Below are 71,549 nucleotides of genomic sequence, written 5' to 3' on the forward strand. Positions count from 1 at the left end.
AGTAATTTAGTAAATTCACTGGAAGTGTTTGGTGGGAATGCTAGTTCTGAACGTCACATGCTAATGTAAAAAGCTGGTTTTTGATATAAATATGTACTTGATTGAACAAAACATGCATGTATTGTATAACATAGTGTCCTAGGAGTGTCATCTGATGAAGATCATCAAAGGTTAGTGTTGCATTTAGCTGTGGTTTTGGTTTTTGTGACATTATATGCTAGCTTGAAAAATGGGTGTCTGATTATTTCTGGCTGGGTACTCTCCTGACATAATCTAATGTTTTGCTTTCATTGTAAAGCCTTTTTGAAATCGGACAGTGTGGTTAGATAAAGGAGAGTCTTGTCGTAAAAATTGTGTAAAATAGTAATATGTTTGAAAAATTGAAGTTTTTGCATTTTTGAGGTGTTTGTAATTCGCGCCACGCTCTATCATTGGATATTGGTGAGGCGTTCCGCTAGCGGAACATCTAGATGTAAGAGGTGATCTCCAAAGTCCACGTCTATAGTCTCAAACAAAAACACACAACGCAGAGTGCTTCTAAACCTGCATTCCTTGCTGTTTGGGGTTTTAGGCTGGGTTTCTGTACAGCACTTTGATATATCAACTGATGTAAGAAGGGCTATATAAATCAATTTGATTTGATTTGATTTGAGTTACAGCGGTGCAGTACAGCACATGATGATGTATACAAACTGGAAGAAATCAGGTCTCTGTTCTCCTGCTAATCTCACTGTAACCCCCTCCAAGTCTCTGTTCTCCTACTAATCTCACTGTAACCCTCCTCCAGGTCTCTGATCTCTACTTTGTTTCTTTTTCTGTCCCCTTTCCTCCCGTCTCGACCCTCCCTTCCTGCTCTGTGGCTGAGTGACTCATTGTGAGTTTAAAGAACAGGACTGGCGGAAACTGAGTGAAAGTTTCCGGAGGACCTATCATCCTTTCATTCCCTTCTTTACCTTCTCTTCCTCTGTATCCACTGCTAAAGCCTCTTTCTATTACTCTAATTTTCAAGCTTCTTTCTCTAACACTAGGAAACTATTTTCCAACTCCTCTCTCCTTAATCCTCCACCCCCTCGCTCTCTGCGGACAAGAACTATCCTACGCCTTGACCTCTTTCTCCCCTCCCTCTCCAAATGAAATCCTGAGATGAGTGTGGTCTGACCGCCCGACAAAAAACCAAGCCATGAGGTTGAAGGAAGTGTCCGTAGAACTCCGAGACAGGATTGTGTTGAGGCCCAGATCTGGGGAAGGCTAACAAAACATTTCTGCAGCATTGAAGGTCCCCAAGAACACTGTTGTCTCCATCATTATTAAATGCAAGAAGTTCTGATCCACCAAGACTCTTCCTAGAGCTGGCTGCCCGGCCAAACTGCGCAATCGGGGGAGAAGGGCCTTGGTCAGGGAGGTGACCAAGAACCCGATGGTCACTCTGACAGAGTTCCAGAGATCCTCTGTGGAGATGGGAGAACCTTCCAGAAGATCAACCATCTCTGCAGCACTCCACCCATCAGGCATTTTGGTGGAGTGGCAAGACGGAAGCCACTCCTCAATAAAAGGCGCAAGACATCCCAATTGGAGTTTGCCAAAAGGCACCTAAAGGACTCAGACCATGAGAAACATGATTCTCTGTTCTGATGAAACCAAGATTGAACTCTTTGACATGAATGCCAAGTGTCAAACCTGTAGGAAACCTGGCACCATCCCTACGGGGAAGCATGGTGGTGGCAGCATCATGCTGTGGGGATGTTTGTCAGCAGCAGGGACTAGGAGACTATTCAGGATCGAGGGAAAGATGAACGAAGCAAAGTACAGCGAGATCCTTGATGAATACCTGCTCTAGAGCACTCAGAACCTCAGACTGGGGCGAAGGTTCACCTTCCAACAGGACAACAACCCTAAGCACACAGCCAAGACAATGCAGCAGGGGTTTTGGGACAAGTCTCTGAATGTCCTTGAGTGGCCCAGCCAGAGCCCGGACTTGAACGCTATCGAACATCTCTGGAGAGACCTGAAAATTGCTGTGCAGCGATGCTCCCCATCCAACCTGACAGAGCTTGAGAGGATCTGCAGAAAATAATTGGAGAAACTCCCCAAATACAGGTCTGCCAAGCTTGTAGCGTCATACCCAAGAAGATTCGAGTCTGTAATCACTGCCAAAGGTGCTTCAACAAAGTACTAAGTATACGGGTCTGAATAAGTATGTAAATTTGATATCTCAGTTTGCAAAAAAATCTAAAAAGTAGCTTTTGCTTTGTCATTATGGGATATTGTGTGTAGATTGATGATGGGGAAAAAAAACGATTTAATCCATTTTAGAATGAGGCTGTAACTTAACAAATTGTGGAAAACATCAAGGAGTCTGAAGAGAAGAGTGCACTGTAATGTAAATATTTTACTTATTTTGTTCATACCACTTCACTTCATTGAGTGAAGAAGGGAAAAAAATCATTCACTATGCCAGATACACGTAGCTTTCTTCCAATCAAAAAACAAAACATATAGAGGTAGCAACCGAGATAGCGAAAGAGAGATATAAATAAACAAGACACTTCAAGTACTTCTAAATATAAGTATATCTAAATATACATTAAATACATTAAATCATGATATCACGCTGATATTTGTTATTTTTTGAATGTCTATAAAGGCTCGTAGACATAATATACAGTGCCTTCAGATAGTAGTCACACCTCTTGAATTAGTCCAAATTTTGTTGTGTTAAAGCCTGAATTTAAAATGGATTAAATTCAGATTTTTTTTGTCACTGTCCTACACACACAATACCCCATAATGTCAAAGTGGAATTATGTTTTTAGAAATGTTTACAAATGAATTCAAAATTAAAAGCTGACATTTCTTCAGTCATGAACCACTTTGTTATGGCAAGTCCAAATAAGTTCAGGAGTAAAAATGTGTTTAACCTGTTTGGGCTAGGGGGCAGTATTGAGAATTTTGGAAAAAATATGTGCCCATTTTTAACTGCCTCCTACACCAACTCAGAAGCTAGAATATGCATATTATTGTTCAGGTTTGGATAGAAAACACCCTAAAGTTTCTAAAACTGTTTGAATGGTGTCTGTGAGTATAACAGAACTCCTATGGCAGGCAAAAACCTGACAAGGTTTCATGCAGGAAGTGGCCTGTTTGACAAGGAGTCGTGCGTCTTGCATCTGTTTATTGAAGAGTAAGGATCTTAGCTGTAACGTGACAATTCCCAGGGCTCCAATAGGCTCTCAGAAGCCGGGAAAATCATGAAGGTTGACGAGGCAGCCTCAGGCTGAAACAGATTATCGCCTTATTCAAGTGTCCCATTAGGTGACAATGGAATGAGGCGCGTGCGCGATTAGCCCCCCGTGGAGTATTTTCATTAGGCTGTTTAGTTTATTGCAGATTCCCGGTCGGAATATTATCGCTTTTCTACGAGATAAATGGCATAAAAATTGGTTTTAAACAGCGCTTGACATGCTTCGAAGTACGGTAATGGAATATTTAGACATTTTTTGTCACGCCATGCGCCATGCGTGCGACCGTGGATTACCATTCTGATAGTGTCTAGAACGCACGAACAAAACGCCGCTATTCGGATATAACGATGGATTATTTTGGACCAAACCTACATTTGTTATTGAAGTAGAAGTCCTGGGAGTGCATTCTGACGAAGAACAGGAAAGGTAAGAACATTTTTCTTATAGGAAATGTGATTATGGTGAAGGCTAAACTTGCTGGGTGTCTAAATAGCTAGCCGTGATGGCTGGGCTATGTACTTAGAATATTGCAAAATGTGCTTCATCCGAAAAGCTATTTTAAAATCGGACATATCGAGTGCATAGAGGAGTAATGTATCTATAATTCTTAAAGTAATTGTTATGCTTTTTGTGAACGTTTATCGTGAGTAATTTAGCAAACTGTTAGTAAATTCCCCGGAAGTTTGCGGGGGGTATGCTAGTTCTGAACGTCACATGCTAATGTAAAAAGCTGTTTTTTGATATAAATATGAACTTGATTGAACAGACATGCATGTATTGTATAACATAATGTCCTAGGTGTGTCATCTGATGAAGATCATAAAAGGTTAGTGCTGCATTTAGCTGTGGTTTGGGTTTTTGGTGACATTATATGCTAGCTTGAAAAATGGGTGTCTGATTATTTCTGGCTGGGCACTCTCCTGACATAATCTAATGTTTTGCTTTCGTTGTAAAGCCTTTTTGAAATCGGACAGTGTGGTTAGATAAACGAGAGTCTTGTCTTTAAATAGCTGTAAAATAGTCATATGTTTGAGAAATTGAAGTAATAGTATTTCAAACGATTCAAAAATCGCGCCACTGGATACAGGTGGCTGTTACGTAGGTGGGACGAATTCGTCCCGCCTAGCCCATAGAGGTTAACAACTCACATAATAAGTTGCATGGACTCCCTCTGTGTGCAATAATAATGTTTAACATGATTTGTGAATGCCTACCTAACCTTTGTACCCCACACATACAATTATCTGAAAGGTCACTTTGTCGAGCAGTGAATTTCAAGCACAGATTCAATCACGAAGACCATGGAGGTTTTCCAATGCAAAGAAGGGCACCTATTGGCTGATGGGTAAAAATCAACAACAACAAAAAGGCAGACATTGAGTATCCCTTCGAGCATGGTGAAGTTATTCATTATGGACGGTGTATCAATAAACCCAGTCATTACAAAGATAGAGACGTCCTTCCTAACTCAGTTGCCGTAGAGGAAGGAAACCGCTCAGGGATTTCACCATGAGACCAATGGTGACTTTAAAACAGTTACAGAGTTTAATGGCAGTGATAGAAGAAAACGGAGGATGGATCAACACCTTTGTAGTTACTCCACAATACTAACTAACCTAAATGACAGCGTGAAAAGAAGGAAACCTGTGCAGACTAAAGATATTCCAAGACAGCATCCTGTTTGCAATAAGGCACTAAAGTAAAACTGAAAAAATAAAAACTTGTCATCGGCAAGGACTAGAGAATTTTTTTTGGATAAAAAGAAAGTAAAGCACAAGCTAAATCCTAAAGGAAATCCTGATTCAGTCTGATTTCCAAAAGACACTGGGAGACAAATTCACCTTTCAATAGGACAAAACCCTAAAGCATAAGATCAAATATACACTGGCGTTGCTTACCAAGATGACATTGAATGTTCCTGAATGGCTTAGTTACAGTTTTGACTTAAATCGGCTTGAAAATCTATGGCAAGACTTGAAAATGGCTGTTTAGGTATGAATATTTTCTGAAGGCACTGTAAATATATTAATTTTAAGAGAAATAATCCAGGTACTTCATGTTGGTTTGACCTGCGTCACAGCACTTTGGGCCCCTCTTCTGAGCAGCTTCTTAACCGATACCTTAAACTCCTCCGTCTTCAGAACGTATATGATGGGGTTGAGCATTGGTGGCAGTACCGAGGTCAGGGAGAGGTTGATGATCCGGGCGTTGGTTGGTATGATGGGGTGGAGGACGTATGTTAAAATAACAGGCAGGTAGAATATGGACACCAGTATTAGGTGTGAGGTACATGTCTTTATGGCTCTGAGTCTGAGAGACAGAGAGACAGAGAGACAGAGAGAGAGAGAGAGAGAGAGAGAGAGAGAGAGAGACAGAGAGAGAGAGAAAGAGAGAGAGAGAGAGAAGGAGGTGGTCGAAGAGAGGGAGTGAGAGAGAGAGGTAGAGGGAGAGAGAGAATGTGTGCCAATATAGTATGTGATTATCTATACAGTTTAATTGCATTCTCAATATTTCCCAGCATGTATCATTCTTGTAACAAGTCCATCACTCTAAAAACATATTTCTGAGGCCTCACACCAATCAGCATATGGGCCGTTCTGGCTTGGACAAGTCTACTTACTGACTTGACTTGACTTACTTATTCCAGTCAGTATTACTTCTCACCTGTCCTGGGGCAGTGTGATGGTAAACAGGGCGTGTGTTATACAGATGTAGGATGATATGATGAAGATCATTGGGAGATAGAGAACTATACAGGTGTTGATTTCGCTCATCACTATGTTAGGGACCACATCAGAACAGGGGGCCGCCAGACGGAACAGGGGACCGTGGTCACAGAAGTAGCTGTTGATCACCAGAGACCTACAATACAATAAATTATACAACATTTTATTACCCAGATATTAGAGCGAACAACAGAAATGTGTCTTTAGCAGGTTCACCTCCTTACCCACTGGAATTTCTCTGACATTCAAGATGAACTGAGGTAAAGACAACATTAAACAATCAACTTTTACAGACAACCTGACAGATGACAACAACCACATAATATATATATTTTTTATCTCCTTTATTTTATTAGTTTACTGTAAAGTGTTTTGAGATTTTAACTTTCAATAAAGTTTGATTTGATTTATCTCTACAAGGTGTTGATGCTGAACAAAGAAGAGCTCTCCTGTATGTGTACCAAAACAGTCACGGGCCATTTTCTCAAAAGTCAGGTTACAAGTTTATCAACTTTCAAAGCAGTATTACTTTCCCATTGTTCCACAACTGTATGATATACCATTTTCTAGTTCTTAGCCATTTCTAATTGTTGCTCCATAAGACAGAATCGAGGTGCTGGGTCACATTTAATGAGCTAAATGTTAAAAAAAAACTGTTGATTTCACAGGTTAAAAAAGGAATGGAAAGGAACAATACCAGAACTTTTGGGGGGTTCGAACAGGTTTAGAAATGTATTTTGCTGGTTGGAACAAAAATAGTTGTTCTGTTCAGAATGAAACGATTGGAAAATAATTTCGATTTTAATCCCTGATTGTATAGATGGGTGAGAAATTAAATGAATCAATTTTGAATTCAGGCAGTAACACATCAATATGTGGAATAAGTTAACCTGTTGGGGCTAGGGGGCAGTATTTGCACGGCCGGATAAAAAACGTACCCGATTTAATCTGGTTACTACTCCTGCCCAGTAACTAGAATATGCATATAATTATTGGCTTTGGATAGAAAACACCCTAAAGTTTCTAAAACTGTTTGACTGGTGTCTGTGAGTATAACAGAACTCATTTGGCAGGCCAAAACCTGAGAAGATTCCTTACAGGAAGTGTCCTGTCTGACCATTTCTTGCCCTCCTTGATCATCTCTAACAAATGCATGGGATCTCTGGCATGACGTGACACTTCCTACGGCTCCCATGGGCTCTCAGAAGGCGGGAAAAAGCTGAACGATGTAATTCCATCCCCAGGCTGAAACACATTAGCGTGTTTGGCAAGTGCTCTATCAGAGGGCCATTAGACTGAGGCTCGTGCATGAGGGGATAGCATGCTTTTACTTTCACTCTCTTGTAAAAAAAAACGATATCCCGGTCGGAATATTATCGCTTTTTTACGAGAAAAATGGCATAAAAATTGATTTTAAACAGCGGTTGACATGCTTCGAAGTACGGTAATGGAATATTTCGAATTTTTTTGTCACGAAATGCGCCATGCTCGTCACCCTTATTTACCCTTTCGGATAGTGTCTTGAACGCACGAACAAAACGCCGCTATTTGGATATAACAATGGATTATTTGGGACCAAACCAACATTTGTTATTGAAGTAGAAGTCCTGGGAGTGCATTCTGACGAAGACAGCAAAGGTAATAACATTTTTGTTATAGTAAATCTGACTTTGGTGAATGCTAAACTTGCTGGGTGTCTAAATAGCTAGCCCTGTGATGCCGGGCTATCTACTGAGAATATTGCAAAATGTGCTTTCACCGAAAAGCTATTTTAAAATCGGACATAGCGAGTGCATAGAGGAGTTCTGTATCTATAATTCTTAAAATAATTGTTATGTTTTTTGTGAACGTTTATCGTGAGTAATTTAGTAAATTCACCGGCAGTGTTCGGTGGGAATGCTAGTCACATGCTAGTCACATGCTAATGTAAAAAGCTGGTTTTTGATATAAATATGAACTTGATTGAACAAAACATGCATGTATTGTATAACATAATGTCCTAGGGTTGTCATCTGATGAAGATCATCAAAGGTTAGTGCTGCATTTAGCTGTGGTTTGGGTTTATGTGACATTATATGCTAACCTCTTAACGATACCCTAGGATAGGGGGCGCCACAGCGCATTTTGAAAAAAATTCGTTCCCATTTTCAACGGCCTACTAATCAAACTCAGAAGCTAGGACATGCATATACTTATTATATATGGATAGAAAACACCCTAAAGTTTCTAAAACTGTTTGAATGGTGTCTGTGAGTATAACAGAATTCATATGGCAGTCAAAACCCCGAGACCGATTGAAACAGGAAGTGGAGTTCTGAATTGTGGACTCGACTTCATCACTTTGCCTATTAATCACACCGTGAGCAATGGTTCACTGAGCACTTCCTATTGCTTCCACTAGATGTCCCCAGTCTTTTCACAGTGGTTTGAGCCTTATACAGTCGAAACTCAGTGAATGAGACGCATTGGAAATTGGTCACAGGGGATGGGCCATCACCATTATGACGTCGGCGGCCCAGTCTACCCCCACCTTTGGAAATGTTTCAAAACACTCTGCAATCGTCCCCGTCGAATCTTATTGGCTCTCTTGGTGTTACAGGCCCTGAAGATTAATGTTTTACAACGTTTGACATGTTTGAACGAACCTAGAGGAAGTAAAAAGTACATTTTCTGAAACTACTGTCCCGCGCACGTCGGATGATTTGGAGATAGCCCTAGGACACGCTACCAACAGCAGGCTAATGGAACATGAATTATGGACTTTTTCGACCGAAAATACATCTGTTGTGGACCTGGGATTCCTGGAAGTGCTTTCTGATGAAGACAACTAAAGGTAGGCGATTATTGACAATATTATACAAGATCAGATGTGACTTGCGATTGTTCCAAGATGGCGCGGCGCTAGTTTTCCAGGCTCATTTTCTGAGTATCGCATCTCCTTTTATCGCAAAGTGTGATTACCCAGTAAAGTTAATTTAAAATCTGGTATGACAGGTGTTCTCAAGAGATATTCATCTATAAATGTTAGATTGACAATATAAATTAAAAAAATTGGTTTCGAATAGTAATAAAAGGATGTATGCACTGTTTCCTGGGACGCATTTGAGGGGAAAATGGTTAGTCAATGTCAAATGCTGTTTTTATATATAAATATGACCTTTATTGAACAAAAGAATGCATGCTGTGTGTAACATGATGTCCTAGGTGTGTCATCTGATGAAGTTTGTAAAAGGTTAGTGCTGCATTTAGCTGTCTTCTGGGTTTATGTGACATTATATGCTAGCTTGAAAAATGGGTGTCTGATTATTTCTGGCTTGGTACTCTGCTGACATAATCTAATGTTTTGCTTTCGTTGTAAAGCCTTTTTGAAATCGGACAGTGTGGTTAGATTAACGAGAGTCTTGTCTTTAAATAGCTGTAAAATAGTCATATGTTTGAGAAATTGAAGTAATAGGATTTTGAAGGTTTTGAAAATCGCGCCACAGGCTTAAAGTGGCTGTTACGTAGGTGGGACGAATTCGTCCCGCCTAGCCCAGAGAGGCTAGCTTGAAAAATGGGTGTCTGATTATTTCTGCCTGGGTACTCTGCTGACATAATCTAATGTTTTGCTTTCGTTGTAAAGCCTTTTTGAAATCGGACAGTGTGGTTAGATTAACGAGAGTCTTGTCTTTAAAATGGTGTAAAATAGTCATATGTTTGAAAAATTGAAGTTTTTGCATTTTTGAGGTATATGAATATCGCGCCACGGGATTACACTGGCTGTTGAGTAGGTGCGTCCCACCTAGCCCATAGAGGTTAAGTGGTATGCACTGAATGTACAAAACATTAGCGACACCTTCCTAATATTGAGTTAAACCCCCTTTTGCCTTCAGAACAGCCTCAATTTGTTGGGGGCATGGACTCTACAAGGTGTCAAAAGCGTTCCACAGGGATACTGGCCCATGTTGACTCCAATGCTATCCACAGTTGTGTCAAGTTGGCTCAATGTCCTTTGGGTGGTGGACCATTCTTGATACAAACGGGAAACTGTTGAGCGTGAAAAACACAGCAGCGTTGCAGTTCTTGACACAAACCGGTGCGCCTGGCACCTACTACCATACCCTGTTCAAAGGCACTTAAATCTTTTGTCTTGCCCATTCCCCCACTGAATGGCAGACATACACAATCCATTTCTTGCATGTCTCAAGGCTTAAAAAACATTATTTAAATTAACATGTCTCCTCCCATTCATCTACAATGATTTAAGTGGATTTAACAAGTGACTTGTCACGCCCGCTCTGCCTCCCCCTGGAGCTCGAGGGCGCCAGGATCCCCAGCATTACGCACTCAAGCCCCCATCAGTACCCACACCAGCCTTCCCCCGTCACGCGCATCAGCGATTATTGGTCTCACGTAGACTCAATTACTTGTGTCATTACCTTCCTTATATCTGTCTGTTTCCAAGCTCTGTTTCCTGCTTCGGGTGTAATTGTCTCATGTTCGTGTTACCCGTGTTCTGACGCTGTTCCTGTCTTGTTTCCTTGTCTGTTCCCAAATAAATGTCTGACGACCCGTACCTGCTTCTCCTGTCCCACGTCGGTCTTTATAGAATCCTGAAGCCATCACACGAAGCATCGGGGAGTACTGGCGTTCCGGTTGGTGGTGACGGCGGTCCTGGGTCACCGCCGATGGAACTGGGGGTGCCTAGCCAGCTCGTCTGGCTTCCACTCCCTAGCTGGCTCGAGAAGTTTCCTTGACCCGGTTGGCTCGGAAGGAGCCCATCCCACTTCGAGCCTCAGCCGGCTTGCCAGGCTCCCAAGCCCCTGCCGGTCCGTGGGGAGTTGACCCCCAGCCGGCTTGCCCAGGGCCCATATCTCGGCCGGCTCGCCCAGGTGGGACGCTGGGTGGCGCCCCAGGAGAGTGGGGTACTGTCACGCCTGCTCCCGGTCTGCCTACCCCTGGCGCTCGAAGGCGCCAGGATCCCCAGCATTACGCACTCAAGCCCCCATCAGTAACCACACCTGCCTACCCACTGTCACGCGCATCAGTGATCATTGGACTCACGTGGACACAATTACTTGTGTCATTGCCTTTCCTATACCTGTCTGTTCCCAAGCTATGTTCCCTGCTTCGGGAGTAATTGTCTCATGTCCGTGTTGTGTTACCCGTGTTCCGATGCTGTTTCCTTGTCTTGTTTCCTTGTCTGATCCCGAATAAATGTCTGACTCCTCTCCTGTCTGACGAGGGTCTTTATAGAATCCTGAAGCCATCACACGAAGCATTGGGGAGTACTGGCATTCCGGTTGGTGGTGACATCGGTCCTGGGTCACCGCCGATGGAACCGGGGTGCCTAGCCAGCTCGTCTGCTCGGGTTTCCTGCCCCGGTTGGCACGGAAGGAGCCCATCCCACGTCGGGCCTCAGCTGGATCACCAGGTCTTGTTCGCCCAGCCGGCTCGTCAGACTGTTACGTGTCCGCCGGATCATCGGGCTTCCATGCTGCAGCAGGATTAACAGGCGTTCATGCCTCAGCTGGATAGTCAGGCTCCTACGCCCCTGCAGTTTGATGGGAAGTTGACTCCCAGCCGGCTTGCCCAGGTGGGACGCTGGGTGGTGTCCCACCTGGGCGACTTTCCTTGTCTGTTCCCAAATAAATGTCCGACGACCCGTAGCTGCTTCTCCTGTCCGGCGTCTGCCCTTACATGACTTCAATAAGGGATCATAGGTTTAACCTGGATTCACCTGGTCAGTCTACGTCATGAAAAGAACAGATGTTGACCAGAACGTCTTTATCAAGTCCGACAATAAAACAGCGGGAGCATTCATCAACGTAAGGAGAATTATATTTTATCATGAATAGATTTTTTTGGGGACCAGCAAGTCATTGGACACTACGTCTGCAACCAATAGTTTTATGTGATTTAACAGATAAAGCTATAATTCACAGAAGCTATGCTTTTGTAGTGGAGTCGTTGCACTACAACACAATACATACTAACCTACAGAAAGAGAGCCGGGTGATGAGACACACAGAGATCAACAGCATCAACACAGCAAACGTCCAGGCGGCGCCCGTCAGCTGGAGCATGGACCTGTGAGTGACCATCATGTGGTACCTGGAAAGAACATTACAATGGAACTGTGTGAGTTGATGACACAAGCCCCTCTGGTCATTTAATAGGATCTCTGTGGGGAAAAATATGTTCAACTTTATCTTGTTATTATCGTCAATGGTTGATTATTATTATTTTATAATTATTCAGTCGGGATTCCCACATTTTGGGGAACTTGCAGGGGTCAGCACGACCAGAGTGCATTTGCCGAGCCTCACCCTGGGTAAACCTCCTTTGTGATCAAGGTGTCTCCCCTGCCAGGTAACTATATCCTTATATATGATTTTAGCTGCAGTGTAACCATGTTAAATCGTAATTTTTTATATAATACATTTAATAAATACATTTGAATAAATTGTCAAATAAATCAAATTATTCAATTAAAAAAAAAAAATCATCCCAGAAGGGTCAAATAACATAATCTTTCTGAATGTTATTTTAATTTAGTTAATCATTTGATGTATTATCTGAGACCTGAGCGGGCAGCAGATGGCCACCAGTCTGTCATAGGAGAGGATGGTGAGGTTGAAGGACTGCATGGTGATGAAGAGGAAGACGAAGAAGAGGCTAGTGAGACACTGGTCGTAGGAGATGAGCTGTCTGCTGAACAGGAACATGTCCAGCAGCTTGGGAACCAGGGCCGTGCTTTCACACACGTCTGTGAAGGCCAGGTTGAACACAGCAATGTACTTGGGGCTGTAAGGTTAGAACATAAATATATTTTAAGTCATGTAACGGAGATCGGGGAGCAGGGCAGGCTCCCACACGTGTCTGTGAAGTCCAGGGGAACTGGGACTTCAAAACGATAGAATGTCCAACAAAGGAAGTTTTACACTGTATTGTGTTAATGAGATTAAAGAGGGCAGATTACCTGTGGAGACTGCGGTCCACGTAGATACCAGTCATGACGAAGGTGTTGGCCACCTAGACCCAACGCACATACACACACACACACACACACACACATACACACACACACACACACACACACACACACAGAGAGAGAGAGAGAGAGCAGAAATGACCCAACATGGATATACAGGTACATTCATCAGGCCATTGACTATGGGTGGTGCTCTATGTCACCACATAGTTCAGTATTAGGTTTTGTGTTCTATAGGAAAGTGAACAACTTTATAGTTTATCACCTGGACCAACTGGCTGACGCTAACCGCATGTAACACCCTGGACCAGAGCTAGTTTGCAACACCCCGGACCAGAGCTAGGTAGTAAGCCCCATGGACCAGAGCTAGTTAGTAACACCCTGGACCAGAGCTAGTTAGTAACTCCTCGGACCAGAGCTAGATAGTAACACCCGGGACCAGAGCTAGTTAGTAACACACTGGACCAGAGCTAGTTGTAACACCTCGGACCATAACTCGTTAGTAACACCCTGGACCAGAGCTAGTTAGTAACACCCTGGACCAGAGCTAGTTAGTAACTCCTCGGACCAGAGCTAGATAGTAACACCCGGGACCAGAGCTAGTTAGTAACACACTGGACCAGAGCTAGTTGTAACACCTCGGACCATAACTCGTTAGTAACACCCTGGACCAGAGCTAGTTAGTAACACCCTGGACCAGAGCTAGTTAGTAACACCCTGGACCAGAGCTAGTTAGTAACACCTCGGACCAGAGCTAGATAGTAACACCCGGGACCAGAGCTAGTTAGTAACACACTGGACCAGAGCTAGTTGTAACACCTCGGACCATAACTCGTTAGTAACACCCTGGACCTGAGCTAGTTAGTAACACCCTGGACCAGAGCTAGTTAGTAACACCTTGGACCAGAGCTACGGCCTTACCAGAGAGATGATGTAAACAAAGCAGAGGAAGAAGTAGTAGTACTTCATGTAGGGGATGTCTATGAAACCACTGATGAAGAAGTAAGGGGGTCGGATGATGGTGTTGATGTCTGTCTGGTTAGGGTCAGAGGTCAGGAAACTCATCCTGACTGGAGGTGTTAAAGTCTCCCTCTGGCTGGTGATAATCTGTGGGAATACATAACCATGAATACATTATTACAAATAAAGATATATTCAAAACTGTACATTAATTCACCTGTTGACAAAAATACAATTGAAGCATCGTTAGTGCAAAAAGGAATGGTCAAGCTCATCAAAAAGGTTCATTACAAATAATTTACAAAAATGTATAAATTAATATTATATTTCAATTGTTTTTATGTATTCAATGTTACCGCATTCGATACCAGTTGCTAAAAAAAGAGTTAAACCACTCACTTCAGACGTCAAACTAAATACCAGAATGTCAACATCTCCATCAACTACTAAAGCTACTGTTTATCATGTAAATGTAAAGTTGAACCCACCTCCTCAGGTGATATGCTGAACCTGACAGCCCAGGTCTAGTGTGAGTACCTGGGCAGAGACAACAGGCTTATATACTGTATCATCTTTACCTGCTGGTCATTAGTAGAACACATAGAGTTACATCACTGGTTCCCAATCCTGGTCCTGGGGACCCAAAGGGATGCACATTTTAGTTACTGCACTAACACACCTGATTCAGCTAATCAACTCATCATCAAGCCTTTTGATTAGATGAATCAGGACAAAAACCTAAATGTTGTTGACCCTTTGGGAAGCACTGAAACAGCTAACGACACGTATAATAATGTATAATGTTCGGTCTACAATAGGCTACATTATGTTAGTTTTACAATAGCCTACATTATATTAGTTAACGACACGAATAATAACGTATAACTATAGAATCGAATAATAGGATCTCTATGGTGAAGTCATTATGGAGGGGTGGGTTAACATACAGCTGTCCATGTCCAGATTTAGGATCTTCATTTGATCAAATCATCCGTCTAATAATTCACATTTCCTTCTGCTGGAGGATTATTTCCCTGTTGTAGGAGACTGGATTAAATTAATATCCTACATCTGTAGTAGCATTTCACCCCCCACAGGGATGGACACACCTGGGACAAACACCCACCTGAGACAAAGACCCACCTGGGTCAAACACTCACCTGGGTCAAACACTCACCTGGGTCAAACACTCACCTGGGTCAAACACTCACCTGGGTCAAACACTCACCTGGGTCAAACACTCACCTGGGACAAAGAGTCACCTGAGTCAAACACTCACCTGGGTCAAACACTCACCTGGGACAAAGAGTCACCTGGGTCAAACACTCACCTGGGTCAAACACTCACCTGGGTCAAACACTCACCTGGGACAAAGACTCAGCTGAGTCAAACACTCACCTAGAAGTGACAAAAGCATGGCAAAAAAAATTTGCAGCATTTTTGGAAAGAAAGTTTCAGATTTTTGCAATGTTACATTGAGGGAAAAAAGCTGTCCTTGAAACAGTCTTGATATGTTCGTCTAAAGAGAGATCAGGGTCCAGAGTAACGCAGAGTGTCACGTCCTGACCATAGTAAGCTGTTATTTTCTATGGTAGAATAGGTCATGTTGTTATGTTCTAGTTTTGTATTTCTATGTTGGGTTGTTCTAGTATTGTATTTCTATGTTGGGCTGTGTTTGGGATAATCTCCAATTAGAGGCAGCTGGTCATCGTTGTCTCTAATTGAAGGTCATATTTAAGTTGGTGTTTGTCCCACCTGGGTTTGTGGGAGATTAATTTTGAGTTGTGTATGTTTCACCTCTGCGTCACGGTTTGTTGTTTTTTGTCATTCAGTTTATTTATGTATTGCATAGTTTCCCAATATAAATAAAATGTGGAACAACACACACGCTGCACTTTGGTCCGCTCATTCCTACGACAACCGTGACAGAATCTCCCACCACCAAAGGACCAAGCAGCGTGGTCAGGAGGACTGGATTAAGCAGCGTGCCCGGGAGGAGATGGCATCCTGGCCGCTGGAGGAGTTGGAGGAAAGGATAGACTGGACTTGGGAGCAGGTGTTGGAGAGATACAACAGCCTGCCCGGGAAGCAGGTGGAGGCAGCGAGGGAGTCACGGCAACGACAGAAGCCCGAGAGGCAGCCCCCCCCAAAAAAATTGCGGGGGGCACACGGGGAGATTGGCAGAGTCAGGGTGGAGACCTGAGCAAACTCCCCGTGTTTACAGTGGGGAGCGAGTGACGAAGCAAGCACCGTGTTATGCGCTGCGCAATGTGACGCCACTGCGTGTTCACAGCCCAATTTGTCCTGTGCCAGCTCCGCGCATTTGCCGGGCGAAAGTAAGCATCCAGCCAGGACGGGTTGTGCCAGCTATATGCTCGAGACCTCCGGTGATCCTCCACGGCCCAGTATATCCTGTACCTGTCCCACGTACCCGGCCTCCAGTGAGTCTATCCAGCCTGGTACGCCCTCGCACTTGCCCTGAGGTGTGTGTTACCAGTCTGGCGCCACCTGTGCCAGCCCCACGCATCAGGCCTCCAGTGGTCATTACCAGTCCGGAGCTTCCGGCGACAGTTCCCAGTGCGGAGCTTCCGGCGACAGTTCCCAGTCTGGAACCTCCTGAGACGGCCTGCAGCCTGGAACCTCCTGAGATGGCCTGCAGCCCGGAACCTCTTGAGACGGCCTGCAGCCCGGAACCTCTTGAGACGGCCTGCAGCCCGGAACCTCCTGAGACGGCCTGCAGCCCCGAGTCTTCAGCGGCGGCCTGCAGCCCAGAACCTCCAGCGGCGGCCTGCAGCACAGAGCCGCCAGCGATGATCTACAGTCCGGTTCCTCCTCCGATGATCCACGGTCCGGTGGCACAGAAGCGGAGGGATCAGCGGGCGGAGCGGGGGTTACATCCCGAACCAGAGCTGCCTCCTCTGTTGGAGGATCCGCTGGATGATAAGGTTCTGTGTACTGCACCAGAGCCGCCATAGACACTTGTCACCCTCCCTTTTTGTTGTTTTTTGTTTGTTGTTGTTTAGTTGCATTCGGAGTCTGCACCTTTGGGGGGGGGGGGGGGGGATACTGTCACGTCCTGACCATAGTAAGCTGTTATTTTCTATGGTAGAGTAGGTCAGGGCATGACAGGGGGTTTTCTAGTTTAGTTTTTCTATGTTCTTATGTTCTAGTTTTGTATTTCTATGTTGGTTGTTCTAGTATTGTATTTCTATGTTGGGCTGTGTTTGGGATGATCTCCAATTAGAGGCAGCTGGTCATCGTTGTCTCTTAATTGGAGGTCATATTTAAGTTGGTGTTTGTCCCACCTGGGTTTGTGGGAGATTAATTTTGAGTTGGGTATGTTTCACCTCTGCGTCACGGTTTGTTGTTTTTTGTCATTCAGTTTATTTATGTATTGCATAGTTTCCCAGTATAAATAAAATCTGGAACGACACACATGCTGCACTTTGGTCCGCTCCTCCTTTTGACAACCGTGACACAGAGGTCCTTCAGTTTTATTTGAGACGACTGTACAACCATCAAGATTAATTGTCAGATTCAACAGAAGATCTCTTTGTTTCTTGGGACCTAGAACTAGCATCTCTGTTTTGTCCGAGTTTAAAGGTAGAACATTTGCAGCCATCCACTTCCTTATGTCTGAAACACAGGCTTCCGGGTAGGGCAATTTTGGGGCTTCACTGTGTTTCATTGAAATGTACAGCTGTGTGTCATCTGCATAGCAGTGAAAGTTAACATTATGTTTCCGAATGACATCACCAAGAGGTAAAATATATAGTGAAAACAATAGTGGTCCTAAAACGGAAACTTGAGGAACACCGAAATTTACAGTTGATTTGTCAGAGGACAAACCATCCACAGAGACAAAATGATATCTCTCTGACAGATAACCTGTTATGGCTAGGGGGCAGTATTTTCACGGCTGGATAAAAAACGTACCCGATTAAATCTGGTTACTACTCCTGCCCACTAACGAGAATATGCATATAATTATTGGCTTTGGATAGAAAACACCCTAAAGTTTCTAAAACTGTTTGAATGGTGTCTGTGAGTATAACAGAACTCATATGGCAGGCAAAAACCTGAGAAGATTTCATGCAGGAAGTGGCCTGTCTGACAAGGTGTCGTTCTTCTTGTCTCTGTTTATTGAAGAGTGAGGATCTTAGCTGTCCCGTGACACTTCCTACGGCTGCCATAGGCTCTCAGAAGGCGACAAAACGCTGAATCGTGGCTTTGCAGGCTCTGGCTGAAACAAAGTAGCACGTTTGGGTAGTGGCTGGTTACAGTACTGTGAGACTCAGGCTCGTGCCCGCGTCGACCGAAAGCTTTGTTTTCTTTCCTCTGTTTAGCTAAATGGACATTCCCGGTCGGAATATTATCGCTTTTTTATGAGAAAAATGGCATAAAAATGGATTTTAAACAGCGGTTGACATGCTTCGAAGTACGGTAATGGAATATTTAGATTTTTTTTGTCACGAATTGCGCAATGCGCGCGACCCTGATTTACCATTTCGGGATTGTGTCTGGGACGTACGAACAAAACGCCGCTATTCGGATATAACGATGGATTATTTTGGACCAAACCAACATTTGTTATTGAAGTAGCAGTCCTGGGTGTGCATTCTGACGAAGACAACAAAAGGTAATCAAACTTTTATAATAGTAAATATGATTATGGTGAGTGCTAAACTTGCCGGGTGTCTAAATAGCGAGCCCGTGATGCCTGGGCTATGTACTTAGAATATTGCAAAAAATGTGCTTTCACCAAAAAGCTATTTTAAAATCGGACATATCGAGTGCATAGAGGAGGTCTGTATCTATAATTCTTAAAATAATTGTTATGCTTTTTGTGAACGTTTATCGTGAGTAATTTAGTAAAATGTTAGCGAATTCCCAGGAAGTTTGCGGAGGGGTATGCTAGTTCTGAACGTCACATGCTAATGTAAAAAGCTGGTTTTTGATATAAATATGAACTTGATTGAACAAAACATGCATGTATTGTATAACATAATGTCCTAGGTGTGTCATCTGATGAAGTTCATCAAAGGTGAGTGCTGCATTTAGCTGTCTTCTGGGTTTTGGTGACATTATATGCTGGCTTGAAAAATGAGTGTCTGATTATTTCTGGCTTGGTACTCTGCTGACATAATCTAATGTTTTGCTTTCGTTGTAAAGCCTTTTTGAAATCGGACAGTGTGGTTAGATTAACGAGAGTCTTGTCTTTAAATAGCTGTAAAATAGTCATATGTTTGAGAAATTGAAGTAATAGGATTTTTAAGGTTTTGAAAATCGCGCCACAGGCTGCAAGTGGCTGTTACGTAGGTGGGACACAAGCGTCCCACCTAGCCCATAGAGGTTAAATAGCTGTAAAATAGTCATATGTTTGAGAAATTGAAGTAATAGTATTTCAAACGATTCAAAAATCGCGCCACTGGATACAGGTGGCTGTTACGTAGGTGGGACGAATTCGTCCCGCCTAGCCCATAGAGGTTAACAACTCACATAATAAGTTGCATGGACTCCCTCTGTGTGCAATAATAATGTTTAACATGATTTGTGAATGCCTACCTAACCTTTGTACCAACACACATACAATTATCTGAAAGGTCACTTTGTCGAGCAGTGAATTTCAAGCACAGATTCAATCACGAAGACCATGGAGGTTTTCCAATGCAAAGAAGGGCACCTATTGGCTGATGGGTAAAAATCAACAACAACAAAAAGGCAGACATTGAGTATCCCTTCGAGCATGGTGAAGTTATTCATTATGGACGGTGTATCAATAAACCCAGTCATTACAAAGATAGAGACGTCCTTCCTAACTCAGTTGCCGTAGAGGAAGGAAACCGCTCAGGGATTTCACCATGAGACCAATGGTGACTTTAAAACAGTTACAGAGTTTAATGGCAGTGATAGAAGAAAACGGAGGATGGATCAACACCTTTGTAGTTACTCCACAATACTAACTAACCTAAATGACAGCGTGAAAAGAAGGAAACCTGTGCAGACTAAAGATATTCCAAGACAGCATCCTGTTTGCAATAAGGCACTAAAGTAAAACTGAAAAAATAAAAACTTGTCATCGGCAAGGACTAGAGAATTTTTTTAGGATAAAAAGAAAGTAAAGCACAAGCTAAATCCTAAAGGAAATCCTGATTCAGTCTGATTTCCAAAAGACACTGGGAGACAAATTCACCTTTCAATAGGACAAAACCCTAAAGCATAAGATCAAATATACACTGGCGTTGCTTACCAAGATGACATTGAATGTTCCTGAATGGCTTAGTTACAGTTTTGACTTAAATCGGCTTGAAAATCTATGGCAAGACTTGAAAATGGCTGTTTAGGTATGAATATTTTCTGAAGGCACTGTAAATATATTAATTTTAAGAGAAATAATCCAGGTACTTCATGTTGGTTTGACCTGCGTCACAGCACTTTGGGCCCCTCTTCTGAGCAGCTTCTTAACCGATACCTTAAACTCCTCCGTCTTCAGAACGTATATGATGGGGTTGAGCATTGGTGGCAGTACCGAGGTCAGGGAGAGGTTGATGATCCGGGCGTTGGTTGGTATGATGGGGTGGAGGACGTATGTTAAAATAACAGGCAGGTAGAATATGGACACCAGTATTAGGTGTGAGGTACATGTCTTTATGGCTCTGAGTCTGAGAGACAGAGAGACAGAGAGACAGAGAGACAGAGAGAGAGAGAGAGAGAGAGAGACAGAGAGAGAGAAAGAGAGAGAGAGAGAGAAGGAGGTGGTCGAAGAGAGCGAGTGAGAGAGAGAGGTAGAGGGAGAGAGAGAATGTGTGCCAATATAGTATGTGATTATCTATACAGTTTAATTGCATTCTCAATATTTCCCAGCATGTATCATTCTTGTAACAAGTCCATCACTCTAAAAACATATTTCTGAGGCCTCACACCAATCAGCATATGGGCCGTTCTGGCTTGGACAAGTCTACTTACTGACTTGACTTGACTTACTTATTCCAGTCAGTATTACTTCTCACCTGTCCTGGGGCAGTGTGATGGTAAACAGGGCGTGTGTTATACAGATGTAGGATGATATGATGAAGATCATTGGGAGATAGAGAACTATACAGGTGTTGATTTTGCTCATCACTATGTTAGGGACCACATCAGAACAGGGGGCCGCCAGACGGAACAGGGGACCGTGGTCACAGAAGTAGCTGTTGATCACCAGAGACCTACAATACAATAAATTATACAACATTTTATTACCCAGATATTAGAGCGAACAACAGAAATGTGTCTTTAGCAGGTTCACCTCCTTACCCACTGGAATTTCTCTGACATTCAAGATGAACTGAGGTAAAGACAACATTAAACAATCAACAACCTGACAGATGACAACAACCACATAATATATATATTTTTTATCTCCTTTATTTTATTAGTTTACTGTAAAGTGTTTTGAGATTTTAACTTTCAATAAAGTTTGATTTGATTTATCTCTACAAGGTGTTGATGCTGAACAAAGAAGAGCTCTCCTGTATGTGTACCAAAACATTCACGGGCCATTTTCTCAAAAGTCAGGTTACAAGTTTATCAACTTTCAAAGCAGAATTACTTTCCCATTGTTCCACAACTGTATGATATACCATTTTCTAGTTCTTAGCCATTTCTAATTGTTGCTCCATAAGACAGAATCGAGGTGCTGGGTCACATTTAATGAGCTAAATGTAAAAAAAAAACGGTTGATTTCACAGGTTAAAAAAGGAATGGAAAGGAACAATACCAGAACTTTTTGGGGGTTCGAACTGGTTAAGAAATGTCTTTTGCTGGTTGGAACAAAAATAGTTGTTCTGTTCAGAATGAAACGATTGGAAAATAATTTAGGTTTTAATCCCTGATTGTATAGATGGGTGAGAAATTAAATGAATCAATTTTGAATTCAGGCTGTAACACATCAATATGTAGAATAAGTTAACCTGTTGGGGCTAGGGGGCAGTATTTGCACGGCCGGATAAAAAAACGTACCCGATTTAATCTGGTTACTACTCCTGCCCAGTAACTAGAATATGCATATAATTATTGGCTTTGGATAGAAAACACCCTAAAGTTTCTAAAACTGTTTGAATGGTGTCTGTGAGTATAACAGAACTCATTTGGCAGGCCAAAACCTGAGAAGATTCCTTACAGGAAGTGTCCTGTCTGACCATTTCTTGCCCTCCTTGATCATCTCTAACAAATACATGGGATCTCTGGCATGACGTGACACTTCCTACGGCTCCCATGGGCTCTCAGAAGGCGGGAAAAAGCTGAACGATGTAATTCCATCCCCAGGCTGAAACACATTAGCGTGTTTGGCAAGTGCTCTATCAGAGGGCCATTAGACTGAGGCTCGTGCATGAAGGGATAGCATGCTTTTACTTTCACTCTCATTGTAATAAAAAAACGATTTCCCGGTCGGAATATTATTGCTTTTTTCCGAGAAAAATGGCATAAAAATTGATTTTAAACAGCGGTTGACATGCTTCGAAGTACGGTAATGGAATATTTAGACATTTTTTGTCACGAAATGCGCCATACTCGTCACCCTTATTTACCCTTTCGGATAGTGTCTTGAACGCACGAACAGAACGCCGCTATTTGGATATAACAATGGATTATTTGGGACCAAACCAACATTTGTTACTGAAGTAGAAGTCCTGGGAGTGCATTCTGACAAAGACAGCAAAGGTAATAACATTTTTCTTATAGTAAATCTGACTTTGGTGAATGCTAAACTTGCTGGGTGTCTAAATAGCTAGCCCTGTGATGCCGGGCTATCTACTGAGAATATTGCAAAATGTGCTTTCACCGAAAAGCTATTTTAAAATCGGACATAGCGAGTGCATAGAGGAGTTCTGTATCTATAATTCTTAAAATAATTGTTATGTTTTTTGTTAACGTTTATCGTGAGTAATTTAGTAAATTCACCGGCAGTGTTCGGTGGGAATGCTAGTCACATGCTAGTCACATGCTAATGTAAAAAGCTGGTTTTTGATATAAATATGAACTTGATTGAACAAAACATGCATGTATTGTATAACATAATGTCCTAGGGTTGTCATCTGATGAAGATCATCAAAGGTTAGTGCTGCATTTAGCTGTGGTTTGGGTTTATGTGACATTATATGCTAGCTTGAAAAATGGGTGTCTGATTATTTCTGGCTGGGTACTCTGCTGACATAATCTAATGTTTTGCTTTCGTTGTAAAGCCTTTTTGAAATCGGACAGTGTGGTTAGATTAACGAGAGTCTTGTCTTTAAAATGGTGTAAAATAGTCATATGTTTGAAAAATTGAGGTTTTTGCATTTTTGAGGTATTTGAATATCGCGCCACGGGATTACACTGGCTGTTGAGTAGGTGGGATGCAAGCATCCCACCTAGCCCATAGAGGTTAAGGGGTATGCACTGAATGTACAAAACATTAGCGACACCTTCCTAATATTGAGGTAAACCCCCTTTTGCCTTCAGAACAGCCTCAATTTGTTGGGGGCATGGACTCTACAAGGTGTCAAAAGCGTTCCACAGGGATACTGGCCCATGTTGACTCCAATGCTATACACAGTTGTGTCAAGTTGGCTCGATGTACTTTGGGTGGTGAACCATTCTTGATACAAACGGGAAACTGTTGAGCGTGAAAAACACAGCAGCGTTGCAGTTCTTGACACAAACCGGTGCGCCTGGCACCTACTACCATACCCTGTTCAAAGGCACTTAAATCTTTTGTCTTGCCCATTCCCCCACTGAATGGCAGACATACACAATCCATTTCTTGCATGTCTCAAGGCTTAAAAAACATTCTTTAAATTAACATGTCTCCTCCCATTCATCTACAATGATTTAAGTGGATTTAACAAGTGACTTGTCACGCCCGCTCTGCCTCCCCCTGGAGCTCGAGGGCGCCAGGATCCCCAGCATTACGCACTCAAGCCCCCATCAGTACCCACACCAGCCTTCCCCCGTCACGCGCATCAGCGATTATTGGTCTCACGTAGACTCAATTACTTGTGTCATTACCTTCCTTATATCTGTCTGTTTCCAAGCTCTGTTTCCTGCTTCGGGTGTAATTGTCTCATGTTCGTGTTACCCGTGTTCTGACGCTGTTCCTGTCTTGTTTCCTTGTCTGTTCCCAAATAAATGTCTGACGACCCGTACCTGCTTCTCCTGTCCCACGTCGGTCTTTATAGAATCCTGAAGCCATCACACGAAGCATCGGGGAGTACTGGCGTTCCGGTTGGTGGTGACGGCGGTCCTGGGTCACCGCCGATGGAACTGGGGGTGCCTAGCCAGCTCGTCTGGCTTCCACTCCCTAGCTGGCTCGAGAAGTTTCCTTGACCCGGTTGGCTCGGAAGGAGCCCATCCCACTTCGAGCCTCAGCCGGCTTGCCAGGCTCCCAAGCCCCTGCCGGTCCGTGGGGAGTTGACCCCCCAGCCGGCTTGCCCAGGGCCCATATCTCGGCCGGCTCGCCCAGGTGGGACGCTGGGTGGCGCCCCAGGAGAGTGGGGTACTGTCACGCCTGCTCCCGGTCTACCTACCCCTGGCGCTCGAAGGCGCCAGGATCCCCAGCATTACGCACTCAAGCCCCCATCAGTAACCACACCTGCCTACCCACTGTCACGCGCATCAGTGATCATTGGACTCACGTGGACACAATTACTTGTGTCATTGCCTTTCCTATACCTGTCTGTTCCCAAGCTATGTTCCCTGCTTCGGGAGTAATTGTCTCATGTCCGTGTTGTGTTACCCGTGTTCCGATGCTGTTTCCTTGTCTTGTTTCCTTGTCTGATCCCGAATAAATGTCTGACTCCTCTCCTGTCTGACGAGGGTCTTTATAGAATCCTGAAGCCATCACACGAAGCATCGGGGAGTACTGGCATTCCGGTTGGTGGTGACATCGGTCCTGGGTCACCGCCGATGGAACCGGGGTGCCTAGCCAGCTCGTCTGCTCGGGTTTCCTGCCCGGTTGGCACGGAAGGAGCCCATCCCACGTCGGGCCTCAGCTGGATCACCAGGTCTTGTTCGCCCAGCCGGCTCGTCAGACTGTTACGTGTCCGCCGGATCATCGGACTTCCATGCTGCAGCAGGATTAACAGGCGTTCATGCCTCAGCTGGATCGTCAGGCTCCTACGCCCCTGCAGGTTGATGGGAAGTTGACTCCCAGCCGGCTTGCCCAGGTGGGACGCTGGGTGGTGTCCCACCTGGGCGACTTTCCTTGTCTGTTCCCAAATAAATGTCCGACGACCCGTAGCTGCTTCTCCTGTCCGGCGTCTGCCCTTACATGACTTCAATAAGGGATCATAGGTTTAACCTGGATTCACCTGGTCAGTCTACGTCATGAAAAGAGCAGATGTTGACCAGAACGTCTTTATCAAGTCCGACAATAAAACAGCGGGAGCATTCATCAACGTAAGGAGAATTATATTTTATCATGAATAGATTTTTTTGGGGACCAGCAAGTCATTGGACACTACGTCTGCAACCAATAGTTTTATGTGATTTAACAGATAAAGCTATAATTCACAGAAGCTATGCTTTTGTAGTGGAGTCGTTGCACTACAACACAATACATACTAACCTACAGAAAGAGAGCCGGGTGATGAGACACACAGAGATCAACAGCATCAACACAGCAAACGTCCAGGCGGCGCCCGTCAGCTGGAGCATGGACTTGTGAGTGACCATCATGTGGTACCTGGAAAGAACATTACAATGGAACTGTGTGAGTTGATGACACAAGCCCCTCTGGTCATTTAATAGGATCTCTGTGGGGAAAAAGCTGTTCAACTTTATCTTGTTATTATCGTCAATGGTTGATTATTATTATTTTATAATTATTCAGTCGGGATTCCCACATTTTGGGGAACTTGCAGGGGTCAGCACGACCAGAGTGCATTTGCCGAGCCTCACCCTGGGTAAACCTCCTTTGTGATCAAGGTGTCTCCACTGCCAGGTAACTATATCCTTATATATGATTTTAGCTGCAGTGTAACCATGTTAAATCGTAATTTTTTATATAATACATTTAATAAATACATTTGAATAAATTGTCAAATAAATCAAATTATTCAATAAAAATAAAAAAATCATCCCAGAAGGGTCAAATAACATAATCTTTCTGAATGTTATATTAATTTAGTTAATCATTTGATGTATTATCTGAGACCTGAGCGGGCAGCAGATGGCCACCAGTCTGTCATAGGAGAGGATGGTGAGGTTGAAGGACTGCATGGTGATGAAGAGGAAGACGAAGAAGAGGCTAGTGAGACACTGGTCGTAGGAGATGAGCTGTCTGCTGAACAGGAACATGTCCAGCAGCTTGGGAACCAGGGCCGTGCTTTCACACACGTCTGTGAAGGCCAGGTTGAACACAGCAATGTACTTGGGGCTGTAAGGTTAGAACATAAATATATTTTAAGTCATGTAACGGAGATCGGGGAGCAGGGCAGGCTCCCACACGTGTCTGTGAAGTCCAGGGGAACTGGGACTTCAAAACGATAGAATGTCCAACAAAGGAAGTTTTACACTGTATTGTGTTAATGAGATTAAAGAGGGCAGATTACCTGTGGAGACTGCGGTCCACGTAGATACCAGTCATGACGAAGGTGTTGGCCACCTAGACCCAACGCACATACACACACACACACACACACACACACACACACACACACACACACACACACACACACACACACACACACACACACACACACACACACACACACACACACACAGAGAGAGAGAGAGAGAGCAGAAATGACCCAACATGGATATACAGGTACATTCATCAGGCCATTGACTATGGGTGGTGCTCTATGTCACCACATAGTTCAGTATTAGGTTTTGTGTTCTATAGGAAAGTGAACAACTTTATAGTTTATCACCTGGACCAACTGGCTGACGCTAACCGCATGTAACACCCTGGACCAGAGCTAGTTTGCAACACCCCGGACCAGAGCTAGGTAGTAAGCCCCATGGACCAGAGCTAGTTAGTAACACCCTGGACCAGAGCTAGTTAGTAACACCTCGGACCAGAGCTAGATAGTAACACCCGGGACCAGAGCTAGTTAGTAACACACTGGACCAGAGCTAGTTGTAACACCTCGGACCATAACTCGTTAGTAACACCCTGGACCTGAGCTAGTTAGTAACACCCTGGACCAGAGCTAGTTAGTAACACCTTGGACCAGAGCTACGGCCTTACCAGAGAGATGATGTAAACAAAGCAGAGGAAGAAGTAGTAGTACTTCATGTAGGGGATGTCTATGAAACCACTGATGAAGAAGTAAGGGGGTCGGATGATGGTGTTGATGTCTGTCTGGTTAGGGTCAGAGGTCAGGGAACTCATCCTGACTGGAGGTGTTAACGTCTCCCTCTGGCTGGTGATAATCTGTGGGAATACATAACCATGAATACATTATTACAAATAAAGATATATTCAAAACTGTACATTAATTCACCTGTTGACAAAAATACAATTGAAGCATCGTTAGTGCAAAAGGAATGGTCCAAGCTCATCAAAAAGGTTCATTACAAATAATTTACAAAAATGTATAAATTAATATTATATTTCAATTGTTTTTATGTATTCAATGTTACCGCATTCGATACCAGTTGCTAAAAAAAGAGTTAAACCACTCACTTCAGACGTCAAACTAAATACCAGAATGTCAACATCTCCATCAACTACTAAAGCTACTGTTTATCATGTAAATGTAAAGTTGAACCCACCTCCTCAGGTGATATGCTGAACCTGACAGCCCAGGTCTAGTGTGAGTACCTGGGCAGAGACAACAGGCTTATATACTGTATCATCTTTACCTGCTGGTCATTAGTAGAACACATAGAGTTACATCACTGGTTTCCAATCCTGGTCCTGGGGACCCAAAGGGATGCACATTTTAGTTACTGCACTAACACACCTGATTCAGCTAATCAACTCATCATCAAGCCTTTTGATTAGATGAATCAGGACAAAAACCTAAATGTTGTTGACCCTTTGGGAAGCACTGAAACAGCTAACGACACGTATAATAATGTATAATGTTCGGTCTACAAAAGGCTACATTATGTTAGTTTTACAATAGCCTACATTATATTAGTTAACGACACGAATAATAACGTATAACTATAGAATCGAATAATAGGATCTCTATGGTGAAGTCATTATGGAGGGGTGGGTTAACATACAGCTGTCCATGTCCAGATTTAGGATCTTCATTTGATCAAATCATCCGTCTAATAATTCACATTTCCTTCTGCTGGAGGATTATTTCCCTGTTGTAGGAGACTGGATTAAATTAATATCCTACATCTGTAGTAGCATTTCACCCCCCACAGGGATGGACACACCTGGGACAAACACCCACCTGAGACAAAGACCCACCTGGGTCAAACACTCACCTGGGTCAAACACTCACCTGGGTCAAACACTCACCTGGGTCAAACACTCACCTGGGTCAAACACTCACCTGGGTCAAACACTCACCTGGGACAAAGAGTCACCTGAGTCAAACACTCACCTGGGTCAAACACTCACCTGGGACAAAGAGTCACCTGGGTCAAACACTCACCTGGGTCAAACACTCACCTGGGTCAAACACTCACCTGGGACAAAGACTCAGCTGAGTCAAACACTCACCTAGAAGTGACAAAAGCATGGCAAAAAAAATTTGCAGCATTTTTGGAAAGAAAGTTTCAGATTTTTGCAATGTTACATTGAGGGAAAAAAGCTGTCCTTGAAACAGTCTTGATATGTTCGTCTAAAGAGAGATCAGGGTCCAGAGTAACGCAGAGTGTCACGTCCTGACCATAGTAAGCTGTTATTTTCTATGGTAGAATAGGTCATGTTGTTATGTTCTAGTTTTGTATTTCTATGTTGGGTTGTTCTAGTATTGTATTTCTATGTTGGGCTGTGTTTGGGATAATCTCCAATTAGAGGCAGCTGGTCATCGTTGTCTCTAATTGAAGGTCATATTTAAGTTGGTGTTTGTCCCACCTGGGTTTGTGGGAGATTAATTTTGAGTTGTGTATGTTTCACCTCTGCGTCACGGTTTGTTGTTTTTTGTCATTCAGTTTATTTATGTATTGCATAGTTTCCCAATATAAATAAAATGTGGAACAACACACACGCTGCACTTTGGTCCGCTCATTCCTACGACAACCGTGACAGAATCTCCCACCACCAAAGGACCAAGCAGCGTGGTCAGGAGGACTGGATTAAGCAGCGTGCCCGGGAGGAGATGGCATCCTGGCCGCTGGAGGAGTTGGAGGAAAGGATAGACTGGACTTGGGAGCAGGTGTTGGAGAGATACAACAGCCTGCCCGGGAAGCAGGTGGAGGCAGCGAGGGAGTCACGGCAACGACAGAAGCCCGAGAGGCAGCCCCCCCCAAAAAAATTGCGGGGGGCACACGGGGAGATTGGCAGAGTCAGGGTGGAGACCTGAGCAAACTCCCCGTGTTTACAGTGGGGAGCGAGTGACGAAGCAAGCACCGTGTTATGCGCTGCGCAATGTGACGCCACTGCGTGTTCACAGCCCAATTTGTCCTGTGCCAGCTCCGCGCATTTGCCGGGCGAAAGTAAGCATCCAGCCAGGACGGGTTGTGCCAGCTATATGCTCGAGACCTCCGGTGATCCTCCACGGCCCAGTATATCCTGTACCTGTCCCACGTACCCGGCCTCCAGTGAGTCTATCCAGCCTGATACGCCCTCGCACTTGCCCTGAGGTGTGTGTTACCAGTCTGGCGCCACCTGTGCCAGCCCCACGCATCAGGCCTCCAGTGGTCATTACCAGTCCGGAGCTTCCGGCGACAGTTCCCAGTGCGGAGCTTCCGGCGACAGTTCCCAGTCTGGAACCTCCTGAGACGGCCTGCAGCCTGGAACCTCCTGAGATGGCCTGCAGCCCGGAACCTCTTGAGACGGCCTGCAGCCCGGAACCTCTTGAGACGGCCTGCAGCCCGGAACCTCCTGAGACGGCCTGCAGCCCCGAGTCTTCAGCGGCGGCCTGCAGCCCAGAACCTCCAGCGGCGGCCTGCAGCACAGAGCCGCCAGCGATGATCTACAGTCCGGTTCCTCCTCCGATGATCCACGGTCCGGTGGCACAGAAGCGGAGGGATCAGCGGGCGGAGCGGGGGTTACATCCCGAACCAGAGCCGCCTCCTCTGTTGGAGGATCCGCTGGATGATAAGGTTCTGTGTACTGCACCAGAGCCACCATAGACACTTGTCACCCTCCCTTTTTGTTGTTTTTTGTTTGTTGTTGTTTAGTTGCATTCGGAGTCTGCACCTTTGGGGGGGGGGGGGGGGGGGGGATACTGTCACGTCCTGACCATAGTAAGCTGTTATTTTCTATGGTAGAGTAGGTCAGGGCATGACAGGGGGTTTTCTAGTTTAGTTTTTCTATGTTCTTATGTTCTAGTTTTGTATTTCTATGTTGGTTGTTCTAGTATTGTATTTCTATGTTGGGCTGTGTTTGGGATGATCTCCAATTAAAGGCAGCTGGTCATCGTTGTCTCTTAATTGGAGGTCATATTTAAGTTGGTGTTTGTCCCACCTGGGTTTGTGGGAGATTAATTTTGAGTTGGGTATGTTTCACCTCTGCGTCACGGTTTGTTGTTTTTTGTCATTCAGTTTATTTATGTATTGCATAGTTTCCCAGTATAAATAAAATCTGGAACGACACACATGCTGCACTTTGGTCCGCTCCTCCTTTTGACAACCGTGACACAGAGGTCCTTCAGTTTTATTTGAGACGACTGTACAACCATCAAGATTAATTGTCAGATTCAACAGAAGATCTCTTTGTTTCTTGGGACCTAGAACTAGCATCTCTGTTTTGTCCGAGTTTAAAGGTAGAACATTTGCAGCCATCCACTTCCTTATGTCTGAAACACAGGCTTCCGGGTAGGGCAATTTTGGGGCTTCACTGTGTTTCATTGAAATGTACAGCTGTGTGTCATCTGCATAGCAGTGAAAGTTAACATTATGTTTCCGAATGACATCACCAAGAGGTAAAATATATAGTGAAAACAATAGTGGTCCTAAAACGGAAACTTGAGGAACACCGAAATTTACAGTTGATTTGTCAGAGGACAAACCATCCACAGAGACAAAATGATATCTCTCTGACAGATAACCTGTTATGGCTAGGGGGCAGTATTTTCACGGCTGGATAAAAAACGTACCCGATTAAATCTGGTTACTACTCCTGCCCACTAACGAGAATATGCATATAATTATTGGCTTTGGATAGAAAACACCCTAAAGTTTCTAAAACTGTTTGAATGGTGTCTGTGAGTATAACAGAACTCATATGGCAGGCAAAAACCTGAGAAGATTTCATGCAGGAAGTGGCCTGTCTGACAAGGTGTCGTTCTTCTTGTCTCTGTTTATTGAAGAGTGAGGATCTTAGCTGTCCCGTGACACTTCCTACGGCTGCCATAGGCTCTCAGAAGGCGACAAAACGCTGAATCGTGGCTTTGCAGGCTCTGGCTGAAACAAAGTAGCACGTTTGGGTAGTGGCTGGTTACAGTACTGTGAGACTCAGGCTCGTGCCCGCGTCGACCGAAAGCTTTGTTTTCTTTCCTCTGTTTAGCTAAATGGACATTCCCGGTCGGAATATTATCGCTTTTTTATGAGAAAAATGGCATAAAAATGGATTTTAAACAGCGGTTGACATGCTTCGAAGTACGGTAATGGAATATTTAGATTTTTTTTGTCACGAATTGCGCAATGCGCGCGACCCTGATTTACCATTTCGGGATTGTGTCTGGGACGTACGAACAAAACGCCGCTATTCGGATATAACGATGGATTATTTTGGACCAAACCAACATTTGTTATTGAAGTAGCAGTCCTGGGTGTGCATTCTGACGAAGACAACAAAAGGTAATCAAACTTTTATAATAGTAAATATGATTATGGTGAGTGCTAAACTTGCCGGGTGTCTAAATAGCGAGCCCGTGATGCCTGGGCTATGTACAAAATAATTGTCATGCTTTTTGTAAACGTTTATCGTGAGTAATTTAGTAAAATGTTAGCGAATTCCCAGGAAGTTTGCGGAGGGGTATGCTAGTTCTGAACGTCACATGCTAATGTAAAAAGCTGGTTTTTGATATAAATATGAACTTGATTGAACAAAACATGCATGTATTGTATAACATAATGTCCTAGGTGTGTCATCTGATGAAGTTCATCAAAGGTGAGTGCTGCATTTAGCTGTCTTCTGGGTTTTGGTGACATTATATGCTGGCTTGAAAAATGAGTGTCTGATTATTTCTGGCTTGGTACTCTGCTGACATAATCTAATGTTTTGCTTTCGTTGTAAAGCCTTTTTGAAATCGGACAGTGTGGTTAGATTAACGAGAGTCTTGTCTTTAAATAGCTGTAAAATAGTCATATGTTTGAGAAATTGAAGTAATAGTATTTCAAACGATTCAAAAATCGCGCCACTGGATACAGGTGGCTGTTACGTAGGTGGGACGAATTCGTCCCGCCTAGCCCATAGAGGTTAACAACTCACATAATAAGTTGCATGGACTCCCTCTGTGTGCAATAATAATGTTTAACATGATTTGTGAATGCCTACCTAACCTTTGTACCAACACACATACAATTATCTGAAAGGTCACTTTGTCGAGCAGTGAATTTCAAGCACAGATTCAATCACGAAGACCATGGAGGTTTTCCAATGCAAAGAAGGGCACCTATTGGCTGATGGGTAAAAATCAACAACAACAAAAAGGCAGACATTGAGTATCCCTTCGAGCATGGTGAAGTTATTCATTATGGACGGTGTATCAATAAACCCAGTCATTACAAAGATAGAGACGTCCTTCCTAACTCAGTTGCCGTAGAGGAAGGAAACCGCTCAGGGATTTCACCATGAGACCAATGGTGACTTTAAAACAGTTACAGAGTTTAATGGCAGTGATAGAAGAAAACGGAGGATGGATCAACACCTTTGTAGTTACTCCACAATACTAACTAACCTAAATGACAGCGTGAAAAGAAGGAAACCTGTGCAGACTAAAGATATTCCAAGACAGCATCCTGTTTGCAATAAGGCACTAAAGTAAAACTGAAAAAATAAAAACTTGTCATCGGCAAGGACTAGAGAATTTTTTTAGGATAAAAAGAAAGTAAAGCACAAGCTAAATCCTAAAGGAAATCCTGATTCAGTCTGATTTCCAAAAGACACTGGGAGACAAATTCACCTTTCAATAGGACAAAACCCTAAAGCATAAGATCAAATATACACTGGCGTTGCTTACCAAGATGACATTGAATGTTCCTGAATGGCTTAGTTACAGTTTTGACTTAAATCGGCTTGAAAATCTATGGCAAGACTTGAAAATGGCTGTTTAGGTATGAATATTTTCTGAAGGCACTGTAAATATATTAATTTTAAGAGAAATAATCCAGGTACTTCATGTTGGTTTGACCTGCGTCACAGCACTTTGGGCCCCTCTTCTGAGCAGCTTCTTAACCGATACCTTAAACTCCTCCGTCTTCAGAACGTATATGATGGGGTTGAGCATTGGTGGCAGTACCGAGGTCAGGGAGAGGTTGATGATCCGGGCGTTGGTTGGTATGATGGGGTGGAGGACGTATGTTAAAATAACAGGCAGGTAGAATATGGACACCAGTATTAGGTGTGAGGTACATGTCTTTATGGCTCTGAGTCTGAGAGACAGAGAGACAGAGAGACAGAGAGACAGAGAGAGAGAGAGAGAGAGAGACAGAGAGAGAGAAAGAGAGAGAGAGAGAGAAGGAGGTGGTCGAAGAGAGCGAGTGAGAGAGAGAGGTAGAGGGAGAGAGAGAATGTGTGCCAATATAGTATGTGATTATCTATACAGTTTAATTGCATTCTCAATATTTCCCAGCATGTATCATTCTTGTAACAAGTCCATCACTCTAAAAACATATTTCTGAGGCCTCACACCAATCAGCATATGGGCCGTTCTGGCTTGGACAAGTCTACTTACTGACTTGACTTGACTTACTTATTCCAGTCAGTATTACTTCTCACCTGTCCTGGGGCAGTGTGATGGTAAACAGGGCGTGTGTTATACAGATGTAGGATGATATGATGAAGATCATTGGGAGATAGAGAACTATACAGGTGTTGATTTTGCTCATCACTATGTTAGGGACCACATCAGAACAGGGGGCCGCCAGACGGAACAGGGGACCGTGGTCACAGAAGTAGCTGTTGATCACCAGAGACCTACAATACAATAAATTATACAACATTTTATTACCCAGATATTAGAGCGAACAACAGAAATGTGTCTTTAGCAGGTTCACCTCCTTACCCACTGGAATTTCTCTGACATTCAAGATGAACTGAGGTAAAGACAACATTAAACAATCAACAACCTGACAGATGACAACAACCACATAATATATATATTTTTTATCTCCTTTATTTTATTAGTTTACTGTAAAGTGTTTTGAGATTTTAACTTTCAATAAAGTTTGATTTGATTTATCTCTACAAGGTGTTGATGCTGAACAAAGAAGAGCTCTCCTGTATGTGTACCAAAACATTCACGGGCCATTTTCTCAAAAGTCAGGTTACAAGTTTATCAACTTTCAAAGCAGAATTACTTTCCCATTGTTCCACAACTGTATGATATACCATTTTCTAGTTCTTAGCCATTTCTAATTGTTGCTCCATAAGACAGAATCGAGGTGCTGGGTCACATTTAATGAGCTAAATGTAAAAAAAAAACGGTTGATTTCACAGGTTAAAAAAGGAATGGAAAGGAACAATACCAGAACTTTTTGGGGGTTCGAACAGGTTTAGAAATGTCTTTTGCTGGTTGGAACAAAAATAGTTGTTCTGTTCAGAATGAAACGATTGGAAAATAATTTAGGTTTTAATCCCTGATTGTATAGATGGGTGAGAAATTAAATGAATCAATTTTGAATTCAGGCTGTAACACATCAATATGTAGAATAAGTTAACCTGTTGGGGCTAGGGGGCAGTATTTGCACGGCCGGATAAAAAAACGTACCCGATTTAATCTGGTTACTACTCCTGCCCAGTAACTAGAATATGCATATAATTATTGGCTTTGGATAGAAAACACCCTAAAGTTTCTAAAACTGTTTGAATGGTGTCTGTGAGTATAACAGAACTCATTTGGCAGGCCAAAACCTGAGAAGATTCCTTACAGGAAGTGTCCTGTCTGACCATTTCTTGCCCTCCTTGATCATCTCTAACAAATACATGGGATCTCTGGCATGACGTGACACTTCCTACGGCTCCCATGGGCTCTCAGAAGGCGGGAAAAAGCTGAACGATGTAATTCCATCCCCAGGCTGAAACACATTAGCGTGTTTGGCAAGTGCTCTATCAGAGGGCCATTAGACTGAGGCTCGTGCATGAAGGGATAGCATGCTTTTACTTTCACTCTCATTGTAATAAAAAAACGATTTCCCGGTCGGAATATTATTGCTTTTTTCCGAGAAAAATGGCATAAAAATTGATTTTAAACAGCGGTTGACATGCTTCGAAGTACGGTAATGGAATATTTAGACATTTTTTGTCACGAAATGCGCCATACTCGTCACCCTTATTTACCCTTTCGGATAGTGTCTTGAACGCACGAACAGAACGCCGCTATTTGGATATAACAATGGATTATTTGGGACCAAACCAACATTTGTTACTGAAGTAGAAGTCCTGGGAGTGCATTCTGACAAAGACAGCAAAGGTAATAACATTTTTCTTATAGTAAATCTGACTTTGGTGAATGCTAAACTTGCTGGGTGTCTAAATAGCTAGCCCTGTGATGCCGGGCTATCTACTGAGAATATTGCAAAATGTGCTTTCACCGAAAAGCTATTTTAAAATCGGACATAGCGAGTGCATAGAGGAGTTCTGTATCTATAATTCTTAAAATAATTGTTATGTTTTTTGTTAACGTTTATCGTGAGTAATTTAGTAAATTCACCGGCAGTGTTCGGTGGGAATGCTAGTCACATGCTAGTCACATGCTAATGTAAAAAGCTGGTTTTTGATATAAATATGAACTTGATTGAACAAAACATGCATGTATTGTATAACATAATGTCCTAGGGTTGTCATCTGATGAAGATCATCAAAGGTTAGTGCTGCATTTAGCTGTGGTTTGGGTTTATGTGACATTATATGCTAGCTTGAAAAATGGGTGTCTGATTATTTCTGGCTGGGTACTCTGCTGACATAATCTAATGTTTTGCTTTCGTTGTAAAGCCTTTTTGAAATCGGACAGTGTGGTTAGATTAACGAGAGTCTTGTCTTTAAAATGGTGTAAAATAGTCATATGTTTGAAAAATTGAGGTTTTTGCATTTTTGAGGTATTTGAATATCGCGCCACGGGATTACACTGGCTGTTGAGTAGGTGGGATGCAAGCATCCCACCTAGCCCATAGAGGTTAAGGGGTATGCACTGAATGTACAAAACATTAGCGACACCTTCCTAATATTGAGGTAAACCCCCTTTTGCCTTCAGAACAGCCTCAATTTGTTGGGGGCATGGACTCTACAAGGTGTCAAAAGCGTTCCACAGGGATACTGGCCCATGTTGACTCCAATGCTATACACAGTTGTGTCAAGTTGGCTCGATGTACTTTGGGTGGTGAACCATTCTTGATACAAACGGGAAACTGTTGAGCGTGAAAAACACAGCAGCGTTGCAGTTCTTGACACAAACCGGTGCGCCTGGCACCTACTACCATACCCTGTTCAAAGGCACTTAAATCTTTTGTCTTGCCCATTCCCCCACTGAATGGCAGACATACACAATCCATTTCTTGCATGTCTCAAGGCTTAAAAAACATTCTTTAAATTAACATGTCTCCTCCCATTCATCTACAATGATTTAAGTGGATTTAACAAGTGACTTGTCACGCCCGCTCTGCCTCCCCCTGGAGCTCGAGGGCGCCAGGATCCCCAGCATTACGCACTCAAGCCCCCATCAGTACCCACACCAGCCTTCCCCCGTCACGCGCATCAGCGATTATTGGTCTCACGTAGACTCAATTACTTGTGTCATTACCTTCCTTATATCTGTCTGTTTCCAAGCTCTGTTTCCTGCTTCGGGTGTAATTGTCTCATGTTCGTGTTACCCGTGTTCTGACGCTGTTCCTGTCTTGTTTCCTTGTCTGTTCCCAAATAAATGTCTGACGACCCGTACCTGCTTCTCCTGTCCCACGTCGGTCTTTATAGAATCCTGAAGCCATCACACGAAGCATCGGGGAGTACTGGCGTTCCGGTTGGTGGTGACGGCGGTCCTGGGTCACCGCCGATGGAACTGGGGGTGCCTAGCCAGCTCGTCTGGCTTCCACTCCCTAGCTGGCTCGAGAAGTTTCCTTGACCCGGTTGGCTCGGAAGGAGCCCATCCCACTTCGAGCCTCAGCCGGCTTGCCAGGCTCCCAAGCCCCTGCCGGTCCGTGGGGAGTTGACCCCCCAGCCGGCTTGCCCAGGGCCCATATCTCGGCCGGCTCGCCCAGGTGGGACGCTGGGTGGCGCCCCAGGAGAGTGGGGTACTGTCACGCCTGCTCCCGGTCTGCCTACCCCTGGCGCTCGAAGGCGCCAGGATCCCCAGCATTACGCACTCAAGCCCCCATCAGTAACCACACCTGCCTACCCACTGTCACGCGCATCAGTGATCATTGGACTCACGTGGACACAATTACTTGTGTCATTGCCTTTCCTATACCTGTCTGTTCCCAAGCTATGTTCCCTGCTTCGGGAGTAATTGTCTCATGTCCGTGTTGTGTTACCCGTGTTCCGATGCTGTTTCCTTGTCTTGTTTCCTTGTCTGATCCCGAATAAATGTCTGACTCCTCTCCTGTCTGACGAGGGTCTTTATAGAATCCTGAAGCCATCACACGAAGCATCGGGGAGTACTGGCATTCCGGTTGGTGGTGACATCGGTCCTGGGTCACCGCCGATGGAACCGGGGTGCCTAGCCAGCTCGTCTGCTCGGGTTTCCTGCCCGGTTGGCACGGAAGGAGCCCATCCCACGTCGGGCCTCAGCTGGATCACCAGGTCTTGTTCGCCCAGCCGGCTCGTCAGACTGTTACGTGTCCGCCGGATCATCGGACTTCCATGCTGCAGCAGGATTAACAGGCGTTCATGCCTCAGCTGGATCGTCAGGCTCCTACGCCCCTGCAGGTTGATGGGAAGTTGACTCCCAGCCGGCTTGCCCAGGTGGGACGCTGGGTGGTGTCCCACCTGGGCGACTTTCCTTGTCTGTTCCCAAATAAATGTCCGACGACCCGTAGCTGCTTCTCCTGTCCGGCGTCTGCCCTTACATGACTTCAATAAGGGATCATAGGTTTAACCTGGATTCACCTGGTCAGTCTACGTCATGAAAAGAGCAGATGTTGACCAGAACGTCTTTATCAAGTCCGACAATAAAACAGCGGGAGCATTCATCAACGTAAGGAGAATTATATTTTATCATGAATAGATTTTTTTGGGGACCAGCAAGTCATTGGACACTACGTCTGCAACCAATAGTTTTATGTGATTTAACAGATAAAGCTATAATTCACAGAAGCTATGCTTTTGTAGTGGAGTCGTTGCACTACAACACAATACATACTAACCTACAGAAAGAGAGCCGGGTGATGAGACACACAGAGATCAACAGCATCAACACAGCAAACGTCCAGGCGGCGCCCGTCAGCTGGAGCATGGACTTGTGAGTGACCATCATGTGGTACCTGGAAAGAACATTACAATGGAACTGTGTGAGTTGATGACACAAGCCCCTCTGGTCATTTAATAGGATCTCTGTGGGGAAAAAGCTGTTCAACTTTATCTTGTTATTATCGTCAATGGTTGATTATTATTATTTTATAATTATTCAGTCGGGATTCCCACATTTTGGGGAACTTGCAGGGGTCAGCACGACCAGAGTGCATTTGCCGAGCCTCACCCTGGGTAAACCTCCTTTGTGATCAAGGTGTCTCCCCTGCCAGGTAACTATATCCTTATATATGATTTTAGCTGCAGTGTAACCATGTTAAATCGTAATTTTTTATATAATACATTTAATAAATACATTTGAATAAATTGTCAAATAAATCAAATTATTCAATAAAAAAAAAAAAATCATCCCAGAAGGGTCAAATAACATAATCTTTCTGAATGTTATATTAATTTAGTTAATCATTTGATGTATTATCTGAGACCTGAGCGGGCAGCAGATGGCCACCAGTCTGTCATAGGAGAGGATGGTGAGGTTGAAGGACTGCATGGTGATGAAGAGGAAGACGAAGAAGAGGCTAGTGAGACACTGGTCGTAGGAGATGAGCTGTCTGCTGAACAGGAACATGTCCAGCAGCTTGGGAACCAGGGCCGTGCTTTCACACACGTCTGTGAAGGCCAGGTTGAACACAGCAATGTACTTGGGGCTGTAAGGTTAGAACATAAATATATTTTAAGTCATGTAACGGAGATCGGGGAGCAGGGCAGGCTCCCACACGTGTCTGTGAAGTCCAGGGGAACTGGGACTTCAAAACGATAGAATGTCCAACAAAGGAAGTTTTACACTGTATTGTGTTAATGAGATTAAAGAGGGCAGATTACCTGTGGAGACTGCGGTCCACGTAGATACCAGTCATGACGAAGGTGTTGGCCACCTAGACCCAACGCACATACACACACACACACACACACACACACACACACACACACACACACACACACACACACACACACACACACACACACACACACACACAGAGAGAGAGAGAGAGCAGAAATGACCCAACATGGATATACAGGTACATTCATCAGGCCATTGACTATGGGTGGTGCTCTATGTCACCACATAGTTCAGTATTAGGTTTTGTGTTCTATAGGAAAGTGAACAACTTTATAGTTTATCACCTGGACCAACTGGCTGACGCTAACCGCATGTAACACCCTGGACCAGAGCTAGTTTGCAACACCCCGGACCAGAGCTAGGTAGTAAGCCCCATGGACCAGAGCTAGTTAGTAACACCCTGGACCAGAGCTAGTTAGTAACACCTCGGACCAGAGCTAGATAGTAACACCCGGGACCAGAGCTAGTTAGTAACACACTGGACCAGAGCTAGTTGTAACACCTCGGACCATAACTCGTTAGTAACACCCTGGACCTGAGCTAGTTAGTAACACCCTGGACCAGAGCTAGTTAGTAACACCTTGGACCAGAGCTACGGCCTTACCAGAGAGATGATGTAAACAAAGCAGAGGAAGAAGTAGTAGTACTTCATGTAGGGGATGTCTATGAAACCACTGATGAAGAAGTAAGGGGGTCGGATGATGGTGTTGATGTCTGTCTGGTTAGGGTCAGAGGTCAGGGAACTCATCCTGACTGGAGGTGTTAAAGTCTCCCTCTGGCTGGTGATAATCTGTGGGAATACATAACCATGAATACATTATTACAAATAAAGATATATTCAAAACTGTACATTAATTCACCTGTTGACAAAAATACAATTGAAGCATCGTTAGTGCAAAAGGAATGGTCAAGCTCATCAAAAAGGTTCATTACAAATAATTTACAAAAATGTATAAATTAATATTATATTTCAATTGTTTTTATGTATTCAATGTTACCGCATTCGATACCAGTTGCTAAAAAAAGAGTTAAACCACTCACTTCAGACGTCAAACTAAATACCAGAATGTCAACATCTCCATCAACTACTAAAGCTACTGTTTATCATGTAAATGTAAAGTTGAACCCACCTCCTCAGGTGATATGCTGAACCTGACAGCCCAGGTCTAGTGTGAGTACCTGGGCAGAGACAACAGGCTTATATACTGTCTCATCTTTACCTGCTGGTCATTAGTAGAACACATAGAGTTACATCACTGGTTCCCAATCCTGGTCCTGGGGACCCAAAGGGATGCACATTTTAGTTACTGCACTAACACACCTGATTCAGCTAATCAACTCATCATCAAGCCTTTTGATTAGATGAATCAGGACAAAAACCTAAATGTTGTTGACCCTTTGGGAAGCACTGAAACAGCTAACGACACGTATAATAATGTATAATGTTCGGTCTACAATAGGCTACATTATGTTAGTTTTACAATATCCTACATTATATTAGTTAACGACACGAATAATAACGTATAACTATAGAATCGAATAATAGGATCTCTATGGTGAAGTCATTATGGAGGGGTGGGTTATTAACATACAGCTGTCCATGTCCAGATTTAGGATCTTCATTTGATCAAATCATCCGTCTAATAATTCACATTTCCTTCTGCTGGAGGATTATTTCCCTGTTGTAGGAGACTGGATTAAATTAATATCCTACATCTGTAGTAGCATTTCACCCCCCACAGGGATGGACACACCTGGGACAAACACCCACCTGAGACAAAGACCCACCTGGGTCAAACACTCACCTGGGTCAAACACTCACCTGGGTCAAACACTCACCTGGGTCAAACACTCACCTGGGACAAAGAGTCACCTGAGTCAAACACTCACCTGGGTCAAACACTCACCTGGGACAAAGAGTCACCTGGGTCAAACACTCACCTGGGTCAAACACTCACCTGGGTCAAACACTCACCTGGGACAAAGACTCAGCTGAGTCAAACACTCACCTAGAAGTGACAAAAGCATGGCAAAAAATGTTTGCAGCATTTTTGGAAAGAAAGTTTCAGATTTTTGCAATGTTACATAGAGGGAAAAAAGCTGTCCTTGAAACAGTCTTGATATGTTCGTCTAAAGAGAGATCAGGGTCCAGAGTAACGCAGAGTGTCACGTCCTGACCATAGTAAGCTGTTATTTTCTATGGTAGAATAGGTCATGTTGTTATGTTCTAGTTTTGTATTTCTATGTTGGGTTGTTCTAGTACTGTATTTCTATGTTGGGCTGTGTTTGGGATAATCTCCAATTAGAGGCAGCTGGTCATCGTTGTCTCTAATTGAAGGTCATATTTAAGTTGGTGTTTGTCCCACCTGGGTTTGTGGGAGATTAATTTTGAGTTGTGTATGTTTCACCTCTGCGTCACGGTTTGTTGTTTTTTGTCATTCAGTTTATTTATGTATTGCATAGTTTCCCAATATAAATAAAATGTGGAACAACACACACGCTGCACTTTGGTCCGCTCATTCCTACGACAACCGTGACACAGAGGTCCTTCAGTTTTATTTGAGACGACTGTACAACCATCAAGATTAATTGTCAGATTCAACAGAAGATCTCTTTGTTTCTTGGGACCTAGAACTAGCATCTCTGTTTTGTCCGAGTTTAAAGGTAGAACATTTGCAACCATCCACTTCCTTATGTCTGAAACACAGGCTTCCGGTTAGGGCAATTTTGGGGCTTCACTGTGTTTCATTGAAATGTACAGCTGTGTGTCATCTGCATAGCAGTGAAAGTTAACATTATGTTTCCGAATGACATCACCAAGAGGTAAAATATATAGTGAAAACAATAGTGGTCCTAAAACGGAAACTTGAGGAACACCGAAATTTACAGTTGATTTGTCAGAGGACAAACCATCCACAGAGACAAAATGATATCTCTCTGACAGATAACCTGTTATGGCTAGGGGGCAGTATTTTCACGGCTGGATAAAAAACGTACCCGATTTAATCTGGTTACTACTCCTGCCCAGTAACGAGAATATGCATATAATTATTGGCTTTGGATAGAAAACACCCTAAAGTTTCTAAAACTGTTTGAATGGTGTCTGTGAGTATAACAGAACTCATATGGCAGGCAAAAACCTGAGAAGATTTCATGCAGGAAGTGGCCTGTCTGACAAGGTGTCGTTCTTCTTGTCTCTGTTTATTGAAGAGTGAGGATCTTAGCTGTCCCGTGACACTTCCTACGGCTGCCATAGGCTCTCAGAAGGCGACAAAACGCTGAATCGTGGCTTTGCAGGCTCTGGCTGAAACAAAGTAGCACGTTTGGGTAGTGGCTGGTTACAGTACTGTGAGACTCAGGCTCGTGCCCGCGTCGACCGAAAGCTTTGTTTTCTTTCCTCTGTTTAGCTAAATGGACATTCCCGGTCGGAATATTATCGCTTTTTTATGAGAAAAATGGCATAAAAATGGATTTTAAACAGCGGTTGACATGCTTCGAAGTACGGTAATGGAATATTTTGATTTTTTTTTGTCACGAATTGCGCCATGCGCACGACCCTGATTTACCATTTCGGGATTGTGTCTGGGACGCACGAACAAAACGCCGCTATTCGGATATAACGATGGATTATTTTGGACCAAACCAACATTTGTTATTGAAGTAGCAGTCCTGGGAGTGCATTCTGACGAAGACAACAAAAGGTAATCAAACTTTTATAATAGTAAATCTGATATTGGTGAGTGCTAAACTTGCCGGGTGTCTAAATAGCTAGCCCGTGATGGCTGGGCTATGTACTTAGAATATTGCAAAATGTGCTTTCACCAAAAAGCTATTTTAAAATCGGACATATCGAGTGCATAGAGGAGTTCTGTATCTATAAATCTTAAAATAATTGTCATGCTTTTTGTAAACGTTTATCGTGAGTAATTTAGTAAATTGTTAGCAAATTCCCCGGAAGTTTGCGGGGGGTATGCTAGTTCTGAACGTCACATGCTAATGTAAAAAGCTGTTTTTTGATATAAATATGAACTTGATTGAACAAAACATGCATGTATTGTATAACATAATGTCCTAGGTGTGTCATCTGATGAAGATCATCAAAGGTTAGTGCTGCATTTAGCTGTCTTCTGGGTTTTTGTGACATTATATGCTAGCTTGAAAAATGGGTGTCTGATTATTTCTGGCTTGGTACTCTGCTGACATAATCTAATGTTTTGCTTTCGCTGTAAAGCCTTTTTGAAATCGGACAGTGTGGTTAGATAAAGGAGAGTCTTGTCTTTAAAATGCTGTGAAATAGTCATATGTTTGAAAAATTGAAGTTTTTGTATTTTTGAGGAATTTGTCATTCACGCCACGCCTATCATTGGATATTGGAGCAGGTGTTCTGCTAGCGGAACGTCTAGATGTAAGAGGTGATCTCCAAAGTCCACGTCTATAGTCTCAAACAAAAACACACAACGCAGAGTGCTTCTAAACCTGCATTCCTTGCTGTTTGGGGTTTTAGGCTGGGTTTCTGTACAGCACTTTGATATATCAACTGATGTAAGAAGGGCTATATAAATCAATTTGATTTGATTTGATTTGAGTTACAGCGGTGCAGTACAGCACATGATGATGTATACAAACTGGAAGAAATCAGGTCTCTGTTCTCCTGCTAATCTCACTGTAACCCCCTCCAAGTCTCTGTTCTCCTACTAATCTCACTGCAACCCCCCTCCAGGTACATGTTCATCTACTAATCTCACTGTAACCCTCCTCCAGGTCTCTGATCTCTACTTTGTTTCTTTTTCTGTCCCCTTTCCTCCCGTCTCGACCCTCCCTTCCTGCTCTGTGGCTGAGTGACTCATTGTGAGTTTAAAGAACAGGACTGGCGGAAACTGAGTGAAAGTTTCCGGAGGACCTATCATCCTTTCATTCCCTTCTTTACCTTCTCTTCCTCTGTATCCACTGCTAAAGCCTCTTTCTATTACTCTAATTTTCAAGCTTCTTTCTCTAACACTAGGAAACTATTTTCCAACTCCTCTCTCCTTAATCCTCCACCCCCTCGCTCTCTGCGGACAAGAACTATCCTACGCCTTGACCTCTTTCTCCCCTCCCTCTCCAAATGAAATCCTGAGATGAGTGTGGTCTGACCGCCCGACAAAAAACCAAGCCATGAGGTTGAAGGAAGTGTCCGTAGAACTCCGAGACAGGATTGTGTTGAGGCCCAGATCTGGGGAAGGCTAACAAAACATTTCTGCAGCATTGAAGGTCCCCAAGAACACTGTTGTCTCCATCATTATTAAATGCAAGAAGTTCTGATCCACCAAGACTCTTCCTAGAGCTGGCTGCCCGGCCAAACTGCGCAATCGGGGGAGAAGGGCCTTGGTCAGGGAGGTGACCAAGAACCCGATGGTCACTCTGACAGAGTTCCAGAGATCCTCTGTGGAGATGGGAGAACCTTCCAGAAGATCAACCATCTCTGCAGCACTCCACCCATCAGGCATTTTGGTGGAGTGGCAAGACGGAAGCCACTCCTCAATAAAAGGCGCAAGACATCCCAATTGGAGTTTGCCAAAAGGCACCTAAAGGACTCAGACCATGAGAAACATGATTCTCTGTTCTGATGAAACCAAGATTGAACTCTTTGACATGAATGCCAAGTGTCAAACCTGTAGGAAACCTGGCACCATCCCTACGGGGAAGCATGGTGGTGGCAGCATCATGCTGTGGGGATGTTTGTCAGCAGCAGGGACTAGGAGACTATTCAGGATCGAGGGAAAGATGAACGAAGCAAAGTACAGCGAGATCCTTGATGAATACCTGCTCTAGAGCACTCAGAACCTCAGACTGGGGCGAAGGTTCACCTTCCAACAGGACAACAACCCTAAGCACACAGCCAAGACAATGCAGCAGGGGTTTTGGGACAAGTCTCTGAATGTCCTTGAGTGGCCCAGCCAGAGCCCGGACTTGAACGCTATCGAACATCTCTGGAGAGACCTGAAAATTGCTGTGCAGCGATGCTCCCCATCCAACCTGACAGAGCTTGAGAGGATCTGCAGAAAATAATTGGAGAAACTCCCCAAATACAGGTCTGCCAAGCTTGTAGCGTCATACCCAAGAAGATTCGAGTCTGTAATCACTGCCAAAGGTGCTTCAACAAAGTACTAAGTATACGGGTCTGAATAAGTATGTAAATTTGATATCTCAGTTTGCAAAAAAATCTAAAAAGTAGCTTTTGCTTTGTCATTATGGGATATTGTGTGTAGATTGATGATGGGGAAAAAAAACGATTTAATCCATTTTAGAATGAGGCTGTAACTTAACAAATTGTGGAAAACATCAAGGAGTCTGAAGAGAAGAGTGCACTGTAATGTAAATATTTTACTTATTTTGTTCATACCACTTCACTTCATTGAGTGAAGAAGGGAAAAAAATCATTCACTATGCCAGATACACGTAGCTTTCTTCCAATCAAAAAACAAAACATATAGAGGTAGCAACCGAGATAGCGAAAGAGAGATATAAATAAACAAGACACTTCAAGTACTTCTAAATATAAGTATATCTAAATATACATTAAATACATTAAATCATGATATCACGCTGATATTTGTTATTTTTTGAATGTCTATAAAGGCTCGTAGACATAATATACAGTGCCTTCAGATAGTAGTCACACCTCTTGAATTAGTCCAAATTTTGTTGTGTTAAAGCCTGAATTTAAAATGGATTAAATTCAGATTTTTTTTGTCACTGTCCTACACACACAATACCCCATAATGTCAAAGTGGAATTATGTTTTTAGAAATGTTTACAAATGAATTCAAAATTAAAAGCTGACATTTCTTCAGTCATGAACCACTTTGTTATGGCAAGTCCAAATAAGTTCAGGAGTAAAAATGTGTTTAACCTGTTTGGGCTAGGGGGCAGTATTGAGAATTTTGGAAAAAATATGTGCCCATTTTTAACTGCCTCCTACACCAACTCAGAAGCTAGAATATGCATATTATTGTTCAGGTTTGGATAGAAAACACCCTAAAGTTTCTAAAACTGTTTGAATGGTGTCTGTGAGTATAACAGAACTCCTATGGCAGGCAAAAACCTGACAAGGTTTCATGCAGGAAGTGGCCTGTTTGACAAGGAGTCGTGCGTCTTGCATCTGTTTATTGAAGAGTAAGGATCTTAGCTGTAACGTGACAATTCCCAGGGCTCCAATAGGCTCTCAGAAGCCGGGAAAATCATGAAGGTTGACGAGGCAGCCTCAGGCTGAAACAGATTATCGCCTTATTCAAGTGTCCCATTAGGTGACAATGGAATGAGGCGCGTGCGCGATTAGCCCCCCGTGGAGTATTTTCATTAGGCTGTTTAGTTTATTGCAGATTCCCGGTCGGAATATTATCGCTTTTCTACGAGATAAATGGCATAAAAATTGGTTTTAAACAGCGCTTGACATGCTTCGAAGTACGGTAATGGAATATTTAGACATTTTTTGTCACGCCATGCGCCATGCGTGCGACCGTGGATTACCATTCTGATAGTGTCTAGAACGCACGAACAAAACGCCGCTATTCGGATATAACGATGGATTATTTTGGACCAAACCTACATTTGTTATTGAAGTAGAAGTCCTGGGAGTGCATTCTGACGAAGAACAGGAAAGGTAAGAACATTTTTCTTATAGGAAATGTGATTATGGTGAAGGCTAAACTTGCTGGGTGTCTAAATAGCTAGCCGTGATGGCTGGGCTATGTACTTAGAATATTGCAAAATGTGCTTCATCCGAAAAGCTATTTTAAAATCGGACATATCGAGTGCATAGAGGAGTAATGTATCTATAATTCTTAAAGTAATTGTTATGCTTTTTGTGAACGTTTATCGTGAGTAATTTAGCAAACTGTTAGTAAATTCCCCGGAAGTTTGCGGGGGGTATGCTAGTTCTGAACGTCACATGCTAATGTAAAAAGCTGTTTTTTGATATAAATATGAACTTGATTGAACAGACATGCATGTATTGTATAACATAATGTCCTAGGTGTGTCATCTGATGAAGATCATAAAAGGTTAGTGCTGCATTTAGCTGTGGTTTGGGTTTTTGGTGACATTATATGCTAGCTTGAAAAATGGGTGTCTGATTATTTCTGGCTGGGCACTCTCCTGACATAATCTAATGTTTTGCTTTCGTTGTAAAGCCTTTTTGAAATCGGACAGTGTGGTTAGATAAACGAGAGTCTTGTCTTTAAATAGCTGTAAAATAGTCATATGTTTGAGAAATTGAAGTAATAGTATTTCAAACGATTCAAAAATCGCGCCACTGGATACAGGTGGCTGTTACGTAGGTGGGACGAATTCGTCCCGCCTAGCCCATAGAGGTTAACAAGTCACATAATAAGTTGCATGGACTCCCTCTGTGTGCAATAATAATGTTTAACATGATTTGTGAATGCCTACCTAACCTTTGTACCCCACACATACAATTATCTGAAAGGTCACTTTGTCGAGCAGTGAATTTCAAGCACAGATTCAATCACGAAGACCATGGAGGTTTTCCAATGCAAAGAAGGGCACCTATTGGCTGATGGGTAAAAATCAACAACAACAAAAAGGCAGACATTGAGTATCCCTTCGAGCATGGTGAAGTTATTCATTATGGACGGTGTATCAATAAACCCAGTCATTACAAAGATAGAGACGTCCTTCCTAACTCAGTTGCCGTAGAGGAAGGAAACCGCTCAGGGATTTCACCATGAGACCAATGGTGACTTTAAAACAGTTACAGAGTTTAATGGCAGTGATAGAAGAAAACGGAGGATGGATCAACACCTTTGTAGTTACTCCACAATACTAACTAACCTAAATGACAGCGTGAAAAGAAGGAAACCTGTGCAGACTAAAGATATTCCAAGACAGCATCCTGTTTGCAATAAGGCACTAAAGTAAAACTGAAAAAATAAAAACTTGTCATCGGCAAGGACTAGAGAATTTTTTTTGGATAAAAAGAAAGTAAAGCACAAGCTAAATCCTAAAGGAAATCCTGATTCAGTCTGATTTCCAAAAGACACTGGGAGACAAATTCACCTTTCAATAGGACAAAACCCTAAAGCATAAGATCAAATATACACTGGCGTTGCTTACCAAGATGACATTGAATGTTCCTGAATGGCTTAGTTACAGTTTTGACTTAAATCGGCTTGAAAATCTATGGCAAGACTTGAAAATGGCTGTTTAGGTATGAATATTTTCTGAAGGCACTGTAAATATATTAATTTTAAGAGAAATAATCCAGGTACTTCATGTTGGTTTGACCTGCGTCACAGCACTTTGGGCCCCTCTTCTGAGCAGCTTCTTAACCGATACCTTAAACTCCTCCGTCTTCAGAACGTATATGACGGGGTTGAGCATTGGTGGCAGTACCGAGGTCAGGGAGAGGTTGATGATCCGGGCGTTGGTTGGTATGATGGGGTGGAGGACGTATGTTAAAATAACAGGCAGGTAGAATATGGACACCAGTATTAGGTGTGAGGTACATGTCTTTATGGCTCTGAGTCTGAGAGACAGAGAGACAGAGAGACAGAGAGAGAGAGAGAGAGAGAGAGAGAGAGAGAGAGAGAGACAGAGAGAGAGAGAAAGAGAGAGAGAGAGAGAAGGAGGTGGTCGAAGAGAGGGAGTGAGAGAGAGAGGTAGAGGGAGAGAGAGAATGTGTGCCAATATAGTATGTGATTATCTATACAGTTTAATTGCATTCTCAATATTTCCCAGCATGTATAATTCTTGTAACAAGTCCATCACTCTAAAAACATTTTTCTGAGGCCTCACACCAATCAGCATATGGGCCGTTCTGGCTTGGACAAGTCTACTTACTGACTTGACTTGACTTACTTATTCCAGTCAGTATTACTTCTCACCTGTCCTGGGGCAGTGTGATGATAAACAGGGCGTGTGTTATACAGATGTAGGATGATATGATGAAGATCATTGGGAGATAGAGAACTATACAGGTGTTGATTTCGCTCATCACTATGTTAGGGACCACATCAGAACAGGGGGCCGCCAGACGGAACAGGGGACCGTGGTCACAGAAGTAGCTGTTGATCACCAGAGACCTACAATACAATAAATTATACAACATTTTATTACCCAGATATTAGAGCGAACAACAGAAATGTGTCTTTAGCAGGTTCACCTCCTTACCCACTGGAATTTCTCTGACATTCAAGATGAACTGAGGTAAAGACAACATTAAACAATCAACTTTTACAGACAACCTGACAGATGACAACAACCACATAATATATATATATTTTTATCTCCTTTATTTTATTAGTTTACTGTAAAGTGTTTTGAGATTTTAACTTTCAATAAAGTTTGATTTGATTTATCTCTACAAGGTGTTGATGCTGAACAAAGAAGAGCTCTCCTGTATGTGTACCAAAACATTCACAGGCCATTTTCTCAAAAGTCAGGTTACAAGTTTATCAACTTTCAAAGCAGTATTACTTTCCCATTGTTCCACAACTGTATGATATACCATTTTCTAGTTCTTAGCCATTTCTAATTGTTGCACCATAAGACAGAATCGAGGTGCTGGGTCACATTTAATGAGCTAAATGTTAAAAAAAAACTGTTGATTTCACAGGTTAAAAAAGGAATGGAAAGGAACAATACCAGAACTTTTTGGGGGTTCGAACAGGTTTAGAAATGTATTTTGCTGGTTGGAACAAAAATAGTTGTTCTGTTCAGAATGAAACGATTGGAAAATAATTTCGATTTTAATCCCTGATTGTATAGATGGGTGAGAAATTAAATGAATCAATTTTGAATTCAGGCAGTAACACATCAATATGTGGAATAAGTTAACCTGTTGGGGCTAGGGGGCAGTATTTGCACGGCCGGATAAAAAACGTACCCGATTTAATCTGGTTACTACTCCTGCCCAGTAACTAGAATATGCATATAATTATTGGCTTTGGATAGAAAACACCCTAAAGTTTCTAAAACTGTTTGACTGGTGTCTGTGAGTATAACAGAACTCGTTTGGCAGGCCAAAACCGGAGAAGATTCCTTACAGGAAGTGTCCTGTCTGACCATTTCTTGCCCTCCTTGATCATCTCTAACAAATACATGGGATCTCTGGCATGACGTGACACTTCCTACGGCTCCCATGGGCTCTCAGAAGGCGGGAAAAAGCTGAACGATGTAATTCCATCCCCAGGCTGAAACACATTAGCGTGTTTGGCAAGTGCTCTATCAGAGGGCCATTAGACTGAGGCTCGTGCATGAGGGGATAGCATGCTTTTACTTTCACTCTCTTGTAAAAAAAAACGATATCCCGGTCGGAATATTATCGCTTTTTTACGAGAAAAATGGCATAAAAATAGATTTTAAACATCGGTTGACATGCTTCGAAGTACGGTAATGGAATATTTCGAATTTTTTTGTCACGAAATGCGCCATGCGCCATATTTACCCTTTCGGATAGTGTCTTGAACGCACGAACAAAACGCCGCTATTTGGATATAACAATGGATTATTTGGGACCAAACCAACATTTGTTATTGAAGTAGAAGTCCTGGGAGTGCATTCTGACGAAGACAGCAAAGGTAATAACATTTTTCTTATAGTAAATCTGACTTTGGTGAATGCTAAACTTGCTGGGTGTCTAAATAGCTAGCCCTGTGATGCCGGGCTATCTACTGAGAATATTGCAAAATGTGCTTTCACCGAAAAGCTATTTTAAAATCGGACATAGCGAGTGCATAGAGGAGTTCTGTATCTATAATTCTTAAAATAATTGTTATGTTTTTTGTGAACGTTTATCGTGAGTAATTTAGTAAATTCACCGGCAGTGTTCGGTGGGAATGCTAGTCACATGCTAGTCACATGCTAATGTAAAAAGCTGTTTTTTGATATAAATATGAACTTGATTGAACAAAACATGCATGTATTGTATAACATAATGTCCTAGGGTTGTCATCTGATGAAGATCATCAAAGGTTAGTGCTGCATTTAGCTGTGGTTTGGGTTTATGTGACATTATATGCTAGCCTCTTAACGATACCCTAGGATAGGGGGCGCCACAGCGCATTTTGAAAAAAATTCGTTCCCATTTTCAACGGCCTACTAATCAAACTCAGAAGCTAGGACATGCATATACTTATTATATATGGATAGAAAACACCCTAAAGTTTCTAAAACTGTTTGAATGGTGTCTGTGAGTATAACAGAATTCATATGGCAGTCAAAACCCCGAGACCGATTGAAACAGGAAGTGGAGTTCCTATTGCTTCCACTAGATGTCCCCAGTCTTTTCACAGTGGTTTGAGCCTTATACAGTCGAAACTCAGTGAATGAGACGCATTGGAAATTGGTCACAGGGGATGGGCCATCACCATTATGACGTCGGCGGCCCAGTCTACCCCCACCTTTGGAAATGTTTCAAAACACTCTGCAATCGTCCCCGTCGAATCTTATTGGCTCTCTTGGTGTTACAGGCCCTGAAGATGAATGTTTTACAACGTTTGACATGTTTGAACGAACCTAGAGGAAGTAAAAAGTACATTTTCTGAAACTACTGTCCCGCGCACGTCGGATGATTTGGAGATAGCCCTAGGACACGCTACCAACAGCAGGCTAATGGAACATGAATTATGGACTTTTTCGACCGAAAATACATCTGTTGTGGACCTGGGATTCCTGGAAGTGCTTTCTGATGAAGACAACTAAAGGTAGGCGATTATTGACAATATTATACAAGATCAGATGTGACTTGCGATTGTTCCAAGATGGCGCGGCGCTAGTTTTCCAGGCTCATTTTCTGAGTATCGCATCTCCTTTTATCGCAAAGTGTGATTACCCAGTAAAGTTAATTTAAAATCTGGTATGACAGGTGTTCTCAAGAGATATTCATCTATAAATGTTAGATTGACAATATAAATTAAAAAATTTGTTTTCGAATAGTAATAAAAGGATGTATGCACTGTTTCCTGGGACGCATTTGAGGGGAAAATGGTTAGTCAACGTCAAATGCTGTTTTTATATATAAATATGACCTTTATTGAACAAAAGAATGCATGCTGTGTGTAACATGATGTCCTAGGTGTGTCATCTGATGAAGTTTGTAAAAGGTTAGTGCTGCATTTAGCTGTCTTCTGGGTTTATGTGACATTATATGCTAGCTTGAAAAATAGGTGTCTGATTATTTCTGGCTTGGTACTCTGCTGACATAATCTAATGTTTTGCTTTCGTTGTAAAGCCTTTTTGAAATCGGACAGTGTGGTTAGATTAACGAGAGTGTTGTCTTTAAATAGCTGTAAAATAGTCATATGTTTGAGAAATTGAAGTAATAGGATTTTGAAGGTTTTGAAAATCGCGCCACAGGCTTAAAGTGGCTGTTACGTAGGTGGGACGAATTCGTCCCGCCTAGCCCAGAGAGGCTAGCTTGAAAAATGGGTGTCTGATTATTTCTGGCTGGGTACTCTGCTGACATAATCTAATCTTTTGCTTTCGTTGTAAAGCCTTTTTGAAATCGGACAGTGTGGTTAGATTAACGAGAGTCTTGTCTTTAAAATGGTGTAAAATAGTCATATGTTTGAAAAATTGAAGTTTTTGCATTTTTGAGGTATATGAATATCGCGCCACGGGATTACACTGGCTGTTGAGTAGGTGGGACGCAAGCGTCCCACCTAGCCCATAGAGGTTAAGTGGTATGCACTGAATGTACAAAACATTAGCGACACCTTCCTAATATTGAGTTAAACCCCCTTTTGCCTTCAGAACAGCCTCAATTTGTTGGGGGCATGGACTCTACAAGGTGTCAAAAGCGTTCCACAGGGATACTGGCCCATGTTGACTCCAATGCTATCCACAGTTGTGTCAAGTTGGCTCAATGTACTTTGGGTGGTGGACCATTCTTGATAAAAACGGGAAACTGTTGAGCGTGAAAAACACAGCAGCGTTGCAGTTCTTGACACAAACCGGTGCGCCTGGCACCTACTACCATACCCTGTTCAAAGGCACTTAAATCTTTTGTCTTGCCCATTCCCCCACTGAATGGCAGACATACACAATCCATTTCTTGCATGTCTCAAGGCTTAAAAAACATTCTTTAAATTAACATGTCTCCTCCCATTCATCTACAATGATTTAAGTGGATTTAACAAGTGACTTGTCACGCCCGCTCTGCCTCCCCCTGGAGCTCGAGGGCGCCAGGATCCCCAGCATTACGCACTCAAGCCCCCATCAGTACCCACACCAGCCTTCCCCCGTCACGCGCATCAGCAATTATTGGTCTCACGTAGACTCAATTACTTGTGTCATTACCTTCCTTATATCTGTCTGTTTCCAAGCTCTGTTTCCTGCTTCGGGTGTAATTGTCTCATGTTCGTGTTACCCGTGTTCTGACGCTGTTCCTGTCTTGTTTCCTTGTCTGTTCCCAAATAAATGTCTGACGACCCGTACCTGCATCTCCTGTCCCACGTCGGTCTTTATAGAATCCTGAAGCCATCACACGAAGCATCGGGGAGTACTGGCGTTCCGGTTGGTGGTGACGGCGGTCCTGGGTCACCGCCGATGGAACTGGGGGTGCCTAGCCAGCTCGTCTGGCTTCCACTCCCTAGCTGGCTCGAGAAGTTTCCTTGACCCGGTTGGCTCGGAAGGAGCCCATCCCACTTCGAGCCTCAGCCGGCTTGCCAGGCTCCCAAGCCCCTGCCGGTCCGTGGGGAGTTGACCCCCAGCCGGCTTGCCCAGGGCCCATATCTCGGCCGGCTCGACCAGGTGGGACGCTGGGTGGCGCCCCAGGAGAGTGGGGTACTGTCACGCCTGCTCCCGGTCTGCCTACCCCTGGCGCTCGAAGGCGCCAGGATCCCCAGCATTACGCACTCAAGCCCCCATCAGTAACCACACCTGCCTACCCACTGTCACGCGCATCAGTGATCATTGGACTCACGTGGACACAATTACTTGTGTCATTACCTTTCCTATACCTGTCTGTTCCCAAGCTATGTTCCCTGCTTCGGGAGTAATTGTCTCATGTCCGTGTTGTGTTACCCGTGTTGCGATGCTGTTTCCTTGTCTTGTTTCCTTGTCTGATCCCGAATAAATGTCTGACTCCTCTCCTGTCTGACGAGGGTCTTTATAGAATCCTGAAGCCATCACACGAAGCATCGGGGAGTACTGGCATTCCGGTTGGTGGTGACATCGGTCCTGGGTCACCGCCGATGGAACCGGGGTGCCTAGCCAGCTCGTCTGCTCGGGTTTCCTGCCCCTGTTGGCACGGAAGGACCCCATCCCACGTCGGGCCTCAGCTGGATCGCCAGGTCTTGTTCGCCCAGCCGGCTCGTCAGACTGTTACGTGTCCGCCTGGATCATCGGGCTTCCATGCCGCAGCGGGATTAACAGGCGTTCATGCCTCAGCCGGATCGTCAGCCTCCTACGCCCCTGCAGGTTGATGGGGAGTTGACTCCCAACCGGCTTGCCCTTTCCTTGTCTGTTCCCAAATAAATGTCCGACGACCCGTAGCTGCTTCTCCTGTCCGGCGTCTGCCCTTACATAACGTCAATAAGGGATCATAGGTTTAACCTGGATTCACCTGGTCAGTCTACGTCATGGAAAGAGCAGATGTTGACCAGAACGTCTTTATCAAGTCTGACAATAAAACAGCGGGAGCATTCATCAACGTAAGGATAACTATATTTTATCATGAATTTATTTTTTTGGGGATCAGCAAGTCATTGGACTGGAGGTTCGTACACTACGTCTGAAACCAATAGTTTTATATGATTTAACAGATAAAGCTATAATTCACAGAAGCTATGCTTTTCTAGTGGAGTCGTTGCACTACAACACAATACATACTAACCTACAGAAAGAGAGCCGGGTGATGAGACACACAGAGATCAACAGCATCAACACAGCAAACGTCCAGGCGGCGCCCGTCAGCTGGAGCATGGACCTGTGAGTGACCATCATGTGGTACCTGGAAAGAACATTACAATGGAACTGTGTGAGTTGATGACACAAGCCCCTCTGGTCATTTAATAGGATCTCTGTGGGGAAAAAGCTGTTCAACTTTATCTTGTTATTATCGTCAATGGTTGATTATTATTATTTTATAATTATTCAGTCGGGATTCCCACATTTTGGGGAACTTGCAGGGGTCAGCACGACCAGAGTGCATTTGCCGAGCCTCACCCTGGGTAAACCTCCTTTGTGATCAAGGTGTCTCCCCTGCCAGGTAACTATATCCTTATATATGATTTTAGCTGCAGTGTAACCATGTTAAATCGTAATTTTTTATATAATACATTTAATAAATACATTTGAATAAATTGTCAAATAAATCAAATTATTCAATTAACCTGTTGGGTCTAGGGGGCAGCATTTGCACGTCTGGATAAAAAAAATGTACCCGATTTAATCTGGTTACTAATCCTACCCAGTAACTAGAATATGCATATACTTATTATATATGGATAGAAAACACTCTAAAGTTTCCAAAACTGTTTGAATGGTGTCTGTGAGTATAACAGAACTCATTTGGCAGGCAAAACACTGAGACATTTTCTGACAGGAAGTGGATACCTGATGTGTTGTATTGACTTTAAACCTATCCCATTGAAAAACACAGGGGTTTAGGAATATTTTGGCACTTCCTATTGCTTCCACTAGATGTCACCAGCCTTTACAACGTGTTTTGAGTCTTCTGGAGGGAGATCTGACCGAACAAGAGCCATGGAACGGTGATGTCCCATTAGACACCTGGCGCGCTACTTCATGTTGGGTACCCTCGTTCCAATACGTTATAAAAGACTATGCATTCGTCCACCTTGAATATTATTCATGTTCTGGTTAAAAAAGGCCCTAATGATTTATGCTATACAACGTTTGACATGTTTGAACGAACGGAAATATATTTTTTCCCCTCGTTCATGACGAGAAGTCCGGCTGGCTTACATCATGTGCTAACGAGACGGAGATTTTTGGACATAAATGATGAGCTTTTTTGAACAAAACTACATTCGTTATGGACCTGTGATACCTGGAAGTGACATCTGATGAAGAGAATCAAAGGTAATGGATTATTTACATAGTATTTTCGATTTTAGATCTCCCCAACATGACGTCTAGTCTGTATCGCAACGCGTATTTTTCTGGGCACAGTGCTCAGATTATTGCAAAGTGTGATTTCCCAGTAAGGTTATTTTTAAATCTGGCAAGTTGATTGCGTTCAAAAGATGTAAATCTATAATTCTTTAAATGACAATATAATATTTTACCAATGTTTTCTCATTTTAATTATTTAATTTGTGACGCTGACTTGACTGCCGGTTATTGGAGGGAAACGATTTCCTCAACATCAATGCCATAGTAAAACGCTGTTTTTGTATATAAATATCAACTTGATAGAACTAAAAATGCATGCATTGTCTAACATAATGTCCTAGGAGTGTCATCTGATGGAGATTGTAAAAGGTTAGTGCATCATTTTAGCTGGTTTTATGGTTTTGGTGACCCTGTCTTTGACTTCACAAAACATTACACACAACTCTTGTAAATGTACTGTCCTAACATACTCTAAATTTATGCTTTCGCCGTAAAACCTTTTTGAAATCGTAAAACGTGGTTAGATTAAGGAGATGTTTATCTTTCAAATGGTGTAACATAGTTGTATTTTTGAAAAATTTGAATTTTGACATTTATTTGGATTCAAATTTGCCGCTCTTGAAATGCACCTGCTGTTGATGGAGTGCACCACGGGTGGCACGCTAGCGTCCCACCTAGCCCCAAGAGGTTAAAAAAAAAATATTTATCCCAGAAGGGTCAAATAACATAATCTTTCTATGTTGGGCTGTGTTTGGGATGATCTCCAATTAGAGGCAGCTGGTCATCGTTGTCTCTTAATTGGAGGTCATATTTAAGTTGGTGTTTGTCCCACCTGGGTTTGTGGGAGATTAATTTTGAGTTGGGTATGTTTCACCTCTGCGTCACGGTTTGTTGTTTTTTGTCATTCAGTTTATTTATGTATTGCATAGTTTCCCAGTATAAATAAAATGTGGAACGACACACATGCTGCACTTTGGTCCGCTCCTCCTTTTGACAACCGTGACACAGAGGTCCTTCAGTTTTATTTTAGACGACTGTACAACCATCAAGATTAATTGTCAGATTCAACAGAAGATCTCTTTGTTTCTTGGGACCTAGAACTAGCATCTCTGTTTTGTCCGAGTTTAAAGGTAGAACATTTGCAGCCATCCACTTCCTTATGTCTGAAACACAGGCTTCCGGGTAGGGCAATTTTGGGGCTTCACTGTGTTTCATTGAAATGTACAGCTGTGTGTCATCTGCATAGCAGTGAAAGTTAACATTATGTTTCCGAATGACATCACCAAGAGGTAAAATATATAGTGAAAACAATAGTGGTCCTAAAACGGAAACTTGAGGAACACCGAAATTTACAGTTGATTTGTCAGAGGACAAACCATCCACAGAGACAAAATGATATCTCTCTGACAGATAACCTGTTATGGCTAGGGGGCAGTATTTTCACGGCTGGATAAAAAACGTACCCGATTTAATCTGGTTACTACTCCTGCCCAGTAACGAGAATATGCATATAATTATTGGCTTTGGATAGAAAACACCCTAAAGTTTCTAAAACTGTTTGAATGGTGTCTGTGAGTATAACAGAACTCATATGGCAGGCAAAAACCTGAGAAGATTTCATGCAGGAAGTGGCCTGTCTGACAAGGTGTCGTTCTTCTTGTCTCTGTTTATTGAAGAGTGAGGATCTTAGCTGTCCCGTGACACTTCCTACGGCTGCCATAGGCTCTCAGAAGGCGACAAAACGCTGAATCGTGGCTTTGCAGGCTCTGGCTGAAACAAAGTAGCACGTTTGGGTAGTGGCTGGTTACAGTACTGTGAGACTCAGGCTCGTGCCCGCGTCGACCGAAAGCTTTGTTTTCTTTCCTCTGTTTAGCTAAATGGACATTCCCGGTCGGAATATTATCGCTTTTTTATGAGAAAAATGGCATAAAAATGGATTTTAAACAGCGGTTGACATGCTTCGAAGTACGGTAATGGAATATTTAGATTTTTTTTGTCACGAATTGCGCCATGCGCGCGACTCTGATTTACCATTTCGGGATTGTGTCTGGGACGCACGAACAAAACGCCGCTATTCGGATATAACGATGGATTATTTTGGACCAAACCAACATTTGTTATTGAAGTAGCAGTCCTGGGTGTGCATTCTGACAAAGACAACAAAAGGTAATCAAACTTTTATAATAGTAAATATGATTATGGTGAGTGCTAAACTTGCCGGGTGTCTAAATAGCGAGCCCGTGATGCCTGGGCTATGTACTTAGAATATTGCAAAAAATGTGCTTTCACCAAAAAGCTATTTTAAAATCGGACATATCGAGTGCATAGAGGAGGTCTGTATCTATAATTCTTAAAATAATTGTTATGCTTTTTGTGAACGTTTATCGTGAGTAATTTAGTAAAATGTTAGCGAATTCCCCGGATGTTTGCGGGGGGTATGCTAGTTCTGAACGTCACATGCTAATGTAAAAAGCTGGTTTTTGATATAAATATGAACTTGATTGAACAAAACATGCATGTATTGTATAACATAATGTCCTAGGTGTGTCATCTGATGAAGTTCATCAAAGGTGAGTGCTGCATTTAGCTGTCTTCTGGGTTTTGGTGACATTATATGCTGGCTTGAAAAATGAGTGTCTGATTATTTCTGGCTTGGTACTCTGCTGACATAATCTAATGTTTTGCTTTCGTTGTAAAGCCTTTTTGAAATCGGACAGTGTGGTTAGATTAATGAGAGTCTTGTCTTTAAATAGCTGTAAAATAGTCATATGTTTGAGAAATTGAAGTAATAGGATTTTGAAGGTTTTGAAAATCGCGCCACAGGCTGCAAGTGGCTGTTACGTAGCCCATAGAGGTTAAATAGCTGTAAAATAGTCATATGTTTGAGAAATTGAAGTAATAGTATTTCAAACGATTCAAAAATCGCGCCACTGGATACAGGTGGCTTTTACGTAGGTGGGACGAATTCGTCCCGCATAGCCCATAGAGGTTAACAACTCACATAATAAGTTGCATGGACTCCCTCTGTGTGCAATAATAATGTTTAACCTCTTGGGGCTAGGTGGGACGCTAGCGTGCCACCCGTGGTGCACTCCATCAACAGCAGGTGCATTTCAAGAGCGGCAAATTTGAATCCAAATAAATGTCAAAATTCAAATTTTTCAAAAATACAACTATGTTACACCATTTGAAAGATAAACATCTCCTTAATCTAACCACGTTTTACGATTTCAAAAAGGTTTTACGGCGAAAGCATAAATTTAGAGTATGTTAGGACAGTACATTTACAAGAGTTGTGTGTAATGTTTTGTCAAGTCAAAGACAGGGTCACCAAAACCATAAAACCAGCTAAAATGATACACTAACCTTTTACAATCTCCATCAGATGACACTCCTAGGACATTATGTTAGACAATGCATGCATTTTTAGTTCTATCAAGTTGATATTTATATCCAAAAACAGCGTTTTACTATGGCATTGATGTTGAGGAAATCGTTTCCCTCCAATAACCGGCAGTCAAGTCAGCGTCACAAATTAAATAATTAAAATGAGAAAACATTGGTAAAATATTATATTGTCATTTAAAGAATTATAGATTTACATCTTTTGAACGCAATCAACTTGCCAGATTTAAAAATAACCTTACTGGGAAATCACACTTTGCAATAATCTGAGCACTGTGCCCAGAAAAATACGCGTTGCGATACAGACTAGACGTCATGTTGGGGAGATCTAAAATCGAAAATACTATGTAAATAATCCATTACCTTTGATTCTCTTCATCAGATGTCACTTCCAGGTATCACAGGTCCATAACGAATGTAGTTTTGTTCAAAAAAGCTCATCATTTATGTCCAAAAATCTCCGTCTCGTTAGCACATGATGTAAGCCAGCCGGACTTCTCGTCATGAACGAGGGGAAAAAATATATTTCCGTTCGTTCAAACATGTCAAACGTTGTATAGCATAAATCATTAGGGCCTTTTTTAACCAGAAAATGAATAATATTCAAGGTGGACGAATGCATACTCTTTTATAACGTATTGGAACGAGGGTACCCAACATCAACTCGCGCGCAAGGTGTCTAATGGGCCATCATCGTTCCATGGCTCTTGTTCGGTCAGATCTCCCTCCAGAAGACTCAAAACACTTTGTAAAGGCTGGTGACATCTAGTGGAAGCAATAGGAAGTGCCAAAATATTCCTAAACCCCTGTGTTTTTCAATGGGATAGGTTTAAAGTCAATACAACACATCAGGTATCCACTTCCTGTCAGAAAATGTCTCAGGGTTTTGCCTGCCAAATGAGTTCTGTTATACTCACAGACACCATTCAAACAGTTTTGGAAACTTTAGAGTGTTTTCTATCCATATATAATAAGTATATGCATATTGTAGTTACTGGGTAGGATTAGTAACCAGATTAAATCGGGTACATTTTTTTTATCCAGACGTGCAAATGCTGCCCCCTAGACCCAACAGGTTAACATGATTTGTGAATGCCTACCTAACCTTTGTACCCCACACATACAATTATCTGAAAGGTCACTTTGTCGAGCAGTGAATTTCAAGCACAGATTCAATCACGAAGACCACGGAGGTTTTCCAATGCAAAGAAGGGCACCTATTGGCTGATGGGTAAAAATCAACAACAACAAAAAGGCAGACATTGAGTATCCCTTCGAGCATGGTGAAGTTATTCATTATGGACGGTGTATCAATAAACCCAGTCATTACAAAGATAGAGACGTCCTTCCTAACTCAGTTGCCGTAGAGGAAGGAAACCGCTCAGGGATTTCACCATGAGACCAATGGTGACTTTAAAACAGTTACAGAGTTTAATGGCAGTGATAGAAGAAAACGGAGGATGGATCAACACCTTTGTAGTTACTCCACAATACTAACTAACCTAAATGACAGCGTGAAAAGAAGGAAACCTGTGCAGACTAAAGATATTCCAAGACAGCATCCTGTTTGCAATAAGGCACTAAAGTAAAACTGAAACAATAAAAACTTGTCATCGGCAAGGACTAGAGAATTTGTTTAGGATAAAAAGAAACTAAAGCACAGGCTAAATCCTAAAGGAAATCCTGATTCAGTCTGATTTCCAAAAGACACTGGGAGACAAATTCACCTTTCAATAGGACAAAACCCTAAAGCATAAGATCAAATATACACTGGCGTTGCTTACCAAGATGACATTGAATGTTCCTGAATGGCTTAGTTACAGTTTTGACTTAAATCGGCTTGAAAATCTATGGCAAGACTTGAAAATGGCTGTTTAGGTATGAATACTTTCTGAAGGCACTGTAAATATATTAATTTTAAGAGAAATAATTCAAGTATTTCATGTTGGTTTGACCTGCGTCACAGCACTTTGGACCCTCTTCTGAGCAGCTTCTTAACCTGTTAGGGCTAGGGGGCAGCATTGACACGGCTGGATAAAAAACATACCCGATTTAATCTGGTTACCACTCCTACTCAGTAACTAGAATATGCATATACTTATTACATATGGATAGAAAACACCCTAAATTTTCTAAAACTGTTTGAATGGTGTCTGTGAGTATAACAGAACTCAAATGGCAGGTCAAAACCTGAGAGATTCCTTTACAGGAAGTGGCCTGTCTGACCATTTCTGGAACTTCTTTGCCATCTCTATCATTTACTAAGGATCTCTGCTCTAACGTGACACTTCCCACGTCGTCCATAGGCTCTCAGAGCCCGGGAAAAAAGAGAATGTCGTCATTCCAGCCCCAGGCTGAAACACATTATCGCCTTTCTCAAGTGGCCCATCAAGAGACACTAGCTTATGCGCGTGACCCCGACCGCCCCCGCCTTTGGGATTTTTTCCTCTGTTTGCCGAAAAGGAGATTCCCTGTCGGATCTTTATCGCTTTTCTACGAGAAAAATGACGTAAAAATTGATTTTAAACAGCGGTTGACATGCTTCGACGTACGGCAATGGAATACTTTGAATTTTATTGTCAGGAATTGCGCCAAGCGCGCGACACTTCTTTACTATTTCGGATAGTGTCTGGAACGCACGAACAAAACGCCGCTATTCGGATATAACGATGGATTATTTTGGACCAAACCAACATTTGTTATTGAAGTAGACGTCCTGGGTGTGCATTCTGACGAAGACAACAAAAGGTAATGACATTTTTATAATAGTAAATATGATTATGGTGAGTGCTAAACTTGCCGGGTGTCTAAATAGCGAGCCCGTGATGCCTGGGCTATGTACTTAGAATATTGCAAAATGTGCTTTCACCAAAAAGCTATTTTAAAATCGGACATATCGAGTGCATAGAGGAGGTCTGTATCTATAATTCTTAAAATAATTGTTATGCTTTTTGTGAACGTTTATCGTGAGTAATTTAGTAAAATGTTAGCGAATTCCCCGTAAGTTTGCGGGGGGTATGCTAGTTCTGAACGTCACATGCTAATGTAAAAAGCTGGTTTTTGATATAAATATGAACTTGATTGAACAAAACATGCATGTATTGTATAACATAATGTCCTAGGGTTGTCATCTGATGAAGATCATCAAAGGTGAGTGCTGCATTTAGCTGTCTTCTGGGTTTTGGTGACATTATATGCTGGCTTGAAAAATGGGTGTCTGATTATTTCTGGCTTGGTACTCTGCTGACATAATCTAATGTTTTGCTTTCGTTGTAAAGCCTTTTTGAAATCGGACAGTGTGGTTAGATTAACGAGAGTCTTATCTTTAAATGGCTGTAAAATAGTCATATGTTTGAGAAATTGAAGTAATATGATTTTGAAGATTTTGAAAATCGCGCCACAGGATGGCAGTGGCTGTTACGTAGGTGGGACGAATTCGTCCCGCCGGTCCCATAGAGGTTAAAGAGGAGTCCGTAATTTGCTCATGAATTTATCACTGCTGAAGTGAAAGCCATCCTCTCTTGGGGAATGCTGCTTTTTAGTTTGCTTTGCGACAGTATCAAAAAATACATTTTGGATTGTTCTTATTTTCCTCAATTAAGTTGGAAAAATAGGATGATCGAGCAGCAGTAAAGGCTCTTCGATACTGCACGGTACTGTCTTTCCAAGCTAGTCGGAAGACTTCCAGTTTGGGGTGGCGATAGGAATTCAGGGAAGTCAGTGAGGAATGCTGTATATGGCCCAGGAGGCCTGTAAACAGTAGCTATAAAAGTGATTGAATAGGCTGCACAGATTTCATGACTTGAAGCTCAAAAGATGGAAACAGTTTTTTTTTTCGTAAATTGAAATTTGCTATCGTAAATGTTAGCAACACCTCCACCTTTGCGGGATGCGCGGGGGATATGGTCACTAGTGTAACCAGGAGGCGAGGTCTCATTTAACACAGTAAATTCATCAGGCTTAAGCCATGTTTCAGTCAGGCCAATCACATCAAGATTATGATCAGTGATTAGTTCATTGACTATAACTGCTATGGAAGTGAAGGATCTAACATTAAGTAGCCCCATTTTGAGATGTGAGGCATCACAATCTCTTTCAATAATGGCAGGAATGGAGGAGGTCTTTATTCCAGTGAGATTGGTAAGGCGAACACCGCCATGTTTAGTTTTGCCCGACCTAGGTCGAGGCACAGACACGGTCTTAATGGGGATAGCTGAGCTGACTACACTGACTGTGCTAGTGGCAGACTCATCTAAGCTGGCAGGCTGGCTATCTCATTGTGGAGCTAGGGGAGTTAGAACCCTGTCTCTGTTCGTAGATAAGGTGAGAGCACCCCTCCAGCTAGGATGGAGTCCGTCACTCCTCAACAGGCCAGACTTGGTCCTGTTTGTGGGTAAGTCCCCGACAGGGAATCTGCGTTTCGGTAAACAGAGGAAAAAACAGAAAGACAGGGGCGACCAGTGCACACGCCTAAGCCCACTGTCCCCTGATCGGCCACTTGAGAAAGGCGATAATGTGTTTCAGCCTGGGGCTGGAATGACGACATTCAGCTTTTTCCCGGGCTCTGAGAGCCTATTGAAGCCGTGGGAAGTGTCACGTTACCGCAGAAATCCTTTGTTTTGGAAAGAGATGTCAAAGAAAGCCAATAAATGGTCAGACAGGCCACTTCCTGTAAAGGAATCTCTCAGGTTTTTCCCTGCCATATGAGTTCTGTTATACTCACAGACACCATTCAAACAGTTTTAGAAACGGTAGGGTGTTTTCTATCCATATCTAATAAGTATATGCATATTCTAGTTACTGGGTAGGAGTAGTAACCAGATTAAATCGGGTACGTTTTTTATCCGGCGGTGTAAATACTGCCCCCTAGCCCTAAGAGGTTAAGACTATGGACATGTTGATTTTTCTAAAAATCCAGGAGTGCTACCAGGGAGACAGTGAGACATTTAGTCAATATTGGAAACAACCCATATTTGATACTGACTGTTATGAGAAAAAGCTACAGGCAGATAGAAGGAAGGGCAGACGGAGAAGTCCTCCCACGCACTGCTGAAACCTTGAGGGTTGGGGAGTAGCAGGAAGAAAGGAGGGGGGCCAGCCGGAGAAGATAGTAAGAGAATTTAGTTCACTTAGCTTTAGGATATTAATTCATGGAGAGACTATCGGCTCCATTGGCATGTATTTTAGTTTTGATTTTAAGTTATGTTTGGTAAATTCGCTAGGAAAAGATATGATAATTTTGTTGAAAGTAGTTGTTAAGTCTTAAAGAAGATAAGACACTTGACAGAGAATTGTTACAGGATAGCCAAGGATGAATGCCCCAGGGAGAATTGGACATGTGGAAAATGAAAGGGGGGCAATCCTACAAGAGAAGGTCTGACATAAGGATAATTTACTAATCTTACCAAAGAAATTGTTTAGATATGCAGCAATATTGATACATGGGCTGAGCAATGTATCAATAGGGGGGAAGAATGGTAGAGCAGGTGATAAGACAGGTTGGGATAATTACTTAAACACATTTTTTGGTAGAATATCCATTCCAACATTTGGAAATGGACTTATTGAACTATTCTGAAGTGAGGGGAAGAAGGGGTGTTTAACAATAGTAGATAAGTATAGCAAATGGGTAGAAGCGTTACAAACTTACTTGGTGGACATGATTATGTTAGCTAAAATATTAAGTCAAGATAATATCCCTAGAGTTGGTTTACTAGGATCTGTCTCTTTAAATGATGGATGACATTTTAGCTAATCGGGTTGAACAAATAGAATGCCAGAGTTAGAGATACCAGAACAGGTAGACATAGAAGTTGAAGAAATACTAGCACAGCACGTGAGAAGACTGTTTGTTAACCAAACCCGTATGTCCAAGATTTTGTGTCCAACAGGTGAATTACAGGAGAAGGTGATTCACTCAATCCAACCAGGAGACTGGGTGTGGATCCAGTCCCTGAGGAGAAAAGATGGGAAGCAGCCCTGTTGGGAAGGCCCATACCAGGTGCTGTTAAACCATTGCCTTTGCCATTAGAAAAACTGAGAGAGTCACTTGGGTCCACGTTATCCACTGCAAGAAGGTATGTACACATATGAGCACTGCTGATCACACACAGAGTTAGGAGAAGAACCGAGTACCAACAGGGTCCGGGGGTTACCTCCTTAATGAAGATTCCCTATCCCGACTAGTCATCACTGTGTGTGCTCCTAGAGGTGTGAGTATGGGGTGGTACCTAGCAGATCAACTAAGGGCAGGAGAGGGTTGGCGGTTTTTGGGAAGAGTAGAGACTCTGAGCTGCATCATAGTCTAATCTTTCTGATAAATTCAGATCCACCACCTTCGGTACTAATCATACGACACTGTTGTCATTTATAAGAATGAAAAGATAAACTATATAATACACTGGTGAGTGACGTACAGAATAAGGAATCAAAGAAGATCAAGATGTAGAATTTAAGGTAAACATTAACCTGTTAGGGCTAGGGGGCAGTATTTCCACGGCTGGATAAAAAAAATGTACCCGATTTAATCTGGTTACTAATCCTACCCAGTAACTAGAATATGCATATACTTATTATATATGGATAGAAAACACTCTAAAGTTTCTAAAACTGTTTGAATGGTGTCTGTGAGTATAACAGAACTCATTTGGCAGGCAAAACCCTGAGACATTTTCTGACAGGAAGTGGATACCTGATGTGTTGTATTACCTTTAAACCTATCCCATTGAAAAACACAGGGGCTGAGGAATATTTTGGCACTTCCTATTGCTTCCACTAGATGTCACCAGCCTTTACAAAGTGTTTTGAGTCTTCTGGAGGGAGATCTGACCGAACAAGAGCCATGGAACGATGATAGCCCATTAGACACCTGGCGCGCGAGTTCATGTTGGGTACCCTCGTTCCAATACGTTATAAAAGAGTATGCATTCGTCCACCTTGACTATTATTCATGTTCTGGTTAAAAAAGGCCCTAATGATTTATGCTATACAACGTTTGACATGTTTGAACGAACGTAAATATATTTTTTCCCCTCGTTCATGAAGTGAAGTCCGGTGGGCTTAGATCATGTGCTAACAAGACAGAGATTTTTGGACATAAATGATGAGCTTTTTTGAACAAAACTACATTCGTTATGGACCTGTGATACCTGGAAGTGACATCTGATGAAGAGAATCAAAGGTAATGGATTATTTACATAGTATTTTCGATTTTAGATCTCCCCAACATGACGTCTAGTCTGTATCGCAACGTGTATTTTTCTGGGCGCAGTGCTCAGATTATTGCAAAGTGTGATTTCCCAGTAAGGTTATTTTTAAATCTGGCAAGTTGATTGCGTTCAAGAGATGTAAATCTATAATTCTTTAAATGACAATATAATATTTTACCAATGTTTTCTAATTTTAATTATTTAATTTGTGGTGTTGACTTGACTGCCGGTTATTGGAGGGAAACGATTTCCTCAACATCAATGCCATAGTAAAACGCTGTTTTTGGATATAAATATGAACTTGATAGAACTAACAATGCATGCATTGTCTAACATAATGTCCTAGGAGTGTCATCTGATGAAGATTGTAAAAGGTTAGTGCATCATTTTAGCTGGTTTTATGGTTTTGGTGACCCTGTCTTTGAATTGACAAAACATTACACACAACTCTTGTAAATGTACTGTCCTAACATACTCTAAATTTATGCTTTCGGCGTAAAACCTTTTTGAAATTGTAAAACGTGGTTAGATTAAGGAGATGTTTATCTTTCAAAGGGTGTAAAATAGTTGTATGTTTGAAAAATTTGAATTTTGACATTTATTTGGATTCAAATTTGCCGCTCTTGAAATGCACCTGCTTTTGATGGAGTGCACCACGGGGGGGACGCTAGCGTCCCACCTAGCCTATAGAGGTTAAACAATTTCCTGGGGAAGCAGAAAACTGTACAGGAATTGGGGTTGGCCAGATTGAAGTACTCAGCCAACCCACCTCAGTTCACTTTAACTCCTGATGAGCACCAGTGTTATAGATACAAGAAGGGCACCGAGAACTTAGGTGATTTTAATGGCTGAAAGGTAATCGTTAATGTGATTGACTTAGGTTTGAAAGTACAGGAGAAAATTCTTAACCTAGCAGCACCTATAACTGATGTAGGGTGGGCTAGTACCAGCAAAGGACGCATACGACAGGAATGATCACAAAGGGTGGTTAGGAACTTGCGCCCCGGGGTTATGGTCCAACCAGTTCGAGTTAGTCATCAGAGGGCAGTTATAGGAGGCTAAAGTAGGAGTTTTGACCAGGAAGGGAGTAGCTTTGTCTAGATGGATGATATTGGCATCCTCAGGGAAGTTCCAGATGAATACAAAGCTATGAATCAAATATGTGAAGGCTTTAACACTACATTATTTTGGTGGTTGACAGTAAATAAAAATGTGGATTGGATTACTGACATCTTTTATAATCAACAGATATTCATGAATGAAACCGGGGATGCAGTAAAGAGGTTTTCTGACCAATTATCCGCCACCTCCCTCATGACCGGGTAAAATAGACTGATTCTCGATATGTTATTGGCAGAAGAGGGCGGTGTAGGTGGAATGATTAGGTTCATTGCTGTACGTACATTCCTGATAACACAGCCCATGTTTGGGAAATGGAAAGGTGTTGTAAGAACTGCATTATGGGCTGCTTTCACCTGTATGAGTGTGTTGCAATTGTGTTGTGTGGATGTTGTCTCATCCCATGTGTGAGAGGTTTAATCACCAGAACTCTAGAGAGATCGACGATACAGCAGATGGTGAGATATGGACCGATTCCAAGCTCCGACCAGTGGGAGGACCAATACTGGAAGATGGCTCCGTTTCTTTTAACCATGAGGAGCCAATGTTTGATGAAACCATTTTCAACGTTTAGATTGACTGTTCCTTTAATGATAATTATGTTGAAAATCCTGTAAACGAAGTGTCATAATTGGAAATAGGCCAAGGACAGTCATTGATGAGTATCGGATGTATATACATGTATTGGTTTGGTTAATCCTTGTATCACAATTATGTTTCCATATAGCATTTGATAATCAATGTGTATTATTAGTCATTTAAGGGTGGAATGATAAGAGAATTATCTAATGAAGGTAAATGAATCAAAAATCTATTATGAATTAGTAGTTATGTAGCATGGACGATAAACTGTAAGTCAACGTACTGAACGTTAGTCCCATGAAGTCTAGACATGGGTGTGTGAGATACCGGGAGTAGCCTTCAAGGTTCTCCTAATCTATGGGGAAAGGAACAGGCAGTGCTGGAACAGTGGTGGGAGGTCAAGGAAGAGATACTGTTCACCTACTGTCTGTGCGTATGTGTGTGCATAGGTTATCTACGGTTGGTGTGGAGGTGTGTGCGTAAGCGGAGAGAGAGGATAAAATGAACATCTTTGTTATTTGGACCTCAGAACGTTCTCTGAATAACCTGAACAGACCTTTTGCAGAAAGCTGAGTCCTTGCCTAATTAATAACCCAGTGTCTTACAAACCCTGGGGATTAGTCAAGGCTTATTGATTGTTAATAATTATCATTAGGATAGAAAATTCCTTTGACATTCTTTTAACTTGTTATGGATAGGGGGCAGTATTTTCAAGGCTGGATAAAAAACGTACCCGATTTAATCTGGTTATTACTCCTGCCCAGAAACTAGAATATGCATCAATTAGTAGCTTTGGATAGAAAACACTCCAAAGTTTCTAAAACTGTTTGAATGGTGTCTGTGAGTATAACAGAACTCAAATGGCAGGCCAAAACCTGAGAAGATTCTGTACAGGAAGTACCCTGTCTGACCATTTCTTGGACTTCTTTGTCATCTCTATCCAAAACAGAGGATCTCTGCTGTAACGTGACACTTTCTAAGGCTCCCATAGGCTCTCAGAAGGCGCCAGAACGTTGAATGATGACTCTGCAGTCTCTGGCTGAAAAACAGTAGCGCATTTGGATAGTGGTCGATCTGAGAACAATGAGATGGGTGCGCGCATGCACGTGAAGAGGCCATTTTACATTTTCAGTCTTTAAACGAAAACAACGACTCCCGGTTGGAATATTATCGCTATTTTACGAGAAAAATCGCATAAAAATTGATTTTAAACAGCGTTTGACATGCTTCGAAGTACGGTAATGGAATATTTTGACATTTTTTGTCACGATATGCGTCCGCGCGTCACCCTTCGTTACCCTTCGGATAGTGTCTTGAACGCACGAACAAAACGCCGATATTTGGATATAACTATGGATTATTTGGAAACAAACCAACATTTGTTGTTGAAGTAGAAGTCCTGGGAGTGCATTCTGACGAAGAACAGCAAAGGTAATCCAATTTTTCTTATAGTAAATCTGAGTTTGGTGAGTACCAAACTTGGTGGGTGTCAAAATAGCTAGCCTGTGATGGCCGGGCTATCTACTCAGAATATTGCAAAATGTGCTTTCACCGAAAAGCTATTTTAAAATCGGACACTGCGATTGCATAAAGGAGTTCTGTATCTATAATTCTTAAAATAATTGTTATGTTTTTTGTGAACGTTTATCGTGAGTAATTTAGTAAATTCACCGGAAGTGTTCGGTGGGAATGCTAGTTCTGAACGTCACATGCTAATGTAAAAAGCTGGTTTTTGATATAAATACGTACTTGATTGAACAAAACATGCATGTATTGTATAACATAGTGTCCTAGGAGTGTCATCTGATGAAGATCATCAAAGGTTAGTTGCATTTAGCTGTGGTTTTGGTTTTTGTGACATTATATGCTAGCTTGAAAAATGGGTGTCTGATTATTTCTGGCTGGGTACTCTCCTGACATAATCTAATGTTTTGCTTTCATTGTAAAGCCTTTTTGAAATCGGACAGTGTGGTTAGATAAAGGAGAGTCTTGTCGTAAAAATGGTGTAAAATAGTAATATGTTTGAAAAATGGAAGTTTTTGCATTTTTGAGGTGTTTGTAATTCGCGTCACGCTCTATCATTGGATATTGGTGAGGCGTTCCGCTAGCGGAACATCTAGATGTAAGAGGTGATCTCCAAAGTCCACGTCTATAGTCTCAAACAACCACACACAACGCAGGTGCTTCTAAACCTGCATTCCTTGCTGTTTGGGGTTTTAGGCTGGGTTTCTGTACAGCACTTTGATATATCAACTGATGTAAGAAGGGCTATATAAATCAATTTGATTTGATTTGATTTGAGTTACAGCGGTGCAGTACAGCACATGATGATGTATACAAACTGGAAGAAATCAGGTCTCTGTTCTCCTGCTAATCTCACTGTAACCCCCTCCAAGTCTCTGTTCTCCTACTAATCTCACTGCAACCCCCCTCCAGGTACATGTTCATCTACTAATCTCACTGTAACCCTTCTCCAGGTCTCTGATCTCTACTTTGTTTCTTTTTCTGTCCCCTTTCCTCCCGTCTCGACCCTCCCTTCCTGCTCTGTGGCTGAGTGACTCATTGTGAGTTTAAAGAACAGGACTGGCGGAAGCTGAGTGAAAGTTTCCGGAGGACCTATCATCCTTTCATTCCCT

General features: G+C 42.6%; 4 protein-coding genes and 4 pseudogenes across 4 annotated transcripts; all 8 read right to left on the reverse strand.

Moving 5' to 3' along the window:
* Nucleotides 1-5,072: 5,072 nt before the first annotated feature.
* On the reverse strand, nucleotides 5,073-14,032 carry LOC145878565 (olfactory receptor 8B8-like). Its single transcript, XM_082973906.1, has 6 exons — nucleotides 13,863-14,032; nucleotides 12,930-12,982; nucleotides 12,533-12,754; nucleotides 11,945-12,061; nucleotides 5,907-6,104; nucleotides 5,073-5,552 (listed from the first exon to the last, which is right to left on the reverse strand). The coding sequence occupies exons 1-6, from the start codon at nucleotides 14,004-14,006 to the stop codon at nucleotides 5,297-5,299; spliced, it is 990 nt and encodes a 329-aa protein (XP_082830032.1). The 5' UTR covers nucleotides 14,007-14,032; the 3' UTR covers nucleotides 5,073-5,296.
* On the reverse strand, nucleotides 12,197-12,327 carry LOC123742621 (uncharacterized; annotated as a pseudogene).
* A 5,645-nt stretch (nucleotides 14,033-19,677) lies between the features above and the next one.
* On the reverse strand, nucleotides 19,678-27,258 carry LOC123742587 (olfactory receptor 8B8-like). The gene is made up of 6 exons (XM_045717661.2): nucleotides 27,115-27,258; nucleotides 26,474-26,526; nucleotides 26,077-26,298; nucleotides 25,489-25,605; nucleotides 20,912-21,109; nucleotides 19,678-20,563 (listed from the first exon to the last, which is right to left on the reverse strand). Exons 1-6 carry the CDS (start codon nucleotides 27,256-27,258, stop codon nucleotides 20,308-20,310), a joined length of 990 nt encoding a protein of 329 aa, XP_045573617.2. The 3' UTR covers nucleotides 19,678-20,307.
* LOC145878702 (uncharacterized) lies at nucleotides 25,741-25,871 on the reverse strand (annotated as a pseudogene).
* A 5,449-nt stretch (nucleotides 27,259-32,707) lies between the features above and the next one.
* LOC145878566 (olfactory receptor 8B8-like) lies at nucleotides 32,708-40,268 on the reverse strand. Its single transcript, XM_082973907.1, has 6 exons — nucleotides 40,125-40,268; nucleotides 39,502-39,554; nucleotides 39,105-39,326; nucleotides 38,517-38,633; nucleotides 33,940-34,137; nucleotides 32,708-33,593 (listed from the first exon to the last, which is right to left on the reverse strand). Exons 1-6 carry the CDS (start codon nucleotides 40,266-40,268, stop codon nucleotides 33,338-33,340), a joined length of 990 nt encoding a protein of 329 aa, XP_082830033.1. The 3' UTR covers nucleotides 32,708-33,337.
* On the reverse strand, nucleotides 38,769-38,899 carry LOC123742620 (uncharacterized; annotated as a pseudogene).
* An 8,522-nt stretch (nucleotides 40,269-48,790) lies between the features above and the next one.
* Nucleotides 48,791-55,673, reverse strand: LOC145878528 (olfactory receptor 6B2-like). The gene is made up of 4 exons (XM_082973828.1): nucleotides 55,633-55,673; nucleotides 55,356-55,472; nucleotides 49,405-49,602; nucleotides 48,791-49,046 (listed from the first exon to the last, which is right to left on the reverse strand). The coding sequence occupies exons 1-4, from the start codon at nucleotides 55,671-55,673 to the stop codon at nucleotides 48,791-48,793; spliced, it is 612 nt and encodes a 203-aa protein (XP_082829954.1).
* Nucleotides 55,608-55,738, reverse strand: LOC145878700 (uncharacterized; annotated as a pseudogene).
* Nucleotides 55,739-71,549: the final 15,811 nt, after the last annotated feature.

The sequence above is a fragment of the Salmo salar genome, chromosome 04, assembly GCF_965601325.2.
Source record: "Salmo salar chromosome 04, fSalSal1, whole genome shotgun sequence".
In the NCBI taxonomy this organism is placed as follows: Eukaryota; Metazoa; Chordata; class Actinopteri; order Salmoniformes; family Salmonidae; genus Salmo; species Salmo salar.

Excerpts from the sequence above, each read along its gene's own strand:
- LOC145878566 (XM_082973907.1), bottom strand. The coding sequence starts at position 40,268 with ATGAGTTCCCTGACCTCTGACCCTAACCAGACAGACATCAACACCATC. Across the intron at positions 39,555-40,124 it reads TTGTTTACATCATCTCTCTG|GTGGCCAACACCTTCGTCAT; the intron begins GTAAGGCCGTAG and ends CGTTGGGTCTAG. Across the intron at positions 38,634-39,104 it reads GCCATCTGCTGCCCGCTCAG|GTACCACATGATGGTCACTC; the intron begins GTCTCAGATAAT and ends TGTTCTTTCCAG.
- LOC123742587 (XM_045717661.2), bottom strand. The coding sequence starts at position 27,258 with ATGAGTTCCCTGACCTCTGACCCTAACCAGACAGACATCAACACCATC. Across the intron at positions 26,527-27,114 it reads TTGTTTACATCATCTCTCTG|GTGGCCAACACCTTCGTCAT; the intron begins GTAAGGCCGTAG and ends CGTTGGGTCTAG. Across the intron at positions 21,110-25,488 it reads ACCCGGCTCTCTTTCTGTAG|GTCTCTGGTGATCAACAGCT; the intron begins GTTAGTATGTAT and ends ATTGTATTGTAG.
- LOC145878528 (XM_082973828.1), bottom strand. The coding sequence starts at position 55,673 with ATGCACTCTGGTCGTGCTGACCCCTGCAAGTTCCCCAAAAT. Across the intron at positions 55,473-55,632 it reads CCCTGCAAGTTCCCCAAAAT|GTACCACATGATGGTCACTC; the intron begins GTGGGAATCCCG and ends TGTTCTTTCCAG. Across the intron at positions 49,603-55,355 it reads ACCCGGCTCTCTTTCTGTAG|GTCTCTGGTGATCAACAGCT; the intron begins GTTAGTATGTAT and ends ATTGTATTGTAG.
- LOC145878565 (XM_082973906.1), bottom strand. The coding sequence starts at position 14,006 with ATGAGTTTCCTGACCTCTGACCCTAACCAGACAGACATCAACACCATC. Across the intron at positions 12,755-12,929 it reads GTGGACCGCAGTCTCCACAG|CCCCAAGTACATTGCTGTGT; the intron begins GTAATCTGCCCT and ends CTAACCTTACAG. Across the intron at positions 5,553-5,906 it reads ATCACACTGCCCCAGGACAG|ACTCAGAGCCATAAAGACAT; the intron begins GTGAGAAGTAAT and ends TCTGTCTCTCAG.